Below are 72,089 nucleotides of genomic sequence, written 5' to 3' on the forward strand. Positions count from 1 at the left end.
ATATTCCATTGTTTTCCCTGTTGCCTTTCCAGTTCCTGTCTTAAAGCACTCAGTGTACGTCGGCCTGTGCAATCTTTAATAAACAAAAGTCTCCAGAAACAAGCAAAAGTTACCTGATTAAAAAGTTCAGAACTCCAGTGTTTGAACAGTTTCCAAAGAAATTACCTTCAAGCAAAAATATTATGCTTTCTCAGAAGATAGTTTTTGTAAGTAAATTTGGAGCTAGAAGGAAGGACTTTGCAGTGATTAATAAGGACAGCCAATCAGGAGGACCCAATAATTTAAAATAATTTCCAGCAAAGTTTGAAACCCTTGGAAAAACAAACTAATACTATTTGATTGATAATTGATTCTTGTTTCAACAAAAATATGTGGAACCTGTTGCTACATGGTGTGTTTGAAGCTGACACATTTAAGGGGAGGCTTATTGCATATATAGGGAGAAGGGAATCGAGGGATATAGGGGCAAGGTGGAAGGAGGCAGTTAGAGTGGGAGGAGACTCATCCCTGTATTAACATTGGTATGGTCTAGTTCCGTGCTGTAGATTCTACGTAAGAAGACAAAGGTGAATTTTAACCCTCAAAACCAGCTAGATTAGGGTCGGGTGAGATGCAAAAAATTTTTAAATCATAAACCCAACTCCAACCAACCTACCTCCAGGGTTGACGGAGGAAAGCAGCAATATTAGAATGAGGCTGGGAACTCCACACAGATACCCAAAGAAGGGGGTCGGGCTCATAATGTGATTTTAAAATAGTTTAGTAAGAAGCAACAATTTTAAATATAATGATGCATAAGCTAAATAGACAGAAAAGGCATACGACCCGTAACAGATTGAACAGATTACCGATCCCAGATTATACGGGTGGGTCAGAACGGTGTTGGCAGTCTCCCCGATGGATAAGGCAGGCGAGGTGTAGGTGGTTTCTTCAGTCCTCGGGGTCCTCAATCTTCTTGAGCTAACCAAAGTGTTAGGCCAAAGTCTAACACTTGGCAAAGCCGAACATCAGGAGCCTCCCCTTCTCTCCTTCAAAGACTGACCATTTCCCTCCCGTGCACCTGTTTATATACTTTACCTCTAGGGGCTGGTAGTTCACCCTATTTCAATCACTTGTTTGAACCCTTCTAAACAATGAATATGGGACAGGTACTTGAGGTGTCAGGGTCGTCACCTCCCCCTTGTCCATCACTTCAGCTCAAGGTCAAATGTTGGCTTTCATAAGATACTTGTGCAGATAAGAGGGTACACAAGGTGCTAGAAGACTCTTTTGTATCAGCTTAGGAATGTCTATGGTGTCTCGTAGCTTCTATATAATCCCTTGGGAATGTCATGCTCTTCACCCTCAATCTTTTTTACACCACTGATGACCCTGGCATTAGGCACGGCTTCTCTGTCCCTTTTGACAGAGAAAGGAAGACAGCTGTTCTGTCGGTCTGTTTCATATTATGCATACTGTTTCTATAAGAATTCTATACTACGCTGAGAAGTAATATTTCTTAAAGGGGTCCCATTTCTTACAAACATCATTTACAGATTTAACACCGGTCTTGGGAAACCCAGCAGGTCGGGGAGGCAAAAAAAATAGGTGCACTTACAGCATTGCTTTACAGCCAAAAGGAACAGGAGTACATCTCCATCGGCCCACCAAGCTACCTGCTTTCCTGTCATCGGAACCCCACCATCCTCCACTCCCATTGGGGTTTGGGGATTGGTTTCTTACCAGGATCAAACACCCCCTCCCGGAATCGGACACCCTCTCCCATGTTCGCAATAGCAGCTGCAGGCTCCTTCCCTATGGCTGTGACCTGTTTCAGGGTACTTGCTCCCTTGCCGACTGGAAGCCAAGTTTGCCAATAAGGCAAGGTTAATACACAGATCTTCGCTCAGAAAATGCACCCCGGCAATAAAGAACCCACATATGCTGTTATTCAACAGTGTTATCTGTCTATGCAGTAAAACGGAGCAGTTTCTGATAGAAAAGGAGCTATTCTTAATATTTTACATGTGCAACTTGCCTGAAATAAACTTGAGAATTCAATCTTCAGTTTATTTCAAAGTCTTTTCGAATAACCAAAGAAACTTAGAAATCCTGATAGGATGAGGACAAATTAACTTCTACTTCAACTCAGAGAAACCTACTGTCACATTTTTGAGTCTTTACAAACATTTTTACACTAGATTATTGTGGCTTGCATGTTTCAGACCAGTCGTGAGTGAATCCTAACATCCCAAGCTTTCTATTCTTTTAATCTTTGCTTAGAACTCAAAGAAAGATTCTGCCAATGCATCCAGTTAAAGAACAACATTCCCTGTTTGGTCATTGAATGCATGGGCTGGTCAATTTTATGCTACCATAAGATTTCTATCCAGTCTACAGGAATGAATAAAGACTCAAAATATACCATGCTTGACGTATTATACACAAGAAATATGTATTAAAGAAATGATGAACAAGCCAATAATCTAACAGTAATATAACAGCGATAATGTTGCAGTAGGACTATCTAACTCCTCAGAATGGTAACATAATAAAGTACAACAATGGGGTAGATTTCGAACAGATCTATCAATGCAAAACTGGGTATCCATGAGGCGCTGTGGGCCATCTGCAGCAGCAGAATTGTACTCAACCACAATCTGTAACCTCATGGCCCGGCATATCCCCCACTCTACCATTACCATCAAGCCAAGAGATCAACCCTGGTTCAATGAAGAGTGCAGGAGGGCATGCCAGGAGCAGCACCAGGCATATCGCAAAATGAGGTGCCAACCTGGTGAAGCTACAACCCAGGACTACTTGCGTGCCAAACTGCATAAGCAGCATGCAATAGCATGCAAAGCTAAGCGATCCCATAACCAACGGATCAGATCTAAGCTCTGCAGTCCTGCCACATCCAGTCGTGAATGGTGGTGGACAATTAAACAACTAACTGGAGGAGGTTCCTCAATGATGGGGGAGCCCAGCACATCAGTGCGAATGATAAGGCAGAAGCATTTGCAACAATCTTCAGCCAGAAGTGATGAATTGATGATCCATCTCGGCCCCCTCCAGATACTGCCCATGTCCAACAGGTACAAAGTAATCTACCTGTTAAGATAAGGAGAGAGACTGTGAAAAGAGCAGCCAGAATGCAAGCCAAGGCACAATGGAGAAGGAAACTGTCCAAGGGGAGAAGATGCAGAGTAGAAAGGTTGAAGTTATAGGGGATTCCATAATTGGGGGAATACATAGTATTCCTGAAGGGTGTGTTGTCTACCCAGTGTCAGGGTAAGGGACATCTTGAAACAGCTAGAAAAGAATCTGGAACGGGAGGAGGAAGATCCAGTTCTTGTGCTCCATGTTGGAACCAACAACATAGGAAAGATTAGGGAAGAAATCCTGCTGTGAATATCAGCAGTTAGGAGCTAAATTGAAATGCTGGACCTCATAGGTACTCGATCTACACACAAATTGGCAGAGGGACAAACAGATTAGGAAAAACAACATGTGGCTAAAGGAATGCTGTAGGCAGGAGGGTTTCCATTTCGTGGGATACTGGCATCAGTACTGGGACAGGAATGGCCTGTGCCGTTTGAGGATGCTGCACCCGAACCGGGCTGGAAGCAAGGAAAGGATAGCTAGAGCTATAAATAAGACTTTAAACTGAAAACATGTGGGGAGAGAACTACAAGACATTACAGAAACCTAACAATAAAAAAATCAGGAAAAAAGAGTACAGATTAAAAGAAGGAATAAGGATAACACAAATGGCTGTGAAGGGATGACGTCTTAGAGCAGATAGCTAAAACAACTACTAAAAACAAAGAGAGAAAAATAATAAAAAAATAAACTGTTGGTGCAACAAATGCCTGGTATTCAAAATGAACTGGAGGTAATCATTTGTAGAGAGAATCCACATATAGTAGAGATGATAGAAACATGGCTACATGAAGAACAGGATTGCCAGTTAAACATAGCCAGATATAACACATTTGGAAGAAGGGAAGGTGGACTAGCTGTTCTAGTTAAAGATAGCATAATGGCAGTGGAGAAAAACAATGCAACCGGCATTGAGATAGATACAGAATCCATATGGATTGAGTTAAAAGGGATCCATCACCCTAATAGAGGTATACCATAAACAACCAAATAGCGGAAGGGAATTGGAGGAAGAAATATGTATGAAAATCAACAAGGTGACGAGCAGCATAGCATAATAATCATGAGAGATTTCAACCACCCCCAAATAAGCTACCAGGGAGAAGTAGCAAAGGGAATCGATTTTTTGCAGTGTACACAGGACTCTGCTCTTACGCAGTATGTAAGAAGTCCAACAAGAAAAGAATCACTGCAGACTCTTATAATGGGTAACGCACCAGAACAGCTAGGTGAAGTTAAGAGTAAGATCTTGAAACATATGGGAGAATCCAAAACTAGGGGCCGTAAATACATGACAATAAATCCAATAGGGAAATAAGGAGAAAAATAGTAGTCATCACAATACAGTAAGGTTCAAGACTAAGATTAAGAGTGACGTATGTAGGACAAAGACTAAGTTAAAGATTGGAAAAGAGCAAATTATGAGGAAATGAGGGTGGAACTTAAGATGATATACTGGGAGAAAATCTTGATAGAGACATAAAAACAGCAGGAAATCTTTAAATGAGTAATTAATAGAGTGCAAAGGAAACGTTTTTCTCCAAAATTAAAACAAGTAAGCTAATTTTGGAGCACCATGGAGGAATAAAGAACAAAAGAAAAAATTAAATCTGAAGAAAGCAACATAAGAATGACATAGATACTGAAGGAGAGGACTAAAACGAATACGAAGAACTTAGGAAAGAAGTTTAAAAAAACAGCAGGAAGGCAAAAAAAATTACAAAATCAAATTATCAAGGAATATAAAAAGAGGTATTAAAGCTTTCTTTACATACATAAATAATAAAATGTAAATTAAGATAGGGATAGGACCACTAAAGGATGAACAAGATGAACTCACATGTAGAGAGAAATGGCAGAAGTATCAAGTGACTACCTCGCCTCAGTTTTTATTAAAGAAGGTAACAAAACATAAATTTCACTGGAGGATGAACTTATAAATGATATCAATGCAGTTGGGATAGAAAGGGAGAAAATAATTGACGAACTAGCAAAACTAAAAGATGAGGTATACATCCATGCATACTCAAGAAAACTAGAGAGGAGATGGCATAGGCTTTACTTATGTATAAAGAAGTTCCCATAGGAAAGGGGGTAGTGCCAGAGGACTGGGGGACAGCGAGTGTTCCTATTTACAAAAAGGGAAATAGAACAAAACTTAGGAACTGTAGATCAGTCAGGAAAGCATCAGTGACAGGAAAGATACTGGAATCTATATTTTTTTTAAAGTGATAGAGCATCTAGAGACAAAATATAATTTTTTTAAAAAATCAACATGGATTCTAACAGGCTAAGTCATGCTTTACTAACCTGATAGAATTATTTGAAGAGGTAATAGAAATAGTCAATAAATGTAATGCAGTAGATGTGATATACTTGGAATTTCAAAAGGTCTTCTTTAAGTTTTGACATGGTCGGCTCATGACAAAGGATAGGACTTGTGGATTCAGGAGACAAATAGCTGATTGGATAGCAAATTAGCTAAAAAATAGAAAGCAAAGAGCAGTTGTAAAGGGTAGTTATTCAGTTTGGAGGAAGGTAGAAAGTAATGTTCCACAAGGATCAGTGCTTGAACCATTGCTATTCATAATTTACGTTAATGATCTGGGCTTAGGAGTAAGTAACTCAACATCAACATTTGCAGATGATATCAAACTGGGAATACAGCTAACACTAAAGTATGTAACTTAATAGAAAAAGGCATTAGAAAACTTGCAGACTTGGCAGTTAGGTGGCGTAGTGGTATTATCACTGGACTAGTAACCCAGGGTATTGCACTGGAGACATGGGTTCGAATCCCACCACAGCAGAAGGTGGAATTTGAATTCCAATAATAAATCTGGAATTAAAAAGCTAGTCTAATGATGGCCATGAAACCATTGTCGATTGTTGTAAAAACCCACCTGGTTCACTAATGTCCTTTAGGGGAGGAAATCTGCTGTCCTTACCTGGTCTGGCCTACATGTGACTCCAGACCCACAGCAATGTGGTTGACTCTTACATACCCTCTGAAATGGCCTAGAAAGCCACTCAGTTGTATCTAACGGCTACAAAGTCAATAAAAAGAAATGAAACCTGACGGATCACCCGGCATCGACCGAAGCACCGGAAACGACAACAGCAAACCCAGCCCTGCAAAGTCCTCCTTACTAACATCTGGGGGCTTGTGCCAAAATTGGGAGAGCTGTCCCACAGACTAGTCAAGCAACAGCCTGACATAGTCATACTCACGGAATCATACCTGACAGACAATGACCCAGACACTGCCATCACCATCCCTGGGTATGTCCTGTCCCATCGGCAGGACAGACCCAGCAGAGGTGGTGGCACAGTGGTATACAGTAGGGAGGGAGATGCCCTGGGAGTCCTCAACATCAACTCTGGATCCCATGAAGTCTCATGGCATCAGGTCAAGCATGGGCAAGGAAACCTCCTGCTGATTACCATCTACCGCCCTCCCTCAGTTGCTGAGTCAGTACTCCGCCATGTTGAACAGCACTTGGAGGAAGCATTGAGGGTGGCAAGGGCACAGAATGTACTCTGGGTGGGGGACTTCAATGTCCATCACCAAGAGTGGCTCGGTAGCACCACTACTGACTGAGCTGGCCGAGTCCTAAAGGATATATCTGCTAGACTGGGTATGCGGCAGGTGGTGAGGGAACCAACAAGAGGGGAAAACGTACTTGGCCTCATCCTCACCAATCTGCCTGCCGCAGATGCATCTGTCCATGACAGTATCGGTAGGAGTGACCACTGCACAGTTGGTGTGGAGACGAAGTCCCGCCTTAACATTGAGGACACCCTCCTTCGTGTTGTGTGGCACTACCACTGTGCTAAATGGGATAGATTTTGAACAGATCTAGCAATGCAAAACTGGGCATCCATGAGGCGCTGTGGGCCATCAGCAGCAGCAGAATTGTACTCAACCACAATCTGTAGCCTCATGGCCCGGCTATTCCCCACTTTACCATTACCATCAAGTCGGGAGACAACCCTGGTTCAATAAAGAGTGCAGGAGGGCATGCCAGGAGCAGCACCAGGCATACCTCAAAATGAGGTATCAACCTGGTGAAGCTACAACACAGGACTATCTGTGTGCAAAACTGCATAAGCAGCATGCGATAGACAAAGCTAAGCGATCTCATAACCAACAGATCAGATCAGATCTACTTCCGAAGAAGGGTCACTGACCCGAAACGTTAACTCTGCTTCTCCTTCCACAGATGCTGCCAGACCTGCTGAGTGATTCCAGCATTTCTTGTTTTTATTTCAGATTTCCAGCATCCGCAGTATTTTGCTTTTAGATCAGATCTACTCTCTGCAGTCCAGCCACATCCAGCTGTGAAAGGTGGTGGACAATTAAACAACTAACTGGAGGAGCTGGCTCCACAGATATCCCAATCCTCAATGATGGGGGAGCCCAGCACATCAGTGCGAAAGATAAGGCTGAAGCATTTGCAACAATCTTCAGCCAGAAGTGCCGAGTTGGTGATCCATCTCGGCCTCCTCCTGAAGTCCCCAGCATCACAGGTGCCAGTCTTCAGCCAATTCGATTCACTCCGCATGATATCAAGAAACGACTGAAGGCACTGGATGCTGCAAATTCTCTGGGCCCTGACAATATTGCGGCAATAGTACTGAAGACCTGTGTTCCAGGACTTGCCGCACCCCTAGCCAAGCTGTTTCAGTACAGCTACAACACTGGCATCTACCCTGCAATGTGGAAAATTGCCCAGGTATGTCCTGTACACAAAAAGCAGGACAAGTCCAACCCGGCCAATTACCGCACCATCAGACTACTCTCAATCATCAGTAAAGTGATGGAAGGTGTCTTCGACAGTGCCATCAAGTGGCACTTGCTTAGCAATAACTTGCTCAGTGACATTCAGTTTGAGTTCCGCCAGGGCCACTCAGTTCCTGTGACCTCATTACAGCCTTGGTTCAAACATGGGCAAAAAAGCTGAACTCGAGGTGGGGTGAGAGTGACGCAACATTTGACCGAGTATGGCATCAAGGAGCCCTAGCAAAACTGAGGTCAATGGGAATCAGGGAGAAAACCCTCCACTGTCTGGAGTCATACCTAGAGCAAAGGAAGATGGTTGTGGTTGTTGGAGGTCAATTACCTGAGCTCCAGGACATCACTGCAGGAGTTCCTCAGGGTAGTGTCCTAGGCCCAACCATCTTCAGCTGCTTCATCAATGATCTTCCTTCAATCATAAGGTCAGAAGTGGGGATGTTCGCTGATGATTGCACAATGTTCAGCACCATTCGCGACGTCTCAAATACTGAAGCAGTCCGTGTAGAAATGCAGCAAGACCTGGACAATATCCAAGCTTGGGCTGATAAGTGGCAAGTAACATTTGCGCCACACAAGTGCCAGGCAATGACCATCTCCAACAAGAGAGAATCTAACCATCTCCCCTTGACATTCAATGGCATTACCATCGCTGAATCCCCCACTATCAAGATCCTGGGGGTTACCATTGACCAGAAACTGAACTGGACCAGCCATATAAATACCGTGGCTACAAGAGCAGGTCAGAGGCTAGGAATCCTGCGACGAGTAACTCATCTCCTGACTCCCCAATGCCTGTCCACCATCTACAAGGCACAAGTCAGAAGTGTGATGGAATACTCTCCACTTGCCTGGATGGGTGCAGCTCCAACAACACTCAAGAAGCTCGGTAACATCCAGGACAAAGCAGCCCACTTGATTGGCACACCATCCACAAACATTCACTCCCTCCAACACCGACGCACAGTGACAGCAGTGTGTACCATCTACAAGATGCACTGCAGCAACACACCAAGGCTCCTTCGACAGCACCTTCCAAACCCACGACCTCTACCAACTCGAAGGACAAGAGCAGCAGATGCATGGGAATATCACCATCTGCAAGTTCCCCTCCAAGTCACACACTATCCTGACTTGGAACTATATCGCTGTTCCTTCACTGTCGCTGGGTCAAAATCCTGGAACTCCCTTCCTAACAGCACTGTGGGTGTACCTACCTCACATGGACTGCAGTGGTTCAAGAAGGCAGCTCACCACCACCTTCTCAAGGGCAATTAGGGATGGGTAATAAATGCTGGCATAGCCAGCGATGCCTACATCCCATGAATGAATATTAAAAAAAACAAACATGATTGTCACACGTATGAGAAGTGCGATGATGAAAAATAAGAGACTAAAACTGAAGTTATAAAAATTGATTTTGTCTTTTAAAAAATGGACCTTTCTTTTAAGAAGTGAACAATGTGCTCCAAAATATCCACCGATGGTAAACAAAACCTGGCCTTTGTTTATTCAAACTGTCTGACAGGGACAAAGGAATACCTTCAAAGTTAAGCAGTGTCAATTACTGAATCCTGAAACATTCCCGAATTGAATGGGTTCTTCTGAAACAAAGAAAGTATGAAGTAGCCACATCCTAGGCCATTGTCGGTCGCTGCAGGGAAGAAAATATCTGTTTTCCAGCCGAGGCGAGATCTAACAAATTTTTACCTTAAAAGGCAGCCCTAGAGAGAGAGAGACAGAAAGAGACATCCAAAAAGAAGCATCCAAGAAGTTTGTTTCCAGCCAATGGGCAGAGAGAAATCCAGAAAGAAGTGCCCTGCTGTAGAATTCTGCATCTATACTTATGCAGCAGTGAATTAGAAGTGATCCACTGTCTTCAATTGAACGTTCAACCAAGAGAGAAACCTACAAACACCTCAGGCCTGCAACCAATGAGAATTTGACTTCTGAAAGAATTCAACGGGTTTACTGTGACCCCCACTTGAACCCACTTATCCCGTTTTGTCTGTGTGTGTGAGTGTGTGTGTATGCGCGAGCGAATGAGCACATGCAGGAGTGGATCTGGTCGCGACAATTTCAGGTTCAGGCATATTGATCAATAACTAATTAATTTTCTGTTTTAAACCTACAAAAAAACCTGTCACTGTCTGTTTATTTGACAAGTAAAGCACAAAGGGGTTAAACCCTAATAACAAAACACACTTGCTATGGTCAGGTGGGAGTTGAACAGTGGGACCTACCCAGACCCCTCACCATGTGGCTGTAATATGATAAACAGCAAAGAACCCCTTTAATCTCTTCATTGCTCATGCTTCACCTGGGATGCAGTCTTGTAACTTTGCTTTCTCCTGCAGTCCAACTTGAAAGCTTTGTCCAGGACCCGTTGCCTGTGGTGGTGACAGTTACTACTACCTTGAGCTTCTATGCAGCTAGCTCCTTGCGAGCTACCGAGCAGTCTGCATACATCAGATCTCTGATAACTCGTTTGCTAGGGCTGGTGTTTTTTTTTTATCACCTCTCTGGGAGAAAGCAACCAGCAGCTGGGATGGGCTCTGCTCTTTTTCTGGGCGGCTTGCTCTCAGGATACAAGGCCTGATAATGGAACCCATGTGGCTCCTTTCAACATTTAAGTACATGAAGGGATTCCAATTCAATTAAATATACAAGTTTTTTGTGGCCATCAGCACCTCATCATGCAGGTATCGGTTCTCTGGAAGCTTCTACAATGCATACATTCTATTGCAATCAACAGCACCACCTTGATTTAACGGAATTTCAAGAGTGGACAGATGCCAGGAATACCCTCATCTGTGGCTCATGATTTCAGTCTGAAATCCATAAAGTGCAGTGAAAAGAAAGTATAATGAGAGTTATGCCATACCATAGACATGAAGCAAAGATTCTGCTGCTTGGACAGATCTGAAATATCCTATTGCACAAACCTGCAAAAATCTCAAAAATGACAGTGGTGTGCTGTATACTGCATAATTATGCTCTCAGAACAGAAACCTCCGTACAACAAATGGGAGAGGTGGCCCTGAAGAGGCCTCTAATAATGAGGCCAATGCTGAAAAGTTGTCAGCTGAACTAAGGTTGCAGCAAGGAAGACCTGGAAGTCCTGGAATTCTGCAGCCAAAGGTAGCCTTGAGCTGGCTCTCTGGCCAGCTCCTTTTCTGCCACCTGCACATGTTCTGCTTCACTTGTGTACTGTGCATTTTATCTGCTGCACCCTGTTGTATGTCTAGATCGGTATATGTGCACAAATCATTAAAGATGGCAAGCCAGATTGAGAAAGTGGTTAATAAGGCATGCAGGATCCTGGGCTTTATAGATAGAGGCATAGAGTACAAAAGCAAGCAAGTTATGGGGAACCTTTATAAAACACTGGTTCGGCCACAACTGAAGTATTGTGTCCAATTCTGGGCATCATACTGTAGGAAGGATGTGAAGGCATTTGAAAGCATGCAGAAAAGATTTACAAGGATGGTTCCAGGGATGAGGGACTTCAGTTACGTGGATAGATTGGAGAAGCTGGGGCTGTTCTTAGAGAATAGAAAGTTGAGAGGAAATTTGACAGAGCTGTTCAAAGTCATGAGGAATCTGGACAGAGTAGTTGGGAGAAGCTGTTTCCATTGGCGGATGGGTCAAGAACCAGACGACACCAATTTGAGGTAAATGGCAAAAGAACCAGAGGCGACATGAGGAAAATCATTATTACACAGCTAGTGCTTAGAATCTGGAATGCACTGCCTAAGAGTGTGGTGGAGGCAGATTCAATCATGTCTTTCAAAAGGAAATTGGATAATTATCTGAAGAGAAAGAATTTGCCAGGCTACGGGGAAAAGGAGAGTTGGGGGAAAGTGGGACTAGCTGAGTTGTTCTTTGTAGAGCTGGCAAGGGTATGATGGGCTGAATGGCCTGCTTCTGTGCTGTAACCATTCTATGATTATTGTTGAAACAGTCTACCTCAAATTACCCTGGAAAGGGTAAGGTATCTCAAAAATTTGAGCAACAGGTGAAGTACTATGCAGTAGCAACATATGTGGTATTTTCCACTAATAGGATGCTGCCATCAAGCCAAAAAGATATTCTGCCTACCACACAAATCAGTAATGGGGTATATGAATTCCAGTACAGGTGTGATGCCAGGTTCATAGGCAACATGTCCCAATGACTGGTGGACCATATCAAACAGCATGTCCGTTCGGATGTTTGCAATAGGCAGAGTACTGACCATACTCAACCAGCCCGCACTTGCAAAACTCAGAGCATAATGTCTAACATTAGATGTAATTCTGTGATTGGACAGCACTTACTGAACAATCCCGAATGTGCTAATAATGACACTAACAACCAATTTAAGATTATCAGTCAGGCTCACATTGTGGCTACATATATTCACGTGCAAGGAACAAAAGCATGGGGGACAACAACTCCCTGACGAAATTCTCCAAGGTAACGCCTTGACCAGAGTCCACTTGCCAATGAATCAGCACCCTTTTCTCATGCAGTATGAATTGTTGCTCCTTTTGAAATTTGGCATTCTTGCATCTGTCCTGATGAGTGCAAGACAAAAAGCTTCAATAGCATGTCTCTTTTTTCGGCAATACTCAAATTCTGTGCGACCAAGCGATGATTCTATGAATCCCCTGGAGTGAATATTCCTGTGCTGCTGCTTGCTCCAAGTGGAGTGAATGTTGCTGTGTGCTGTGGGGTGTAGGCTCAGCATACTCTAGGTCTACAGCTTCCAGTTCCTTGAAAGCACCCAAGGAAACAAAAGGAAACCTTGCAATACCAGCAACATATTTTTGGTAACAAATGTGACTTGCCAGGAGATACGATTCTACAATGTTGTGGTACATGATGAGTGTATGCGATTGAGAGGCGGCTTTGGGTGTGTTAACGATTGCAGGGTTAAAAAGTAATGATGATGGATGCAAGCCTGGTGATGCAAAATACCTTCTTGCATGCCCAATCCATGAGCATCATTAATTACGGCCCAATAATTTTCAGTGTCATTTCCTCAAAGTGTGTTAAGGGCTTCAGACTGGGGGATTCTCGTTGGTTGCCTGCCTTTGCTTTTTGTTATGGGTTTCTTTTTCCTGCACGCATAAACACATTTGTGAAGTGCTGCAAGACTGAAGGGGCTATGATATTACAATACAAATTGTCACTGTGCCACCCAGACTCTGACACTGAGTACATAGCGCACAAATAGCTCTTGGTGCAAACATTGGGCTGAATTTTTACTTAGCTTACTCTGAGATTGAAGGCTCAGAGTAAAGGGCAGTGAGGTAGTGTCTGATCACGGAAACTCCTCAGGCAGGCAGCTGGATCCAGAAGATTGGTGTAAAGGCATTCACCTCTTGAATTCGCCAAGTCCTCGCCACAATGAAGTTGCTAGGTTTCCTGACATTCAGCAAATCTGGCCAACCAGAGTTCAAGTTGAAAAACTGCAATACAGTAAGGCTCACAGCTTTATTGTTGCATTTTAAGTTCCAGCCCGCCTCCTTGGAGCGGGTTTGTCGTCTGCCAGCTTTCCGGCCTCAGTTTATGCCAGAAATGGGTGGCTTGGAGACAGGTTTGGGTCAGGAAACAAATGTTTCAAATTTTAACTCCACCCACCTGACACAAACTGGTTCCTTTATTGCAATTCTGTAAAAGGCCAAAAGCTTCCCAAATTATGAGTCCAAAATCTGCTGCTGCCATACCATAACATTACATTATCCTAACTTCAACATGGGTGAAACTTTTTTCTCATTATGTGAAATGGCTGTTTGGTTTTAACTGTTTGGTCACCTCCCATCAGCCAGCCAGGACAGCATATTTCTGAAGAGAGTGCCGCTTGAACCAAAAAATGATAACCACCCTATGCTCCCTCAGCATCAGCTCCAGGACTCTCTACAAAGGATGCAGTCCTACAGCTTTGACAGTGACTTTCAACACACTACTTTACTGTATGGGCAAATCACAACTGAGCCCAATGCTGCCATCACCTGATATCCATACACGCAAATGCTCTCTCCCATGGTGAGTTTGAAGGTGGGGAGGGCACTTAATCGGGTGGGATGGTGGCGGGTGGGTACCCCACCTCCACCCCAATTAAGTCCATGGTGGGAAGGCCCGTAGATAGCCTTCCTGCCCCACCACCAACTGAGTCCCTTAAGGGGTAATTACTGCCCAATTAAGGGCCTCTTCCCGCGTGACACTGTTATTAACACTGCGGGGGGTGGGCCTGTCGCCACATGGGGGGCATGACATGCAAACTGTGTGGGGTTGCTTGTGGTCCCCTGGGTTGAGACCCAGCATCAGGAAGGGGGAGGCCCACTGGGATCCACCCCCTGCCCTTGTTGCTGACCCTCCTTCCCCAATCCCCCACCCCTTGAAACCCTTCCCGCCATCACTTACCTCTGGCCTGGGTCACTCTGGGATCCTGGGCCTCTGGTGGGTGTCATTCTAGCAGCAGCCACCTGTAAGAGGTTCCGTTCCCGTTCCCGTTCCCCCTTACGATGGTTCTTGGACTTCAGGGATTACAAGAACAAAATGCACATGACAGAGTTTGGCTCAATCATAAATTTGTTATTTTATTGAACCCACTAATATCCCTAGTACAGATACCTCTATGGTTAGTTGAAAAGAAATAAACAAACTGTCCCAGTACAAAATCTTCTCTGGTTACCTAAAATTGACTCCTCCAATTCCCAGCTGAACCCTTCTGCAATTCGACTGCTGTTCCCAGTTATCCAAACAAAGTCGCTACGACTTGGTTTAAACTCCTCACAAAATACAAGCAAAAACACTACACTTTTGTCCCAAAACCCTCAGACCAATATCACTACGATTTGGCTGAAAACACAATCCCCAACAAGGCTGGTCTGTCTGTTGTTGATTGTAGGTCCTGAGTAAAGGTGACCAATCCTGACCCTTCTTCCGACTGCAGCCCACTCACTCTGTCATAGAGTCACACAGCATAGAAACAGGCCCCTCGGCCCATCGTGTCCGTGCCGGCCATCAAGCATCTAACTATTCTAATCCCATTTTCCAGCACTTGGCCTGTAGCCTTGTATGCTATGGCATTTCATGTGCTCGTCTAAATCCTTCTTAAATGTTGTGAGGGTTCCTGCCTCTAACACTTCTTCAGGCAGTGTGTTCCAGATTCCAACCACCCTCTGGGTGAAAATTTTTTTCCTCAAATCCCCTCTAAACTTCCTGCCCCTTACCTTAAATCTATGCCCCCTGGTCACTGACCCCTCCACTAAGGGAAAAAGTTTCTTCCTATATAACCAAGCAATGCCCCTCATAATTTTGTATACCTCAATCATGTCCCCCCTCAGCCTTCTCTGCTCTAAGGAAAACAACCCTAGCCTTTTCAGTCTCTCTTCATAGCTGAAATGCTCCAGCCCAGGCAACATCCTGGTGAATCTCCTCTGCACCCTCTCCAGGGCAATTACATCCTTCTTATAGTGTGGTGCCCAGAACTGTACACAGTACTCCAGCTGTGGCCGAACTAGCGTTTTATACAGCTCCATCATAACCTCCCTGCTCTTATATTCTATGCTTCGGCTGATAAAGGCTAGTATCCCATATGCCTTCCTAACCACCTTATCTACCTGTGCTGCTGCCTTCAGTGATCTATGGACAAGTACACCAAGATCCCTCTGACCTTCTGTACTTCTTAGGGTCCTACCATCCATTGTATATTCCCTTGCCTTGTTAGTCCTCCCAAAATGCATCACCTCACACTTCTCAGGATTAAATTCCATTTGCACTGCTCCACCCATCTTACCAGCCCATCTGTTTCGTCCTGTAATCTCAGGCTTTCCTCCTCACTATTTACGACAACACCAATTTTCATGCCATCTGCAAACTTACTGATCATACCTCCTATAGTCATGTCTAAATCATTAATGTACACTACAAACAGCAAGGGTCCCAGCACCGATCCCTGTGGTACACCCCTGGTCACAGGCTTCCACTCGCAAAAACAACCCTCGACCATCACCCTCTGCCTCCTGCCACTAAGCCAATTTTGGATCCAATTTGCCAAATTGCCCTGGATCCCATGGGCTCTTATCTTCTTAACCAATCTCCCATGCGGGACCTTATCAAAAGCCTTACTGAAGTCCATGTCGACTACAATCAACTGCTTTACTCTCATCTACGCATCTAGTCACTGCCTCGAAAAATTCAATCAAGTTAGTTAGATCTCCCCGTGACAAAGCCATGCTGACTATCCCTGATTAATCCCTGCCTCTCCAAGTGGAGATTAATCCTGTCTCTCAGAATTTTTTCCAATATTTTCCCAACCACTGATGTTAGACTCACCGGCCTGTAATTACTTGATTTATTCCTGCTACCCTTCTTGAATCATGGCACCACATTCAATGTCCTCCAGTCCTCTGGTACCTCTTCTGTGGCCAGAGAGGAATTGAAAATTAGTGTCAGAGCCCCTGCTATCTCCTCCCTTGCCTCACATAGCAGCCTGGGATACATCTCAAATGGGCCTGGGGATTTATCCACTTTTAAGCCCGCTAAAACAGCTAATACTTCCTCCCTTTCAATGCTAATAAGTTCAAATATATCATAATCCCCCGTCCCTGATCTCGACACCTGCATCATCCTTCTCCATAGTGAACACAGATACAAAGTAATCGTTTAAAACCTATGTCCTCCAGCTCCACACACAGATTGCCACTTTGGTCCCTAATGGGCCCCACTCTTTCCCTGGTTATCCTCTTGCCCTTAATATACTTATAAAACGCCTTAGGATTTTCCTTTATCTTGCCTGCCAGTGTTTTTTCATGTCCTCTCTTCGCTCTCCTAATTACTTTTTTTTAGTACCCCCCTACACTTTCTGTACTCTAGTGCCTCCGCTGTTTTCAGCGGTCCGAATTTGCCATAAGCCTCCTTTTGTTTCCTAATCCAATCCTCTATATCCCTTGACATCCAGGGTTTCCAGGACTTTTGGCCCTACCCTTCACCTTAACGGGTACATGTTGGCTCTAAACCCTCACTATTTCCTCTTTGAATGACTCCCACTGGTCTGATGTAGACTTTCCAACAAGTAGCTGCTCCCAATCCACTCTGGCCAGATCCTGTTTTATCATATTGAAATTGGCCTTCCCCCAATTCAGTACCTTTATTTTCGGCCCGTCGTTGTCCTTTTCCATAACTACCTTAAACCTTACAGAGTTATTGTCACTATCCCCGAAATGCTCTCCCACGGACACTACTACCACTTGTCCAGCTTCATTCCCTCGTATTAGGTCCCGTACTGCCCCTTCTTCTACGTACTGGCTCAAAAAGCTCTCCTGTCTGCATTTTAAGAATTCTGCCCCCTTTAAGCCTTTTACACTAAGACTATCCAGTTGATATTAGGTAAGTTGAAATCTCCTACTATTATTACCCTATTATTTTTACACCTCTCTGAGATTTGCCTACATATCTGCTCCTCTATCGCTCCTAACTGTTTGGAGGCCTATGGTACACTCCCAGCCAAGTGATTGCCCCCTTTTTGTTTTTAAGTTCTACCCATATGGCCTCATTTGAAGAACCTTCTAAGATATCATCCCTCCTTACTGCAGTAATTGACTCCTTGATCAACAGTGCAATGCCACCTCCTCTTTTATCCCCTCCCTTGTCACGCCTGAAGATTCCAAACCCTGGAATATTGAGCTGCCAGTCCTGCCCCTCCCTCAACCACGTCTCTGTGATAGCAACAATATCATAATCCCATTTGTTAACCAACGCCCTCAATTCACCTGTTTTACGAGTAAGACTCCTTGCGTTAAAATAGATTGAAAATTAGTGTCAGAGCCCCTGCTATCTCCTCCCTTGCCTCACATAGCAGCCTGGGATACATCTCAAATGGGCCTGAGGATTTATCCACTTTTAAGCCCGCAATCCAGCCTTGCATTTTTCCCTTGTGCCTTAACAGGTCTATATTTGCTCTGCCTTCCAGACTGACTCAGTTTCTCTTCTATATTTGACTGAGCATCACCCCCTACTGTACCTCCACTCTGTATTCCATTCCCCTGCCAAATTAGTTTAAACCCCCCCCCACCACCCCCACAACAGCACTAGCAAACCTCCCAGCAAGGATGTTGGTCCCGTTCCGGTTCAGGTGCAACCCGTCTAACTTGTACAGGTCCCACCTTTGCCAGAAACAGACCCAGTGATCCAGGAAGCTAAAGCCCTGCCTCCTGCACCATCTCTTCAGCCATGCGTTCATCTGCTCTATCCTCTTATTCCTATATTCACTAGCACGTGGCACCGGGAGTAATCCAGAGATTACAACCTTTGAGGTCCTGCTTTTTAATCTGCTACCTAGCTCCCTAAATTTTTGTTGCAGGACCTCATCCCTCTTTTTACCTATGTCGTTGGTACCAATGTGTATCACGACCTCTGACTGTTCACCCTCCCCCTTCAGAATGTCCTGCAGCCGCTCCGTGACATCCTTGACCCTAGCACAAGGGAGGCAACATACCATCCTGGAGTCACGTTTGCGGCCACAGAAACACCTATCTGTACCCCTTACGATAGAATCCCCCATCACGATAGCTCTTCCACTCCTTTTCTTTCCCTGCTGTGCAGCAGAGCCATCCATGGTGCCACGTACTTGGCTGTTGCTGCTTTCCCCTGGGAGGCTATCCCCCCCACCCAATAGTATCCAAAGCAGTATATCTGTTTGAGAGGGGGATGGCCACAGGGGAATCCTGCACTACCTTCCTGCGCTTACTACTCCGTCTGGTGGTCACTCATCCCTTTTCTGCCTGTGCAGCCATTACCTGCGGTGTGACCACCTCGCTAAACGTGTTATCCATGACGTACTCAGCATCGCGGATGCTCCACAGTGAATCCACCCGCGGCTCCAGCTCAGTAATGTGAGTAGCCAGTAGCTGCAGCTGGATACGCTTCCTGCACACATGGTCGTCAGGGACACTGGAAATGTCCCTGATTTCCCACATAGCGCAGGAGGAGCATATCACGGGTGTGAACTCTCTTGCCATGACTTACCTTTAGATTAATTAGTTACTCCCTTTAAAAAAATACTAATTACACTCGGGCCTTGTTCTACACCAAAAACTACATACTACAATCTAAATTACACTAATTTAAAAAACCACTAATACTACTCACTTTATCACTTGAGGTCTTTTTTCAAAGCTATTTTTTTAAGCTACTTAAATTGACTAACAGCGGTTACTTACCCAACCAATCACCTTGCAGATTTCCCATGATGTCACTGAAAGTCTTTTTTTCCCACTTTCAAGTCTCAGAGCATGCCGAGACAGGGCACCTGCCGCCTCTCTGGATCAGCTTCCTCACAGGTCCGCTCTACTCCCAGGTAAGTAAGGGCCTCGAGCCCCGCTCTATATGTATAGCCTGCTGCTAATATGGATTCAGCTTCCTCGCAGGTCCGCCAGTCACCACTCTGCTCCCAGGTAAGTCCTGATGTGCCTTCCTTTTATAACGATACAACTCAAACATATCAAACATATTTCCTGTTGTTCATACTGTTCAAAATGTCTGGTAGTTTATTCCACGCATACCCCAGACAAATATGAGCAGCTTATACTGGTTGAAACAATACAATCATTCCATGGAAAAAATAGCCCAGACGACTATGATCAGCTCACACAATGTTTAAAAATCCTCCTGCTGTTTTGGGGCAATACAGTAAAAGCAACTGGCTCCAAGGTTGATGAAGGTGTGAATGTCCCATTACTCTCCTGGAGAGGAAGCAATCATAGTTGCAATGGCCAGATTCTAGTACCATTGTCTATGATGCTGGCCTTAGTTGTATTACAATTCCTTAATTGTACTACAATTCCTTAACTGCATTGTCTCAATGGCATATTCCTTGTACCATGGTGTAGGGTTATGTCTCTTAATTGCATTCACCAATGGTAGGTAATGGCTTTTCCCTGGTACCATTGTTCCATGGTAGCAATCAATGTCCGAATCCTTTTGATGAGCCACTGTGTTTCACTAAATATCCAAACTAACCCCTTGCTGCTGGCTGCAGCTTTGCTTTTGTATTTTATCGTTCAACATGAGGTCAAAACACATCCGTGGGCCTGGATTTTTATATTCCATAAATTTCCCAGTTGGAGGGGATTCTGATCCTACACACCGCCTCCCTGGTGGTGCTGTCGAGCAAAACAGCTGCCAGCCTCTGACCGGCTGGCACCCCTCAGCAGGCAGGACTTCCCACCTCCGGGATCCTGATCCCGGGAAAGGCCCGCCTGTGGCCTCTCAAGTGCCTGATTGGCTCATCATACAGTAGGCCTTACCCAAAGAAGGCAATGCAGGTTTCTTGCCAGCTCTCAAGCCGGTGGCGAGACCCCCTCCATAATATTCCCCCCATACTTCCAACAGAAGTCACTGGATAGTCTTGAACCATGCAGTCTGGCTGATCTCACCTTCCTTAATGCAGGGGCATTCAAGGTAATTTCTGCCTTTGTTTTGGTGCATATTAGCTCAACAGAAGCAGACATTGAACCTCAGAACTTCCTGGTCTGTATGGTTCAACTGCTTACTGGATAAACACACAGCCATTGGGTACACTACTTCCTAAGTCATGACAATACCCTCTAAAATAGATTAAATGCTGTACAGAAAGTGTTACCTAGTACACATATATATGTTGAGTATATTTAATGAGTAAAAAAAAGATTGGATTTTTTCCTCTTTCTCCCATTATACAGCATGTCCTCAGCATTGGTGACACAAATGCTTATTCGTTTTCTTAAGAGTTAAAATATATTTTGATCGAAAATGACTGGTGTTAAAGAAATAATCCAGGACAATTTTAGTTAGCTTTATTTTAGTACAGAATGCCTTTAGGATTATAAGTTTCAGGTATTTTATTCTGACTGCAATTGCAATTTACTTTAATCAACACCAGTGACCTTTTAAAGCAGCCTAGTGGTGGGAATTCAACTTCCAGAGATGGTGTAATGCTACATTACTGTGCTAAATTAGATCTAATTTGGCATGACCCCATGAAGATGTCTGCCTCCAAAGATCAATAATTAGGTACAGAGATCACTGAAACAAACTTCTTAAAATGCTTGTTGATACATTCACTGAAAACTGAGCTTTGCCCTCCCTTACATTTCATACAGAAGTGGGAAATAAAGTTTAGTTCTGAAATTGAAACCATACACTTGATATGCAGTGGTGAAAAAAGTGAAATAAGCAAGGAATTGACCATCCATAGTATTTATTGTACAATTAATCTTTACATACTTCAAACATGTCAATTTTTGGAATGGGAGGATTTGCCAAAGAATAGAATGCTTTTACACTTTTAGCACCAGTCTTAGTATTGAGCATTCCTGGATCAGGTACAACATTGGGTCGGTGCAGGGTTCAGCTCCTTGTACTCTGACCGGTAATGTGCTTTATCCTGCAAATTCAGAAAACCAATTCCTACAAAATTCATGTGAATCTTCCATTTCCCACACAAGTTGCATTTATATAGCACCTTTAACGTAGTAAAACATTCCAAGGTGCTTCACAAGAGCATTATCAAAAGAAAATTTGATACTGAGCCACACAAGAAGATATTAGGTCAGATGACCAAAAGCTTGGTCTAAGAGGTAGGTTTTAAAGAGCATCTTAAAAGGAGGTGAAAAAGAGGTAGTGAGGCAGAGAGGTTTATGTGAGGAATTCCAGAGCTTAAGGCCTAGGCAGCTGAAGGCATGGCTGCCAATGGTGGAGCGATTAAAATTGGAGATGCACAATGGGCCAGAATTGGAAGAGCACAGAGACCTCAGAGAGTTGTATGGCTGGACGCAGTTACAGAGATAGGGATATCCATGATGAAACAGGGATGCGTATCAGCAATGTTTATCATTTTGGTCAATGTTTCCATATTATGGGAAGTATCACGTTGTGGACTCAACACTCATTGGCAAACTAGATCGAATCTGTGCTAAACTAATTTCATTTAGAACCCTGTGAGCTAATAGACAAAGGCTTTCACCGTATCAGTTTGGGCTGAATTTGAACTTGGGGCCCTAGATCTGACAGGAAAGTGCTCTAACTCACTACTAGGTAGTACGGATAACTACTTACGGGTTTCATTGTGAGGGTGTTGTTAAACACAAACAAAACTACCATTTTCTGAATAAGTGTTCTGGTCACTATTTTCTCAACATGTTTTTATTCAGCAACTTAACATAAGATTATGTACAAAGTTGAACAACCCTCATTCATATCTTAAGAACTATGTAAGAAAGTTTTGGGATTCCATGAGCAAAAGGAAACACAAATAAAAATGGGGTAGCTTAACAGTTTAGACAAAATGACTAAAAGGATTTTTCAACAACTATTTTTTAATTAAAACTGTTCTTACAACATCGTCGTATCCGTTGGTACTTGGGGTAAACACACACTTCAAGCTTGTTTATGCAAATAGTTACAATTCTTGTGATGGCATGGTCGGAATGGCAAAAACTGCATCGGTATAATCTGCATACTGCTAATTAGTAAGCAGTTTCTTCCCCCTTTCTGTACCATATCCGTTAAATCTAGCCTGATTGAATCACACCCATGTAGGAGTAGTCAAAAATGTTTCCCATATTTTATCAAGTAGAGATTTCTAAAATCCATTTACAGCTATTCATATCTGTTCTCTCAAAAATTCTCAACACTGTTTCTTTCCAACAGATAAGCAGTGTGGAATTTGTGGCCTTTAGCTCCTAATGCATATGAAGTACATACAAATAATTCAATTTCTTTTTTTTTTAAAGTTGCAACTGCTATGAAAGTTATACTACAGCAAATGAAAAAGCAATGAATGATCATGAGTAAATTTTGAGGTATTCACTTAAAAGAAACCCTCTCCTGAAATTAAGCTAGATCGATTGATATCTACAATGAACAAGACCAAACAAATCTGAATTGTTTTCCACTGTCTTCTATGAGTAATCTTTACGTAACTGCTTCATTGGCTGATTTCACTGAAAAGCTTAGTGTGGCAGTACAGTTCATCTGCCGTCTTGAAGTATCTGTTGAACTGCACAGCTTTTTTGTGTCTGTTACACAAACACTTTCAAAGAGGAGATACCCGTGAAAAGTTAAATTGTGAGTTTTCAATATACTGGAAGCATTTTGCTCCAATACACAGGGTCAAGTGGTTGAAAGGGTTAAATCAACAGGGAACAGCATGACGCGCAATGATCCTTGCAGTTTCACTGTTTTTCACAAGGGTGTTTTCCTGAAACACAAAGACAGCACTGTGGTATGGTTACTGCTTCTGTGCTACATTTTTAAAAACAGCCGGTGAGTTCATGCATGTATGGTGCAGTGTTTGTACTTCTTTAAAAATCCTTAGAAGTTTCTGAACGGTAAATGTGAAAACTGTGTCTGGCCAAATAATAAAGAAGACAAAGCAGGGTAATTTGTTGCTTTTAACTTACAATTCCAGTAGGACATTTGGGAATGTATGCTTTATAATATAACTTTATATGCAAGAAACCTTTACATAGCATTCTTAAATCCATTTTTCCTACAATGAGAAAAAAACCTTCCAAAATGGTCTTTATCTAATGAAAAATATGACTTTATAAAGCCAAGGTACTCAAGACACCAACTTCTATTTAAAAAACTCACTTGGCATTTTGTTGCCATTTATGCTAAATATACGGAATTGGTTGTATTATAGTATATACTGAAAATACGAACTTCCAGCTGGGCATCAATGTGTGGTACAAACTGTATGAAAGAAAGTTGTTTGATTTTTTTTCTTTTTTTATATATAAAATCAGTGATTACAGCCAACAAGAAACAATAAAGAAATTATACAGATGATCGGGATTCTGATACAGTGACCATCAATTAGGCTCTCAACCATCCTCCTGTCTGTTCCTGATAAACTTCAACCACATCTTCATCCTCCATGCCAAGCTGTGGAAGCAAAACAAAAAAATTCCTTTCTGTATGGTTTAGAAACAAAGAATTTTCTGTTAGAGACATTACTAAAACTCCTACTTTTTCAAATTTCTATTCCAACTGAAATGTAAAAATTGTTATAAATAAAACTTTCTGCTGCTTGTAACTGTAAAATTCTGAAGGCCCCTGGGTAAAATATAACTGATATTTCTCTGTGATCCTTGAAAATATACATTACATACTTCTTGTGTCTCTCCCCCCATACCTGCTGGTATTTTATCCACATTTTTCTGAACAACTTCAGGTAATAATATTAGTAAGAAAGTAAACTTGAATAAGATACATGCAGTAATTGTATCAATTATATACCTGATTAAAAGCAAGATTAACTGATTAAGAAATGTCCAGCGAAAATTTAATTGTGATTTAAAAAAAATCATCTGATAGTCTTAGGTTCAATATTTTTAAACTTTTACCATATTTTCCCCAGTTGCATTCTCCTATAATCTACAAAGATAACTGAAAGCTCACAATTTAAGTCCTGTCTACAAATCCAGATATTTGGATTCTTTTTCCAGAGGTTCAGAATTATGCTCTATAAAAATGACACATCATGATGCTATTGCATCTGAAAAAAGACTGAGGAGTCTGTTACTTGCTACTGGAAGAGGCATTTACCCTGTATCCCTCATTATGACAATCTACTTGGAGGAAACAAGACAAATATTCAAAGGCTGAAAGTTTGAAGAAGTCTCTGGAACCAAGACCATCAAGCTCCAGTTCATGTTGGAATTAAAGAGGTCAAAGGGCTAGATTTGCGAGCCCACTAGAGGCTTTCAATGGAAAGGTGGTGGGGGAGAGGTGCTTCACATCCTCAGACTTGGTGTGTTACAAACAAATAATAGTAATATACTCTGCCAGTTCCTGAACCAAGACATTCACTCTCGTCTACAAAGATTAGCAATGATTTAGAAGATGCTGAGAAAACATAAGTTACAGCATCCATACTCATTTTGACCCTCGGGTTTTTGTAGTCACATTAGTGTGGACCACCATATGCAACAAACTTAAATAAATTGATGGCTGAAGACTCAGCAGTTGGGGAAAGGTTGAGCAATTAATACATTATTGAGGGAAACATTGCAGTTCCTCATGCTGGCCAAGTTGCCCTCAGATGCCTGCACTTGTGTGGCTGTCTACAACATTCAGTGTCATAGCTACAATCAAACGCCAGTTTGAAGTTGGGGGCTTGAAATCTCCAGACCCTGCATTAGAAGGCTTAGTGACATCTGGTATCAGTTATCTCTATGACAGCAGTGCTGAAGGTTTACCTGATGCAGAACGTTCAGTGGATACCAAGCACTGTGTTCAAATACATTTTTTAAAAATTAAATATATGTACTTGAAAGCTGCTCAAGAAGAAAATTGCCAGATGGTGCAAATAGGCAACTTCATGTGCCATTCCCATGTCACACTCAGTCACTCACCACACCTCCTGGCACCAAGGAGAGAACGATTATCAAGCTGTGATGATGTGATTTTGGAGCACTGAATTGCTATGGTTGGTTGGTGCAAGAAGTCCAATCTTGAACAAGTGGTTTCCTCTTCACCTGACTTTGTGGACAAAGAGGGGAGACACTTTATACAAGTTGGCTTCGCCTCAAACAACAGCAATGAAAAGCTGCTGTCTACCACTAAACAAAGCCCAGGTACGCTTAGAAGGGTATTTGTATCCAATAGAAATGATGAAGAAAGACATCCTTACACAATACAAAAAGAGAAAATGTGTATTTATGTAGCACCTTTCACATTCTTTGACTGTCCTAAAACAGTTTATAACCAGCTGTGACTTATGAATTGTCATCACTGCTGTTATGTAGGCAAACACAGCAGCCAGTTTATGCACAGCAAGCAAGATGGCATATTAAAGTTCAATTAAACTATTTAGTAATGTGGCCAGGACAATAAGAGAATTTCCTGCTTTTCTGAGAAGTGCTTGGGCTTTTTACCTGAGCAAGTAGACAGGGCCTCGGTTTAACAACTCATCCAAAAGTTGGTACCTCTGACAATGCAGCACTCCGTCCCAAAGTGTTACTGTATTGAGACTTGAACCCATGACCTTGTAACACAGTGAAAAGAGTGCTGCCAAACTGATAACTTAAAAAATTCAAGGAATACACTGACTGTATCCACAAAAAAAAACCCTCATCTTTAACAAAACATCACACATAAAAAACAGAGAGACTCACATGCAATATTCCCTCTAAGCTGCAAGGGTGTGTGACCGTGCAGCAATTCGGAACATAATGCACAGTACCACACAAACAGGCCATGCACAACCAATGTTTCCTTTAAGATGCATGCACAGCAATCTTAAAGGGACAGCGCATTGTAACAAACAGACCCCACACAACAAAGAAAAATTAGAGGGAACATTGCCCCAACGGGCCATTTTGATGGCATAATCAACAGCAAAAATATCTTAATGGGACTGGAATTATGTCCATGTTAACTAGATCTTTTAATAACCTGGGGTAACTATTGCACTGTTAACAGAATGCTGCATGAGTTATGGAAAACAAAAATAAGGTAATATAACTGAACTAAGAATGAGAAAGTGGAGAAAGTGTAATACAGGAAAAAATAAATAAGGAAAAGGAATGGAAAAAAAAACTAACACCTATCAGGCCAGTTTGCAAGATCTTCTTGTAAACCAGTAGAAATAACTTCTAAAATGTTCTTTGACTCGCTAAAAGCACAGGCCAGCAAGCTGGTCACCAGATTTAATGAGCAGATACTCTCGTATTTCCATCCTTAGTTTACACCACAAATGTGTAACTAATGCCATTATATGTTAAAGGAAATTTAAACTTAAATATTTATCAAGTCGATGAGTTACATGTTGTGCTATTGGTATTCCTTGTGCTGATAAGTGACACTTAGAGATTAATGAGGCCTATATGTTTAAAAATTACAGACAGACAGTGAAGCAGTTCTAGTTGAAACCTCTTATCTAACTGTAAAGATTTCTTAAATAACAAGAACGTTGGTTGCTGTATGTTAAATTGGTTTCGCAATGATTATCATTCTGTGTTGGATTAAATAGATTTACTAAGGTTAAAAAAAAAAATTCACATTCACAATCTTCACCTCCATGCTTCTAATTTCTCCAGTCTGATTCTAGGTGGTTTCATACATTGTCAGATATTGACTATTAAAAGCATGTCTCTAAATATAAATACACTCAAACTGATGTTTAGGAAATGTCGATAAATGTTCCATTCTACATCATTATAATAGCCACTACTGAGAACTAAAGATAGCATTAGCTGTTTTCTGCAACACAAATTTGGGTCTATTGTGCCTACCTGCTCAAGTTCAATGATAGCAATCATTCCCTGCTTCCAATTTCCTGAACTTCTCTGAAAGTCAGGACTATGATCCTCCACTAGACTACCCTAAGGGCAGAATTTTGTGGATTTAGTCCCTACTGGAATGAGGCCCTTTCCCAGAGACACGTCATTATCACCCACCTCCGCGTTGCCCTATCAGGGAGGGTGGGTGAGATAATGGGTCCATTCTGGCAAAGGAAGGATTTCTAATTAAAAAGAGACCACAGCAAAGGTTAGAATGACTCACCAGCACTTGGATTTTTGAGGCTGCAGCAACCACAAGAACGCAGAGGAGGCTTGGCAAGGCTACTTGTAAGTCTCGCTCTTACCTGGAGGTCTTGCTGCAGAATCTGAAGGGCTGTAGTGAGGTGAGTTTTCCTAAGGGTGGAAGGAAGAGAACAACTTCTCCAAACAAGCAGGTGTGGATGGAAGTGGCCAAGGAAGTCAACAGCAGAAGTGTGGTCCCTCTTGCCTAGAGGATCAAGGACCTCAGGCGGGCAGGAATGGTGAGTGCCATAGCGATATCAGGTGTCAAGCCCCACACTAACTTTCCCAGCATTCCCTGCACAACACTCTTCAGGACATCTTGCAGCTCCACTCATTTCTCTCTCTCCAGCACCTGACATACCCATCTGAGCAGTCAGCACTCAAACCCATCCTCATCTTATTGCCTTCTTGTACCCATGTCTCACAGTCACTCTCCAAAAATGCTGTCCTTCCCTCCTCTCCACACAATACATTATGAACACTCACACCTCTCTGCTTTCTCCTTGCAGGGAAGAAAGCCCACAACTTGGCAACAGCCAGAGATCCTGGGGGGAAGGGGGTGGGGTGGATGGGTGTGGGTGTCTGGTCAAATCGTCTCTCTAGAGCCACTACCTAACTCTAGTTTTTAATTCCTGAACTGTTACCCGAGTAGTAGGTTAGCTACTGCTAAAGAACATTAACTCAGATTTGTAGCACTAATTTCTAAATTTTCCAATAACACTAACTTAAACACTGGTCATAATTGGTTTAAAATAAATGGGCTACTGCCACCATTAAAGTAATGCCAATCAGAAAATCCAGATTTAACTGTATGAAACAGCACTAAAAACTATTTATATGTTATTTATATGGTGCATGTCACTAATAGCTAATGTGTTAAATGCGAGTAAAGTTTTTCTTACTATAATCCATAAAGCAGTGGCTCCCTTGTTGCAGGCGCCAGCACTTTGAGCTGTTCCAATGCTACCAAAGTAATTTTACTACTTACTAAGTCTAAGTATAGAAACTGAAACAAAAAATTCTACACTAACAGCTTTAAATGGCACATTAAATTTCCTTTTAAAAAATAATGTAGTTATGTATCAAAGAAAAAAAATCAGGTTTAATTATAACTGCTGGGTTGTTGAGCTATCCACTTACATTATGTGCAAAGTTGTGGAATAAGGAACCTACCAGACACTTGTATATCAACTACTATGGTAATATATACAACAGCAAGAATGGCATTATGAGCTGCATACTTTGAAGGGCTTGCAGTTATGAATGCAGCAGAACTCCCATAAAAATGTATGGCTGCTTGGCCAAGATTTTTACATTTTGCAGCAACACATTCTTAAATAGATCACAAAACAGGAACTAATAAGTCATTTAAACCATTGATGAATCTAGCTTCACTAAACTGACAGACTTTACATTCAGAAAGTAAAATTGCATACTAGTATCCTTCTCCTCTTTCAATATTGCAAGAAACACTGAGCTATGGGAGTGGGAGGAATATAATGTTCACCATGGGGTAACACCATGGTAGAGCAACTCTGACGAACCTTCCTAAATGTTAAACATTGATTATATTTGGTGTTCTTTAATAACTAAGATTGGAGATATTCTACTGCCCATATGAATGCCCATGAATCTATTCTCAGATACTCCACCTACCTGTATGTTAGTGGATATTCTGATTCTGAAACTTGTTTACTGGAGGATTCTTTCCATAGTGGATGGGCATTTCCTAGAAAATATGGCTGGGGAAGAGGAAAATCTACCACTGTTAAGTGACAGGATAGTAGTCGGAAGCTTGCCCATGGTACAGCCTTTCTTCATTATTATTTTCCATTAGTTTTTTCACTGACTTTCCTTGTTTATTGGGAGCTGGTATTGATGATACTTAGTGTAAGAAGTCACTGCATTTTCATAAAGGAATGCATTTGGAAGGGATATCAGGAATTTTTTTCAAATATCACTTCCCAGAAAGATGCTTGGGCCCTAAAACTGTTACCATCTGTTATGATAAATATATCTGAATGGGTCCCAAACTCAAGAATTATGTATGTTCCACCCTAAGGCTGAATAGTACCTGCTAACTGTCCATTATATCGGGGTAGCAAGCTTTACTATCACTTCATAGTTATGCAATGCAAATCCTGAGCTAAGCCTATCCAATAGTTCCAATTACCAAGCACATGGCACATGTCAAAAGCAGCCTGTTGCACATTTGTCATTAACTGCCGCCTGAACACAATTTTTCATATTTACTCGAGCTTCCAATTGTTGCAGATTAGGCACACTTTACAATTCCCAGCACTCCTGCATTCAGCAGGAACCTAGATGGTACAACCCTCCACCAACTCTTTCCATGGACAGTACTTGCATGTTTCAGCTTGCTCAATGCACTTCTAAAAGGTGGGACCCAAGTGTCCAGCATTACCCACTGACTGACACAATAAGAGGCAGGAAGTAGAGTCTGATAGTGGTGCAGCAATCTATATTCCATGCTCAATGGCTGGCAAAGTACAGGTGCTGCTCTATGAAGTGGGTTGAGGAGAGCCACGCTGATGGCCATTCTAGGGCACTCTACCAATGACTGGCAGAACTTGGCAGCCAGCGTCAATGGAATATTGCTTCTGAGATAAGCCTATCTGATAGTTCAATTTACCAAGCACATGGCACATGTCAAGTAGCCTGTTGCACATTATTTGTTGGTCAATGCCAAGCTCTCACAACCAAGTAGTGAACCATGCAGTTCTTCTATTGCTGGCCGTATACATTCATAGGGCACATTACAGCCTTAAATTACAACTGAAAGCTTGGGTGCATCTTTAAAGGGTTTCACACATTAAACAACCTAGCTGCTTGTTGCATAATCATTTAACAACAGTCATGATGGGCTGCCAACATCGGTGCAAGTCTGTCACTGCACATGTGCTTCAATTAAGTTACAACACATCAAGATTTCTTCTTGCAAGACAAGATGGCACCTAAAATAAAGGAACAGACCTGAAAAGGTTGTTAAAAATAAATCAGCCCTCAACTCGCATGAAGAAAACCCACTGAACAACCTGCCTACAAGAGCAAGAGAAGGTAAAGCTGTGGATTAGTAGCATTGTCATATAATTTTTCTTTAACTTTATACAAAAAGAAATATACTATGTGATTCAAGGTAGAGTACCCATATAGAAAGATCCAATTCAGAGACAATAACAGCAATGAAGTCATCAACAACAATATGACTAGGGCTCATAAAATAAGGAATGCAGTCTCTAATGCAGGTGCTTATGTTGATCGACTCAAAGGGCTGGATTTTAAAAACCCACCACCGATCTCGGTAGTGAGCTCAAAACAGGCTGCACCCCCAAAGGGCTGCAGCAAACTCAAGTGCGGTGGCTCATTTACATAGCCAGGGTGGCTCGCCCACGGCCCCAAATCTCATGGAGGGGGCGGGCTGTCCGCCCCAGGCAATGCGCCAGCTGCGTGTGCACAGGCGCTGGTGCCATTTTTATAGGGCAGCCAGCCCTGCCACCCAATTTATATTTTTAAAGTCCTACCCCCAAACTTAAATAAATAAATTTCTAATGCCCCTTTCCCACCCCCCCTATCAATTACAATAATTATTTGCCCTTCCCCCCCTCCAAACACTTACTTTTTACATTTGACCTTACCACCCGCCCCAAACTGCACCAAGTTCAAGGTTCAACCCTTCGCACCCACCGACCCCCAGCTCCCGCACTGACAAACTTACCTCCTCCCCCCTCCCCACCAGTGTGGCACTGTTTCTCCCCGGACGGGAATCTGAAGGCGTGGGAGTGCCAGCCACCCTGCCGAAGATCACAGTGGGCCCTCAGGATCACAGGCAAGTCTATGTAAATTTTATTCATTTAAATTGTGGTCCTCTCACCCAGCAGCAGGGGGCGGGCCACCATGGAACCTCGCTGCGCCGGGAGGATCAGGCTGAGCCCTCCTGGCCTTGTGGTCCAAAGTGGGCCGCAACCGGAGCCATCTTCAGGACCCCACCCGCCCCCCCACCATGGAACCAGACACTTGGGGGATAACAAAATCCAGCCCAAAGAATGAAAGGACAACCGGTGTTGGATAATAAAATGGTGTTCTATACAAGAACTATTGTGCAGAAAGCAAAATATGCTGAAATGATTGGAATCACAGCAGTGCTGCAACCTATAAGTTAAGGGTTGACGTGCCGATAGAGATAATGTCAATCCAAGGAAGTTTCTGAAAGGCATATCACCATCAGTCAAAAAAGTAATATTGTAATTCAGAACTTATTTTTTTCGGTTCTTTGTAACCAGAGATTGAAAGAACAACTTTTTTTTTTAAGAAAAGGCGTAAAACCTTGTACACAGTATCTCAGTTTCTGCCAACACACTCCATTTTCAGTGCTCTTGCTAAAACAGTTTGTTAATAGAATGTCTCAAATTGACATACAACATTGACATTTACTGAAGTAAAGAGATATATAAATGGTCACGCTATATTATTACAAGCAAGCTCTTCTGATATTCGTGGAAACAGCTCTGGTGAAAGCCACTCTCAGCTGAATGCGATCCTTGAGGCATCAGAGATGGAAGAGAGAAACATTGAAATTCTACCTACAGTCATTGTTAACTTTACTGATGTTTGACTGAAACTGATGTAGTATTCTTGGAGATTGGGAGGAGTGGAAAATATCTATGGTTCTTTCAGAAAAGAGAAGAGGAGCTGCATGCCAAGGGAACTTTGAGTAACCAGCAAGGCAGTGAAGTGCAGATCTTGAAAGGAACAGGTTGTATTTTTCCAATGGTTATATTTAGGAGATGATTTTTAGAAGTGTTTTTGGAGGGAGGCAAGAATCATGATCGTGTTTACGTTTATAAACAACTATTTTATGACATGCAAGATTATAATATATTACAGTGTAATTGAAGAACACCTTTGCTGCATTTTGCAATTGTTACAATGATAAAAGTTAAAATATATGAGAGTATGGGTAAAAATTCAAAAAACATCAGAAGGAATCAATGTGGTTTACAGGGTGGCAGAAGCAGATTTAACAGTAACTTTCACAAGGGAACTGGATACATACTTGAAAAGAAAAAAATTGCAGGGCCATGAGGAAAGGTGGGGGGGGGGGGGGATTGTGACTAACTGGATAGCTCTTTTAAAAGGTGCGATGGCTGAATGGCCTCCTTCTGTGTTGCAAGATTCTATTCTATACAAATCGAGCTACAGAAAGCAAAGAATCACAGATCACTTTTAATCTCTACAAGAATTTCTTAATTCATGGTATTTCTGGAATTAGCTTAACTCATTGCCTCAGCAGGTTTAACCATTGACTGGCTGAGACATACAACCGTGAAGACTTGAGCTACAATTGCCAGTTTGTGTGGAGTTTGGTAACTACAGATAGGACAACAGTAAAGAGTCCCCTGGTCAAAGGAAGAAAAATTGGCTTGCTCCTGATCACTGTCCAGTGACTCTGCTGGAAATATATATATATGCATGTCAGGTGAAGATTGGGCCAGGCTTGCAAAGGTGACTAGAATATTAAACAGCTTGCTGACATGCACCAGCAGGCACGAGTAATGACTGATATCCACAGACCCATAAGACAGAGGAGAGGAATAGGGAAAATTCTGTAAGTAAAAATCTTCAGGGGTTGTGCTTCATAGTGGGTGAGAATACTGTTCTTGCACTTGTGCATTCAAATCTGGCTCAGAATAACAGGATGAAAAGTTCATCTGATTGCTGCGTGTCCAGGATGAACATAATTTTATGCAGGCTCAACATAGCTCCTGGAACTACAGTACAAAACTATACACAATACTGCACCAAATATCACTGTTCAGAGAAGCTTTAACGATAATGGTGTGGTAAGTGAACATTTCACACTGATCTGTCATCTATCTACATTTGGGGTTAAGAAACATTTTTGGCATAGAGTTGAGAAAGCGTTTGCTTCTGATTGCTATAACTGACCAGGAATGTTTGATGCTGATACTTGGTGCCTGACAAGGAAGAGGGTTCCAACCTCCAGCATCAAAATCTCTCACCAATACAAAATCACCACTTCTTAAAAAAATATTGCCGAAAAAGTGCTGCCACAAAGGGTTAAGTACATCTTCGGCAGCTCTGATACTCTTTTAGCAGCTACCCAATATTCTTGAGGTTCCTCAGTAAAATGTCAGAAAATAATGCTCCCATACCTCTTTAGGTGTTTGGTGATCTGTGATCCGTTGACCCTCAAATAAAAATCGAAGTGAATTTGGTGGAACACCCTGCATTGAGAGAGACAAAATATATAAAATTAAACAAAGTGCTTCATTTAGAAAATTATAATTTAATACAAGAAGTTTTTCTTGTACAACCGCAAGGATCTGTTTTGGGGCCACTTCTGTTTGTCATTTTTATAAATGACCTGGAAGAGGGTGTAGAAGGGTGGGTTAGTAAATTTGCGGATGACACTAAGGTCGGTGGAGTTGTGGATAGTGCCGAAGGATGTTGTAGGGTACAGAGATACATAGATAGGCTGCAGAGCTGGGCTGAGAGATGGCAAATGGAGTTTAATGCGGAAAAGTGCGAGGTGATTCACTTTGGAAAGAGTAACAGGAATGCAGAGTACTGGGCTAATGGGAAGATTCTTGGTAGTGTAGATGAACAGAGAGATCTTGGTGTCCAGGTGCATAAATCCCTGAAAGTTGCTACCCAGGTTAATAGGGCTGTTAAGAAGGCATATGGTGTGTTAGCTTTTATTAGTAGGGGGATTGCGTTTCGGAGCCACGAGGTCATGCTGCAGCTGTACAAAACTCTGGTGAGACCGCACCTGGAGTATTGCGTGCAGTTCTGGTCACCGCATTATAGGAAGGATGTGGAAGCTTTGGAAAGGGTGCAGAGGAGATTTACTAGGATGTTGCCTGGTATGGAGGGAAGGTCTTACGAGGAAAGGCTGAGGGACTTGAGGTTGTTTTCGTTGGAGAGAAGGAGGAGGAGAGGTGACTTAATAGAGACATATAAGATAATCAGTGGGTTAGATAGGGTGGATAGTGAGAGTCTTTTTCCTCGGATAGTGATGGCAAACACGAGGGGACATAGCTTTAAGTTGAGGGGTGATAGATATAGGACAGATGTTAGAGGTAGTTTCTTTACTCAGAGAGTAGTAGGGGCGTGGAACGCCCTGCCTGCAACAGTAGTAGACTCGCCAACTTTAAGGGCATTTAAGTGGTCATTGGATAGACATATGGATGAAAATGGAATAGTGTAGGTCAGATGGTTTCATAGGTCGGCGCAACATCGAGGACCGAAGGGCCTGTACTGCGCTGTAATGTTCTAATTCTAATTTGTCACTTGTTAAAAATGGTCTTTGCCATGATTCACCTAAAGCCAAATCTCCCTCACCAGGAAAATGAGAAAATTAGAGGTCAGTCATTCTATTTCTTCTCCCCTTGTAAATGGTCAGCTCAAAAGCTGCACTGGCAGAAATGTTTACTTTTTTGGGGGTTGTGAAAAAAAAAAATGGAGCTTTGTGGTGAATTTTCAAAAAAACACTGCTTTGTCTTGATAAATACAGCTGACCACTGTTTGGCACAAGAGTGTCCATTAAGCCTTTACTGCTTTAGGCCTGCTTAGGTGTACACAAAGGAGTGTCATGTACCATTTAATTCAATGTTCCCAATAAGTTGCCTACATCTCAACTTGCAGATGCCAACAACAGCAGAAGCAGTAAAAACAGCAACATGTTTATACAGTGCCTTTAATGTATTAAAGCACTCCAAGGCACTTCACAGGAGCATTATCAAATAAAACTTAACACTGAGCTACACAAAGAGATATTTGGACAGATGGTCAAAGAGGTAGGTTTTAAGGACAGTTTTCAAGGAGGAAAGAAAGTAGAGAGGCTGAGAGGTTTAGGGCCTCGGAAGCGAAGGCATGGCTGCCAAAGGTGGAGTGATTAAAATCGGGGATGCTCCAGAAGCCAGAATTGGAGGAGTGCAGCTATCTCAGAGGGTTGTAGGGCTGGAGAATGTTACAGAAATAGGGATGGCCAAAGTCATGGAGGGATTTGAAAACAGGGATGAGAATTTTTTTTTATAAAATCGAGGCATTGGTTAACTGGGAGCCCATGTAGGTCCACAAGCACAGGGATGATGGGTGAACGGGACTTTGTGCAAGTTAGGATGCGGGAAGCACAGTTTTGGATGAGTGTTTTCTCAGTCAAGTCTAGAGGTAACAAAGGCATGGATGAAGGTTTCAGCAGCAGATGAGCTGAGGCAGAGGAGGAGTCGGGCGATGATACAGGAGGAGGAAATAGGCAGTCTTGGCAATGACACGGTCATGAAAATCCCACATGCCAAACGGAAAATATTAATTTCACTGTGTGGAACTTGGCCTGAGACTTTTACTGGAAATTGTTACAAATAACTTTTTCAAAAGAACAGCTAGCAGCCAAGGTGGCCACGAACGTTTGCATGTGATAAAAAACAAAGGATTCGACTCAAGACAGATATGATTGACTCAGCCTAGCCAGAACAATGGATACTCTCTGATTCAATTACCAGAGAAAGCCTGGTCAATATGTGGTCGTCAAAAGCCATCAACACTCATCGACTTTGAAACAGCCAACCCCTCCCCCACTAAGTATGTCTGGGCAGCCCGAGGAGAGAACCTTGAATTTCAGAGGAAATTCCAGATGAAGCACATTAAAACACAAAGAGGTGGTCATGTCACATGACCGCCTGTGCAACTCTGGGAGATTGTGAATTGTGACTCAGAAGGCAGAAAGTAGCAAAATCATCAAGAGAACAGCTCTCCCTCGCTCTCCAGCAGCGATCCAGAGAAGCCTCAAGCTGCAGTTGGTAAAGCCTCAAACCTACAGCCCAGCACAGTCAGCAACTAGGGGACAAGGATCAAAGCCCCCTCTTTTGCTTTCTGGAACCGGAGAGGCTAGCCTGAACCATGCACGTGGCCCAGCGAGGACCTCAGGACTACAATTTCAACTAAAGACTCAGACTACTGAACTGTATTTCAGTTCCATTTATTAGAGACATCCCAACTCAGTTTTCTTCCCTCTGTAATCTATTAGTGTGTGTATGTGTGGGGCTCTTGTGCGAATGTGAGCGAGGATACGTGGTATATTTTAGTAATTTTAACTGGTTTAGAGTGATAAGGTTAATAAACTTGTATCTTTTTTGTTTAAACTCAAGAAAATCTGTCTGATTGGTTCATTTGCAATTATATTAGAGGAACAGGTGCAAGCACTCACTGAGGTGGTAAGTTCAATCACCGTTATAAAAGGATAAACCTTGTTGCGGTCAAACCAGAGAAGGGGCGAAATGGGAGCCTGAGACCCCTTCCTCACCTTGTCATAACAGAAATTTAGGGGCTCTAGTTTAGCATTGTACTCTCAGATAAACAAGAAATTGGAAGGGGAAACCACATTGATCCCAATCAAAAAAGAAAATTTCAATACAGGTTTTCTTGTGGGTTGTGTTGCTAAAATACTAACATATCCTCATCCGAGGCTAGTACCTTCTCAAGCCAGGGTGAAGTAACTTGGGATAAGTTCAAAGCACAATCTATGGAAGAGTTGAGAAATGTAGCCGGGCAGTGTGGGATCACTTTCCATGCAAAACCTAGGAACTCTGAAATCCTAAGACTTGTGGCCAGCCGGTTGAGTCAAAACATGGGTTCGAGTCAGACTCAGACAGGGTATTATTAGCGGAAATACAGTTGAAACAGAGGACACCTGTATTGGGGGAGGGAGGAGGAGACGGTGGCGGAGGAGGGAGGAAAGGGAGTTAAGGCGACTTGAATTAGCTAGGGGGTGACAGGGTAACCCCAGTGAAAGCATGGCCAGTATGGAAGGTAGACTTAACTCAGGACAGTGTGCTGAGCTCTTAAAGTTCTCCCAATTGATCCCAAAATTCAATGAGGGAGATGTGGAAGCATTTTTTGTCATATTTGAAAAGCTTGCAAGACAGTTGAAATGGCCGGCAGAGAGCTGGACACTACTGCTACAAAGCAAGCTAACAGGAAAAGCCCATGAGGTTTATTCACTGTTGCCCGATGAAAGTTCATTAAATTATGAATTGACTAAAAATGATATCCTTGGGGAATATGAGCTAGTACCGGAAGCATACTGCCAGAAATTCTGAACTCTCCAGGAATAGGCTGATCAAACTTACCTCGAGTTTGAAAGCAAGCAAGCAGCTGGCTTTTGACCAGTGGTTAAGGACCCTTAAAGTACAGCCCACATAGGAAAACCTCACAGATGTGATTCAAGGAATTTAAAAACTCTCTCCCCCTTTCTTTAAAAACCCATGTGGAGGAACAGAAAGTGCAAAGGCAAGGCAAGCCACAGTTCTGGCTGATGAGTTCGCTCTCATATACAAGTCCGTATCCCAAGGAAAAACCTTTCCTAGTCCCCCACCACAACCCCAAAAAGGAAAACAGATGAGAGGGTCATAGGAGTCCAAACAGTCCTCGGAGGGAGAGGAAAGCTGGGCACATAGGGGGCCCTCCTCAAGCCAAAAAAGATAGTGCTGAGAGCAGGAGTGAGACCCGGAGACCTGTGTGTTTCCACTGTAACAAGGCAGGTCACCTCAGAGCTGACTGCTAGAAACTACGGGCAAAGCCTGTACGGTTAATCAGGGCACACCCAACCAGTACAGGACATGGGACCCTGATGGAAAGCACAGCAGAGCGGGCTATGGCTTTAACTGCAACAGCAGTAAGACTCAAGAAAAATACTGCTGTGGGTGCAGAAAAATTTAAGATCATCCCTGAAGGTCATCAGGATTTTGTATCCAAAGGGAGAGTAACCCCATATCCTTTGAGTGGGGCAAGCAAGCCCATCGTCATACTCAGGGATACAGGGGCCACTAGAACCCTTTTGCTAGGAAAAGGCATGACCTTTCCCCCAGAGTGTGCAGGGAAATCAGAGGTTGGTAGTGAATGGTATCGAAGGGCAGTGTACGCCTGTGCCTTTATATCAGGTGCACTTGGAGCGCAACCTAGTTTCAGGACTGATGACCGTAGGGATTGTCCCTAGTTTGCCTGTGGACGGGTTGACCTGCTCCTAGGTAATGATCTGGTGGGCGTGAAGGTGGTAGCTTCCCCGGTAGTGGTGGAGACACCGAAGGAGGTCACAGAGATGGGGCAGTTGCAGGAGACGGTACCCTGCATTTCCCGATTGTGTAGTGACTCAGCCCCAGACCAAACCAGCTCCCTCAGAGGAGACCGAGTTGGCATTGCAGACAGATGACCCTGTTGTCTGATTGTCTGATACTTTCTTTGACAAATTTGAGGACCCAAGGAATGGGTTAATCCAATCTTCCCTAGTCGAGGCTCAGCAAGCCGACCCAGTATTAAAGAAGTTAGCAGAAGCTGCCCAAACTGAAATTGAAGCAGAGGGAGTCCCTGATTGCGGTTATGTAAAGAATGAGGTGCTGATGAGGAAATGGAATTCTGCTCACAGACCCGAGCACAAAGGGTGGACAGTGATTCACTGGTTAGTGGTGCCGCCATGGTACCATAAAGAAATATTAAGAATGGCCCACGAGCTTACAATGGCTGTTCATGTCAGTGTATGAAAAATCAAAGACTGCATAAGACAGCAGTTTGACTGGCCACAAAAATGTAGTGGAGTACTGTAAAACTTGCCACATGTACCAGGTTGAGGGGAAGCCCCAACCTGCCGTAAAATCTGCACCCCTAATTCCTGTACTGACTTTTGAGGAACCCTCCAGCAGAGGGCTGGTGAATGGTGAGGGACCCCTGCCTAGAACAAAATGGGACAGACAAGCACAGGTCTGGCAAAGAGTTAGGGAGGAAGGGGACAGAATGGACAGTGAGGACAGGTTAAAGGAGGATTCCCAAATGGAACCCTCGACTGCCCAGTCAGCCAACCCCGAAATGTTGGGAAAATTAGACCCACACCCTCCTACATAAATGCAGGCCAAGGAAGTACCCTAACAGGGCTGCTAGTAGCAGTTACAGAAATCTGCAGGGACAAAGTAAGTCCCCAAAAGGGCAGACCAACAGTGAGGGCGATGCCTCACCTAGTCGAAGTGAGAAGTTCTGTGGAATCTGGACAGATACCCGTGAGTAGGAGTGCCCCAGAGGACAAGGAAGATCAGTAAAGAGACCCTCCCCACAGTCAAGAGAAAAAGGGAAACAAAAATGCCCTGAAGTGAGCAGCACTTGTGCGACACTAAAGGGGAGGTCCAGGTGGATCTACCCACTGCAGAATCCAATGATTCTCAAGCTCAGAGCTAATCAGATCCCACAATATCACATCAGACTCCAAGAACAAAGGTGCAGAAAAAATCTCAAACACCTCACAGGGGCTTAAAACCAATTTATCACCATAGGGAGAGAACAGCTAGCAGCCAAGATGGCCACGAACATCTGCATGTGAAAAAAACAAAAGGATTAAACTCAGGACAGATATGATTGAGTCAGCCTAGCCAGAACAATGGATGCTCTCTGATTCAATCATCTGAGATAGCCTTGTCAATATATGGTCGTCAAAAGCCATCAACACCTATTGACTTTGAAAGAGCCAACCTCTCCCCCACCAAGTATGTCTGGGCAGCCTGAGGAGAGAACCTTGAATTTGAGGAAATTCCAGATGAACTGCATTAAAACACAAAGAGGTGGTCATGTCATGTGATCACTTGTGTAACTCTGGGAAATTGTGAATTGTGATTCAGAAGGCAGACAGTAACTGAAAGTCATCAATAGAACAGCTCTCCCTTTCTCTCTCCAGTAGAGATCCAGAGAAGCCTCAGGCTGCAGTTGGTAAAGCCTCAAACCTACAACCCAGCAGTCAGCAACTAGGAGAGAAGGATCAAAGCCCCCCCTTTTGCCTTCCGGAACCTGAGAAGCAAGCCTGAACCGTGCAAGTGGCCTAGCAAGGACCTCAGGAGTACAATTCCAAATAAAGACTCAGACTACTGAACTGTATTTCAATTCCATTTATTACAGACTCTACTCCAACCTCCCAACTTGTTTTTTTTCCCTTCTGTAATCTATTTTTGTGTGCGTGTGGCTCTTGTGTGAATGTGGGCGTGGATGCGTGGTGTATTTTAGTAATTTTAACCGGTTTACAGTAATAAGTTTAATAAAACTACATCTTTCTTATTTAAACTCAAGTAAACCTGTCTGATTGCAAATGAACCAATTATATTAGAGGAACAGGAGCAAGCACTCACTGAAGTAGTAAATTCAATCACTGTTAAAAAAGGATAAACCCTGTTGTGGTCAAACCAGAGAAAGGGCAAAAGGGGAGCCTGAGACCCCTTCCTTACCTGGTCGCAACAACACGGATATATAAATTGAAGCTCGCCTCTGCATTAAATATGACACCAAAAGTGAGCAAACATCTGGTTCAGCCTCAGTTTTCAGAGAAAGGAATGGAGTCAGTGGCGGGAACTGAAGACAGTGGCTTTGGTCTTGCCAATATTTAGTTGGAGGAAATTTCTAACTGTCATACAATTTAGAGAGTGGAGGGGTTGAAAGAGGTAGTGGTAAGTTAGAGCTGAGTGGCATCAGTGTACATGCAGAAACTGATGCTGTGTTTTTGTATAATGTTGCCATGTAGATGAGAAACAGACCACGGTTTTTTAATTTAGGATCTATCCATCAACGAGGCAAGACCTAGAGGAGCTCTTCCCAAACTGTACACCCACAGAAGTTCTAAATGGAAACTAGCAAATAAGAAATGTAAAAAGAACCAAGTTGCTGGAGCTTTGCTGCTGAACCCATGGGCTGCGTGTGGCACAGGCTTTAGTTTTGACAACGCTGATTCAGCATATTAAACAAATTCAACGTGGGAAGTCTTTTTTTTTAAAAAATCAATTGTAAGGATTGTGGCAAACCTTCAGTCCTTTGTTTCGATTTTTTTTCAAACCTTCTTTGTATACTCTCAAATTACTAATAATATCAATAGAAATGGCCGAGAGCGCTACTTGGTCAAACAACATAATGGCATCAAATTAACATACACAACCAATGCAATGAAACTAAAGCATCATGAATTAAATCGCCCGGTTCAAGACCAGCACCCAGTCAGCTTTCCTGATTATATTTTTAAATACATGTTTAAATACAAATATACAAAAATCAACAGAAACAGACACAAAAAACACAAGCAAGTTAAAGGTTTATCATAATCTATGCAACATTTTGATCTTTCAAAGGAATATATACTGATACTCACTCTTTTTTCCTCCCAATTTATGTATTTAACTGACAAAGTACCATGTGTTTATAAGCGTTTTTGATCTTACCCTTAAAATCCGGAGAGAAGAAAATCAGTGATTCCTGCTTCTTGAAAATATATGTTAATATTCATGCTTAAGATAGCAAATAAAGAAGAACTTTTCATACTATGATCCCATGTGATGCAGTCTGAAGCAAGGTATTAAGACACAGGTGAACCTTGGTTCAGTGATCGACCGCTCACCTTGGCTCAGTGATCGACCGCTCACCTCTGCGGGTTCAAGCTCTACTCCAGACATTTGACCACTTAATTCAGGCTGATACTTTAGTGCAGTACTGAGGGAGCGTTACACTGTTGGAGCTGCTGACCTTCAGATGAGATGTTAAACCTAGGCCCCAACTGTCCTCTCAGGTGGGCATAAATTTTCCGATGGCAGTCTTCATAGAACAGCAGAGAAGTTCTCCCAGTTTTCTAACCAATATTTTTCCTTCAACCAATATGACTAAAACATGTATCTCATTGCTGCTTGCAGGACCTTGCTGTGAGAAAATTCATTGTCACATTTCCCTACATTATGACAGTTCTTTGTTGGTTGAAAAGCACTTTGGGAAGTCTGGTTGTCATGAAAGGCGCTATAAAAACACAAGTCCTTTCCTTTATATCCTCTACATCCATATGTTAAAGAATTTTAGAATACTACTATGTATGATATTACTATACAATCATTTATTTCATAAAATCTTATTAAACTCCAGGTTCAGACAACAGCCAATGGAGAAAGATTCATATTTTTCGATGTGAAAGATAAGGCTAGGCTAAAATACTGAAAAAACATAGACTAAGTACATAAGTCAATGGAGACTCTCTAACGCAGGGCTCGCCAACATTGATCTTGAACTTGACCCTGGAGTAGCTCACATAATTCTCCTGATCACTCATGTCATCCTGTCAGCATTAATTCAGGCATGCACATCCTGACGTCATCACGTACTGACATCACAATGGGAAGAACGAGCGGTGGGGGATCTGGGGGTCTGTGCAGCCAGTGGCGAATGCCGAGGGAGCGAGCGGTGATGGTGGAGGGGTGGGGAGATGAGCGGTGAGGGAGCGGCGAGCAGGGTGGGGGCGCAGTAATGAATGCCAGGGGATCAAGCGAGCAGGGGCGGCTCAAGCGGCAAGGGTGTGGCTAGTGGCGGGGCCCAGCAGTGGACACCAAGGGTGCACTGAGCGGGGGTCGAAGCGGAGTGGCAAGCTGAGGGGCAAACAGCGAGCGAGCATTCGAGCGGCCAGCACCAAGTGGCTGGGGAGGGGGGGGGGGCGCGGGGGGACTGAGCGGCAAGCAAGGTGTGGTGAACAGGCTGGAATGGGGGGGGGGGAAAAAAGAGAAAAGTGATTATAGGGGGAAGAGCCTTTTGTGCCAAATTGAGCAGTGTCATCTTTATTATTGGCAGCTGGCTAAGACGTCACAGATGTTTCAGTCATTTGATTTGCACATGCGTGAGTAATGCGTCACTTAGCAGTGGCGTTTTCAGAAGTAACTCTCACTCAGGAAAAGGTTGGCGACCCTTGCTCTAACCCATGGGTTCACAGACTAATGCTTGGTGGAACTAGAAATAGGACATAAATTTAGGAGATTCCCAGGTGACTCAACTGGTAAATTATTTACCAATATGAAATTAAGCCATACAGGCTTGGAATAGGCCAGATTTGAACCCTGATTGATGATCTAAATTAAGGGCATCATAATTGGCCTCAGTGCCTCTCAGCTAGGGAAGGGGAAAATCAGCAAAGTTCCTACTCCTGAGACCGTACTAGAAGTTACGCTTGTATGGACACCAAGTGAGAGCAGAATCAATCAGACTTGCTGAGACAAGCCATTCTGTACCAGTTGTGAATTAATTGTCGGCATGCATTCACGGTGTACTTGCACATGGCTTTAAATAGCAGAAAGTATCTTTAGGGTTGTAGTTGCAACCTAAATTCAGAAACCATTTGAATCAAAGTGCCACATTCCCCAGTGTTTTAAATCTAATTTACTTGGTATTTAACACACTTTGCAGCAACTTCAGTAAAGTTTTACAGTAGGTGTGTGAAATTTCTGTATTGCATCCACTTCAATTCTGAAAAACACCTTGCATTACAATTATAGACACCGTCTTTCTGAACTAGAGTTATACCCGCAGAGAGCGCTTTGAGCTATAGAGGACTAAAAGGCTTGCACTAATGGCAATACTAGCAGCAGTTTGAGATAATTCTTTCTTTTTTCTTTTGGGCCTCCTTATCTCGAGAGACAATGGATACGCGCCTGGAGGTGGTCAGTGGAGGTGGTCCTGGAGGTGGTCAGTTTGAGATAATAAATTAAGAATATTATAGCAAGAGTATTGGCATAAGCATGGTTTCTCTATATTGGTACTGAACAAGAAAATAAAAATAAAGTGGTGAAAACATTGTTGAATATCCTTTTACAATTGCAATGTTGTTTTTCTCCTTGAAAGGAGGACAATAATAGGACTTCTTTCTCCCTGTGCTCTTACCTGTCGCTGACAGTAGGACTCCTTCAGCTTTCTTAGCTGTGTGGTCATTTTCACTTTAAAATGGATCTCGCTGTTATCCTTTAAAGAAAATGTATTTATTTTGTAGCCTTTAGTTTTGTTTAGTTCTAGTACAGTAAATTCAACAGCCTTAAGGAAAACTAAATAACACAAAGTTATTCGATCAATGATATGGTACTTACCTGGCCTATAACTTTTAACTTAATGTACTCCCCATCCTTCTTCTCTCCCGATTGGCTGGAAGGCTTTGCCTCCTGACCAAAACACAAGAGAGAAATTAGGTCAGAAAAATAAATTTGATTAAATCACTTCCGATAGAATGCTGTTGTCTAGATCAGGTGGATGCTCCCTGCAGTCTTGAAATATGATTTACGTTATAATAGAATGCCATCTTGTTGCTGTTTTCTTGATCAGAGCAATGCTAAGCTATTCTTATGCCAAACATAGCAGAAACATTAAAGGAATCACATCACAGAATGATTTCATACTTTATTTTGCAACCAATACTGTTTAGGAAATACAAGTCACAATATAGCACAATGGTATGTAACAGGAAATAGAGTCAAATATTTAGATGCAGCAGGCACTTGCTTCAAGTCCTTGTTTCAATCACAAAATGCTGTTTCGTAGCTCCAGCATATGTAAAATGTGATTTAATGTTATGCTTTGCCACTAATGTAGGCAAGTGTATATTTTTCAACTTGAATGGCATATCAACAATCCAAGCTCACACTGAACCAGTTGATTTGCTGCCCTAGAGGATCTTGCAAAGCTCACCTCCAGCCTGACATTGCTGCTTCAATCCAAGAAAAGTCAGGCTCCCACACAACGAGGACAAGAACTCCTGACCTTGTAATAGTTTCTCCCACCTGTAAAGCTTGGCATAAAGACCACTGTCAGATAAAACAACAAGGCCAGGTAGAAGGTGGAGCCAGGACCAGCAGTGAATAACACACAAAGGAAGTGCACCTTCTCTGTGAAGTTGAGAGGTGGAAGAGGGGCAATTTACGTGAAGCTGCCGTGGGAGAGAGAAAGGAGATAGGAGCACCTCTTAAAGTAACTGCTTAGTTACAATAACCCAAACGTAATTTATTTTTCGTATAATTTAAAAAAAAATCGGGCAATGATGAATTAGCAAAATGCTGTAAGATAAAAATACAGCATGATGCAGCAAAATTCAAAGTTTTACAGGGAACATATTCCTGGATCACTCCAGAAATGTGTACAGAGTGCAGCATTTGGAAGGAGTTTGTACTGTTCTAGATTTGCTAATGACAACCCTGAAAGACACAAAACAAAATTTCCATCTTACTACATAAGATGGAAATGGATATTCTAGTTAAACACATTCTGAGTAAGTGGTTCCTCACCAACCTAGCATGAATCATTTACTTAGCAATCATCTGAATGCTTCACCGCATCACTCAAAATGATTTCACTGATCATTAAATATCAATTTTTCAAGTCTCTATTTTAAAAATTGGAATTTCATTATTTATAATGTGGCAAAAGAATGTAGTCAGTTTGCTGTGTTATGCTTGACAAAGGATGAACTGTTAGATGGAAAACAGTACAGGCCCACTATTTCACAGCAAATGAATGACTGAACTATTGAGTGGTGCAAAAGTCCAAAAGCTCAAGCGCGGCACACAACAGGAAGCTGTGCTAGTCATGTCACGAATGGTTTATCTACCATAATATTCTGTTTGTATCACAGTTCCACCTTTAAATAGTTAAGGGTAATGCACAATCTGATGCTCACAATTAAAAGTAATGTTTTAGGTATCCATTCTTTGCAGACTTTGCATTCTTTGGAATGGGTCACAGTTTAAAATGGTGGTGATGTCCGTCACAATTCTTTCAAGCATTACTCGCTTACTGTGTCTTTGTGAAAGCCACTTTTTATTTTAAATTGTGGGGCAGGGAAAACACACACGCAAGGAAAAAAATAGGGATAATAACAGAGACCCAGCATATGCGCATGCTTGTAGCTGTATGCACAAGTACTGAATGAAGAATGAGATAACTGAAAGATTAGGAAGGAGAAACAGTAATTGTGGGGGAAGATGGCAAACCCAAGTGACAATCTGGCAGATTAAGAAAGAAAAAAAAACGGTTGAGATATAGATAAATACCACCGCTGGGCTCTGCACACTTATAAATGATGTTTAATCTGTTGCTTTTACTAGAAAACTAGTTTTACTTGAACTTCCACTACGTTCTACAACAGTTTCCAAAACTACATTGTCCAGAAGGGGCTGCTTGAAGAACATATTTTTTACAATTAACAAGCTATGAAATTATAACTAAAATAAAAATGTAATGTATATTTCAGTAAGAATAAAGGATGGTTCTGACTGAGAAACACATTAATACCCAGACAACTTCCCATGGTACCAACAGGAGCATTGTGGAACACACATAAAGGACTGCATTTTCTAAAGGGCTAACAAGTTGATTGGCTGTTTGTACCGCATGCTTTCAAAACCAATAGTGGAGGAATAAGTCTCTTCAAAGGCCTCACCCTTTTATGTACTTGCAGAATGTTGTTTTCCTATTTATTTCAAAAAGGTCAATGTTTTGGATATGACCCTATATCAGAACTTGCCCTGCTGTTTTTATTACACCCTGGTATTTGTTGATTCAACTTAGGCACCAGCATGATGAAAAGCAAGGCAAATGCAATTTTTCATTCAGCTTCAGCACCTTTAACTGTTCTATTTCAGAGCTGTTGCTGTAATTTTGAGAGTCACTGAACACATCAGAAGATAAACATAAACTCAATTGTATGGTGAAGAGATACATAGCTACAATCTAAAAGACTGCTATGGCTCAAATGTATTGAGGTGCATTAGGGTCTATTTTTCCCACTTGGTATTTGTTCCTTTGACAAAAGTAGAATTTGTTTTATATCCCTGGATTACAAACATACTACATTCATTAGTTCCTGAAAAATACATTATCTGAATGACATTTTAAAATTAATCAATATTAATATACACCAGATGATAAGTAGATGCTGAAGATGCATAATTAATAATCAAAACTAAGATTGGATCAAAATAGAAATTTGTTTCAGGTAGTTATGCTATATAATATACATATAGTTAGAACCAATGCATCTCTTTTCTGTTTCTCAATCTACACCACCATTCCATTTAAATGCATATTAGTCAATACCAATTGTTTTGCATTCATCTACAATGAACCGGTTTCCTTATATTCTGTAAGTGTATACTGATAGCTTAGAGAGAGACTATGGGGTTATACTTATCAATAGACATTTAACAGAAATACTACAAATTTCATGCCACTTTTCTTCTTCTTTCTTTTGGGCCTCCTTATCTCGAGAGACAATGGATACGCGCCTGGAGGTGGTCAGTGGAGTGACCTCTCCATGGCGCATGCCTGGGCAAATTTATGGAGGTTGAGAGTTGCCCAGTCGTCAAAACCCCCCTCTCGGCCTTTCTGGTGGGGTCCAAAGGAGTGCAGGACACGACGTTTGGCACCAGTATGGCTGCAGGAACTGCCGGAAACATGCCAAAGGTGACACATGACCGCCTACGGGGTTCCGCTCCGGATTTTCTGTTAGGGTTTACTCCCTTAGCCTTGGTCTCTCCCGAGACTCTTCCTCTGCTGCTCATATTTCAGAAACCAATTGCCACTAAAAGTAGGCCTATGATCCTGCTATTGGCAAAGGGAGCCAGATTCATTCATGGAGAGCTCTGGTTTAATGTGTCTGTTCTGTGTTGGTCTCAATACAAAAGTGGAGTCCACTTATCTACAAGAAACTCCTTCCTAGCCTGAACATAAAAGTGGGAGAGCAGTGAACAGACATTGCTCGCCTGAAGCTGCATGCAGTTTAAACACTATAATGAAAGTATCTTCAATCTGAAAAACTGTCATTCAAGATCAAGGAGTTAAGCGGTGAAGTGGCTCTGTTGGGTGTCTCTTTTGGACAAAGGAATAAACAAAGAATAAGATCCTTTTGGGAGAGCTTTGTTATTTTTTGATAAGGCCTTTGGAGTTGAGGGGGTAAAACTGGATCTTAGTTGTTATAATAGGAGTTCTGAAGAAGGGTCATTGACCTGAAACATTAACTCTGCTTCTCTCTCCACAAATGCTGACAGACCTGCTGAGAATTTCCAGCATTTCTTGTTTTTATTTCAGATTTCCAGCATCTGCAGTATTTTGCTTTTAATTTGGTTACGTATTATGAAAATTTGATAAAAGGAAACAAAATTAAATACATTTTAAAATATTGGCATACCACAAGTTTCTGAAACATTAACGCACTCCACCATCCACTATTCCCTTCCCAAGTGTCAGAGATTCAACTTGCTCTCAAATCTCTTCCATTGACACCTTTGTGCTAGTGACTAGAAATAGGCAACAGCAGCTCAGAGTGACTTCCCTTAGATGACTTTTTCCTGCATACATAACAATCTCAGTTGCATGAGAGTTCAAAAGTTAAGGGATGAACATCATTGACTGTTTATGTCCTGTCCAGGATTTAAAAACTTACCTAAATAAAGCTTCAATCATCATGTGATCATATGGGTTTTCCTAATACAGTAAACTTGTAACAAACACCACTTACAAAACGACAATGAAATGGAGATGAATAAATCTATATACAAATTGAGCAAAAAAAGGTATTTGCCATGATACAGCTGGATATAGTGGAAAACAATTGCTTATTTTAATAGCGTGTAATGACACTCGATACTCAAAAAGCTTTATTACAGAAAAGCATTTGTTCTCCGCTATGCTACGGAATGATGGGAAGCTTGTTCAGCCTGCATCCTTGGATGGCAAGCTGTCAATCTGAGCTGCGCCATTAAAAGGAGATGCCAAGCACAGCCATCTTCAAAGGGAGGGAAAAATGGAATTACATTTGGCCAATCTTGTGCACTTCTCAGCTACTTGAAAACTCCTTTCAGCTGTGGTATGTTGTGCAGCATGGAGTAAACTTGAAAGATGAAGGAAAATATATTAAATGGAGGAAATTATTCTGTTATTAAACAAAGCAACTTTGTTAAGGCCATAAGTATTCATTCTTAATTCTTATTATCTGCATAGCAGATTTTTGATTTTATTTTCTTTGTAGCAATATCTCTATGCTGATCAGAGAGGCAGAATGCCTTTGTTAAAGGTAAGTTATGTTTGATTAATTAAGTTGAATTTTTTTGAGGAAGCCACTAATAAGGGTGTGTCTATGGATGTCATCTATAGGGACTTCCAGAAGGCATTCAATAAAGTTCCACACAAAAGATTAATGGCAAAAATGCGAACACACAGAATTGAACGTAGCCTTTTGTCTGAAGTCAGAAATTGGTTGGGAGATAGGATACAGAGAGTGGGGACAAAGAGTATGCGCTCAGATTGGCAGGATGTGACAAATGGTGTTACCCAGAGATCTGTTCTGAGGTATCAACTTTTCACTATATTTATTAACGACCTGGATGAAAGAATAGGGTTATGTGTCCATGCTTGCAGATGACCGGGGGACAGTAACTAGTGGGGGTAGGAGCAGGAAGTTGCAAAGGGACATAATCAGAGTCAGTGAGTAGGCAAGGCTATGGCAGATACAAAGTTTAATATGGCAAGTATGAAGTCACTTTGGACACATGAAAGATCAATTGGAGTATTTTCTAAATGATGAGAAACTGGAAATTTGGACGAGTGAAAAGATTTGGGAGTGCAAGTTCGTGAATCATTTAAAAAGTGAGAAGACAGGTGATAAAAACAATCAAAAACACTAATGTAATGTTGACCTATCTCAAGGGGCTGGATTCTAAATGGGAGGAAGTGATGCTTCAGTTGTACAGAACCTTGGTCAGATCCCATCTTGAGTACTGTGTTCAGTTTTGGGCGATACATCTCAGGAAGGATATATTAGCCCAGATTCCCCAGAATAATACCAGGGCTTAGAGTGTTAAATTAAGAGGGCTGGTTGCATTCTCTTGGTTTTATTCTCTTGACTATAGTCAAATGAAGAATAACCCTAACCCTAATCTGACTGAGGTGTTTAAAATATTAAACAGATTCGATAGGGTGGACACAAACTCTTTCCTTTGGTGGCAGAATCAACAACAATGGGATATAAACTTAAAATTAGAGCTCGGCCGTTTAGGAGAGAAATCAGGAAGCACTTTTTCCACACAAAGGGTAGTAGAAATCTGAATGCTCTCCTCCAAAAGGCTGTGGATACTGGGTAACTTTCAAAATGGAGATTAATAAATTTGTGTTAGGTAAGAGTGTCGAGGGATATGGAACTAAGACAAGTAAAAGTTGAGGTTCAGTCATCTAAGATCTAACTGAATGGTGGAGCAGGCTCGAGCAGCTGAACGGCGTACTCCTATTCCTATCTCACAAAGGGCTTGTACAATTGTTCTGAGACTAAATTCCAAGAAAAAAAAAGTTTGCAAGCATCCAGCCTTATTCTTTTGGTTAAACTACCTTTTTATTGAAGTTTTCCAATAAAGGTTCAAGCTAAAGTAACACAAATGTTACACTTCGAAGAATTCGCCTGCTAATTTTATATAACAGTTCCTATGTATTATAGCCCTGATGCTTACCAGATAATAGGACAAATTCAGCAAGGCTGTGCAGCTAGTGCAGTGACATTCAGGACAGTGGCACAGGTCAGAAAATAAGTCCTGTAGTATTTAGCTCTAACTCCGACTCAGGCTCACATCACAGCAAGTGAACTCATCAAAATTTGCTTAATATCACGATCCAAAAGGAAATTTGTCTGTTATTAGTGTTGATTCATCAATCCAATCTCCAAGGTCCTGTGACCCAGGGCCCTCTGATCCTACAGCTAATATCAATGACAATATATTTTCTCTCTTCCACCCCAACAAAAATAAAACATTTCCTGGATTAGATAGAAGGAAAGAAACCACCAAGGCTCTGCTCCTAATCACAACCAGTAACCACTGCTAAGGGTATGTGTGAAAACATGTACATACATACACACATTAGGAGATCTCCCGTGGTGTGTCAAACAGTATGGTGGAACTACAGGGTCACCTAATTTGCAGCTATGGTGTCACCTAGGCCTCTTTATAGAGAAATCACATTTCAGATATAGGCATTACATCTATAAAGGTGTTTAAAATCTTACATTTGTGCATATGGCATGTCAGATTTTACCTTTATAAATTCCTACATTCGCATTTCTGCCAGAAACTGCCTACATAAAATTGTCATGCTGTAACTGCTCAAAGGTGGCTCTATAGCACTCACATTTTGCCTTTCCCAGCTCTCCAGCCTATGCTCCAATCAATTTTACTTCTGCTTCCCAAACTGCTATAATTTTGCAACTTAACTAGAATATAAAATCAAAATACCAAATAAAAATAAAAGCAGAATTTATGATATACATATACATTTAATGTCAAGACTGGTCTTATTGGATTGCCAGACTCACTGTGGAGCTACAGAATGGCTCTTTCGAACCTAACCCAAATCAGCAATCTTTCTTTTCCTGAATGCTGTCTGAAAGGCCACACCCTGCTGAAACTGACATTTCCCCAATTTTATCTCTTCCATTTAGCCCTCAAGACCAAAAAAAACCAAACTACACAATCTTGAAACAACTCACTGATGTAGATGATTTCAGATGTATCTATCTTTAAGTCTGGAGACCAAAATAGTATGCGTCACCACTGGATGAGAAATTGCTTTAAATTCAAAGAATTAAATGGGTCAACTCTTGTTAAATAAATTGTGTGGCAAGAGAGTAAGGTACTCCATATTGAAAGTATTCTATCATTCCTACCTTTATCTTCTATAAGGCTTTGTAGACCCACAATTTTAGTGAAAAGTTGCGAGAATGTTTGTTTTTCCATAATTAACCATCCAAGAATGAAAAATTATCAGCAATTAGTCATTTTACACTTGTGTACTCAATTTTAATATTTAGTTCTAGAGAAAAACAAGCATTCTTCATTTTTTAAATTGAAGAGGAATTTCTGATCCTAAATAGCTTAGCTGATCAACATGGCTTGTTTCAACAAAAACAGTTATGGGCATTTTCAAATACCAGAAATCTTAAAACATTTGGAACCTCAGAAACAACACTTTGGGAGAGTTCCACATTATCTTAATCAATCTTTTGAGATGAGTAATGAGCCTGTTGTGAAGTCAACTAGTACAACGTGGATCTGGTAGAGTATATGCACTTAGTTTGTTCACACTATTGTTGTGATTAAACAAACAAAAGAATGGACTTATAATTCTGTATTTGATTTGTTAGGCAGAACATTGTGCACATTGAGTTAAAGCTCAGTGCACTCATTTCTAATGCTGTACTGCTCAGTTCAACCCTTGTACATTAATAGTGCACTGTAAATTATATAGAGTAGGATAAACTTTGTTGGTGACAGAGACTCAGCATTTTGTCTAGCATCCCAAACAGGTAAAAAAAAAGACTGCAAACATGGTCTGTGCAGTCACAGATAATACAGAATTATGCTTGAGGTATTTGTTGAAAAACAAAAATTCAGATTGAAGCAGCAATTCATTTAACAGTAAGCAGACATAGTACTCAGTGTAGGCACCTCATACTTTTATCATTTCTCTGTCTCCTAGTCTAGCTAGGAACCTATTCAATTTTGCTCTCTAGTTTTAGGAAATAATTTTCATTAATTGATGGCTGGCACAGACACAATGGGCCGAAAGGCCTGTTTCTGTGCTGTATAATTCTATAATTAATCTCAAAGTCCTTGAGCATGAGTTGACAGATCTGACTGTGAGAAATACAACATAAATGAACATAATGCATCTCATTAAAAATGAGAGCAAAATTCTGCAGATGCTGCAAATGTGAAATATAAACAGAAAGTACTGGAAATACAGCAGGCCTGGCAGCATCTGTGGAGAGATCAACAGAGTTAATGTTTCAGGTCGGTGACTCAGATCAGAACTGATCAAAAATGAGTCTTTGGTAATTGCTCCCTTTCCTAAATCGGATACAATAATTGACTCTGCAATTCATAACTAGCCCATTTTGTAGTGAAAAACTCCACCAAAAGATTCAATACGAAATATAATATATACACACACATATAAATCATACACCCAAGGTTAGGCAAACAATGCCAATCAAAACTGAGCTGCAATCCAGCTTTGCTCCTCTATTTCACTGCTCAGTCCTTAAACAGCATTCAAAACCCCCTTAAAGTTGCACTTTCACTATAAAAAATACATTATACAACCAATTTCGACCAAAACGGAGCTGCAGGGCGCGTCCCCGATCTATTAGGCGCGCACCCAAATCTCACTCAGCTTCCTTCCCTTCCGCCTCCATTTGAACCCCGTGTTTAGATGCAATGGTCCCATCGTTGCTCTCAGCGACCGATACACAACACAACCGATCGACCCGACATTTGTTTAAAAAATTGAAAGCACCCACCTGATCGGACATCTTAACGCCGGACAGATGTAATTAAAGAATCCAATCACCAATAAATATCAACACTCTCACCAGCCACTTCTGCGCACCAACCAAGCACAACACGTCCTGTGCGTTATGGCGCATCCCAGCGTCTATGCATGATGCTGCTATTCAGCGCATTCTGGGAGATGTCGTTTTTCCATGCTCCATTTCCCACGCAGTTTTCACCACAGCGCCGCCTGTTCCAGGATGGCTGACTAGTTCTGGGTGCGCTTTAATCCACTATCAATAGATGCAACAAAAAAGAAACAACACTTCACAAGGAACTCTGGGAGTAAGCTTTATTATTTTAAATGCTGCCCTGAAAGGCCCAGACTGGTTCCGGTCTAATCACACGTTTTTCTAAATGTATTTTTTTCGTGTGGTCTTGGTACACAAGTATTAATTTGTAAGACCTTCAGTTTACATTTGTGGTATGCAGGAGAGCTAGACGGTTTGATAGAATTGTGACGTGTAAAAAGTTAGAACTGGGAGTGATAGCCAGTTTTATACTCGAAAATGCTGGAGGCACTCGGTAGGTCAGGCAATAACTGAAGAGAGAAACGGAATTAACGTTTCAGGTGGATGATGTTAGAAATGAACAACTTTTAAACAAGTATAGAGCCAAAGAGATGTGGGGAAAGAACAAAAGGGAGAGATCTAATCGGGTGTTGAGTAGGAGGAGATGTGGTAATCTCATACAGCAGGAGACAAACTCTTAAAAAATCAACAAGTTTGTTATAAAAATCATGAGTTGCTATTTTTCCAGACAAAAACCAAATTAGATTGGCAGTTGGTCTATAAACCTCATTATTGGCGTATTTAATCTCGTACGGGTCAGAGCTCTTTATACTGTATTACAGCATCTGAAAATGTTTTACAAGCTTTAAAAAAAAATCCTGCCAGTTCATAGTTGTGCATTTTGTCTCAACAAACAAAGGATTATGCTGACCAGCCTTGTAGAGTTGGTGAATGAGGCAGGTTTCGAGGGGTTATTTTGATTAACAGGTGTGTACGAAAAAACTTCCGAAAACTGGGCAGTGTGTTTACGTCAAGGCCTATCGGTCCTTCTGCGCACGCGCACTCAATCAGCCATGAATCACTAGTTTTAGAGATACAGCACTGAAACAGGCCCTTCGGCCCACCGAGTCTGTGCCGACCATCAACCACCCATTTATACTAATCCTACACTAATCCCATATTCCTACCACATCCCCACCTGTCCCTATATTTCCCTACCACCTACCTATACTAGGGGCAATTTATAATGGCCAATTTACCTACCGACCTGCAAGTCTTTTGGCATGTGGGAGGAAACCGGAGCACCCGGAGAAAACCCACGCAGACACAGGGAGAACTTGCAAACTCCACACAGGCAGTACCCAGAATTGAACCCAGGTCGCTGGAGCTGTGAGGCTGCGGTGCTAACCACTGCGCCGCCCTAGTGTGCTTAAAGAAGCAATCAATCCACAATTGGCTCATGTGTAGCACTACAGCTTGTAACAAGCTTACCAACTCTTCTAGTAGTCATCATGAATTACTATTGAGGTTCACATGCAACTACTATAAGCTCACAAAATACTACTGTGATTAATGCAGCAATTTAAGCACAAAAAGACTGATTTCCAGCAGCAATTATACAAATTACTATTAAGGTTAATGATTAAAGCAGCAATCAACAATATTTCAAATTACTATTGAAGTTAACTACTAAGCACAGGCAAAGGTACCAGGTTCCAAGCAGCAGCTTCAGGTTCCAGGCTTAGCAAAGTTGCATGCTTCAGCAGGCCCCACTTCTGGTTCCCTCCATAGGCAGCTCTTGGAGTCTGGGTGCATGCATGGGCTCTAGTGACTTCTTCATCAATAAGATTGAGACCACCCAATCAGCTGCCTCTGCCATTTTTCTACCTTCCTCTTGCCCATTGGGCCAAACATCCTCTAAGATTCCCCCTTGGCCTATCCTTGAACTTGCATCTTTCTCTTCTATCTCTTCTCAAGCCCTCTCTGAGCTCATCTTGTCCACGAGACCTACCTCCTGTTCCCTCGACCCTATTACCACTAAACTGTTGACCACCCAACTTCCCTTCTTGGCACCCAGGTTAGATATTAACAGTTCACTCTCCTCAGGTACTGTCCCCTTTTCATTCAAATCTACAGTCATCACCCCTTTCAAAAGACCAACCCTTGACACCTCCATCCTCGCAAACTAGCACCCCATCTCCAATCTCTCTTTCCTCTCCAAAGTCCTTAAATTTGTTGGTGCCTCCCAAATATGTGCTCATCGTTCCTGGAACTCCATGTATGAATCCACCATTCAGGTTTCCACCCTGCCATAGTGCTACTTATCAGTCACAAATTACATCCTACGTAACTGTGACAAAGGTGAATTATTGCTCCTCATCCTTCACAGCTTATCTGCAGCCTTTAGCAAGTTGGCCACGCCATCCTCCTCCAACCCCCCTCCATCATCGTCCACTTGGGTGAGACTGCGGTCATCTGGTTCCATCCTTATCTGTCTAATCATAGCTAGAATATCAACTGCAATGGTTTCCGGCTCCTGCACATTAGTTCTTGCATTCCCTCAAGTATCTATCCTTGGCCCCCTTCTATTTCCCATCTACCTGCGGCTCCTTGGTGGCATCATCCAAAAATACCACATCAGTTTCCACATGTACACTGACGCCATCCAACTCCACATCACCACTACTTCTCTTGATTCCCTCCGCTGCCTCTAAATTGTCAGAGTTTGTCTGACATTCACTACTGGATAAGCAGAAATTTCTGCCAACTAAATATTGGGAAGCTCAGGGCCATTATCTTTGGTATCCACAAAAAACTCCTTTCTCTGACCAATGTTTCCATCCCTCTCCCTGGCAACTGTATGAGGCTGAACCAGTGTGTTTGCAAACTGACCCTGAGATGAGCTGCTGACCACATATCCATGTCATCACTAAGACCATCCATTTCAGCCTCTGTAACATCACACAACTCCACCCCTGCCTCAGTTCATCTGCTGCTGAAACCCTCATCCATGCCTTTGTTACCTCTGGACTTGACTATTCCAATGCATTTCTGGCTGGCCTCCCATGTTCTACTCTCCATAAACATAAACTCATCCAAAACCTTGCTGTTCATGGCCTAATTCACACCAAGTCCCTTTCACCCATCACCCGTGCTCGCTGGCCTACACTGGCTCCCGTTAAGCAAAGCCTTGGTTTTAAAATTCTCATCCTTGCTTTTAAATCCCTCCATGGTCTCATCCCTCCCGACTTCTGTAATCTCCTGCAGCCCCCAACCCTCTGATATATCTGCACTCTTCTAATTCCGACTTCTTCAGGGTCTCGATTTTATATGGTCCACCACCAATGACTGTGAATTCAGCTGCCAAGGCTCTAAGCTCTAGAATTCCCTCCCGAAACCTTTCTGTGTCTCTACCTCTTCCTTTAAGATGCTCCTTGAAACCTGCCTCTTTCACCAAGCTTTTGGTCATCATGATGCAATGAAATGCAGGTCAATCAGTTGAGGCATTTTGAAGTGGCAAATTAAAACTTGGGGCCTTTCAGTCCTTATGCCAAAATCCATTTTAAATCACCTGTCATTTGCCTGTGATTATAATATTCAGGAGCATATCATGCACTGACATCACCTGTGGCGGTGTGTGGGCAGACTGCATCTACCCCACTTTTACACCCCACTGGTTTCTTACTGTAACCTCAGGAATTCTGATCTCTTTGTATAATGTATAAGACAAGACCAAGCAGAAATAAAAAGCCTTAATCCGAGCTAGTTCCAGTACACTGTTGCAAGGTGCCCCAGCAACATTCCTGCTGGGGTGGGTGCCTGCCAAAAATACATGGATCTCAGGATTTTGGATTCAGTTAGCATTAGGCCCACTCAGTTAGAGAGGTCGCGCCGTGCTCTACTTCCAGCAGCACAGGGAATAGTTTTGGGGCTTTTATTTCTAACGCAACTGAGTGTAAAAGGATAATGGTAGCCAAAAACAGTGTAAAGAAATTGTCTGTGCAATTTTGTGATGCCAGTTAATTCATGAATAGTAGTTTTGAAAGAGGATTAAGGCTTTTTGTTTCTGCTTGGTCTTGTCTTATACATTATGCATACAAAGAGATCAGAATTCCTGAGGTTACACTGAGAAACCAGTGAGATGGAAAAGTGGGGTAGATGCAGTCTGCCCACACACTGTCACAGGTGATGGCACTGCACGATATGCCCTGAATATTATAATCACAGGCAAAGGACAAGTGATTTACAATGGATTTCCAATCATTTCCACCTTAGCAATACTGGGCACCTGTCTCAGGCATCCAATATTATTTGGGCCACTGCTGGATGGCAAGGGAATTTAAATTTTAAAATCCAATTTCGAAGTGATCAATTGCATTATGGAAACCAGATGTTCCCCGATTCCCCACGTTCACTGTAATGACCTCAGTGAGATTGTTAACATGAAAAATACGATATGAACCCCCAGTTCAATTTAAAGAATTACACATTTCACATTTTAAGACTTCTATTATAACAGCTAAACTTAAACAAATTCCCATTAACTAAATAGTATTTTGCAAGTAGCTGATACCCCAGATTACAAAGAAAGGTATTTTCTTTACTTATTAAAGAAATTGAAAATCTTCCAACACACTTATATGTTACACAGTCCTTTCTGATGATGAAATTCTTTGCAGTTATAAGTCTTCAACTCCTCCCAGCAGCTATAGGTTGAATCTCCCAGAACTTTAAAAAAAATTCAGTGTCCTCTTCGCTCACTTCTCCGAGCAATTCCGACCTGAACCTCCCTGAATAAGGTGATCCTGCTGGTCTTCTACTTCTCCACAAGCTTCAACTTTCAAACCAGGTTCAAGTCTTCACAGCCCTTTACTGTATCAGGCTTCTGAGAGCAGGTGTCCTCTCTCTCTCTCGAGGCTGCAACTGCTGGTTGTCTTTCTTACAGCCAGCTCTTTTTTTTATTCTTTCATGGGATCTGGGCATCGCTGGTAAGGGCAACATTGATGCCCATCTCTGAGGCTGCAACTGCTGGGTTCCCTTCTTACAACCTGCCTTGAGGCCACAACCACTGGTTTCGTCCCTTACAGCCTGTCTGCCTTTAGAAAATCTGTTAAATTTATCTGAACTCAACAGTCAATACCTTATTGTCCTGTTCCAATATGCAAAGACCAGAAGTCTGGTTTCACAGAGAGAATCCAATCATCTCCCCTTAATGTTCAATGGCATTACCATCACTGAATCCCTCACTACCAACATCCTGGGGGTTACCATTGACCAGAAACTGAATTGGACCAACCACATAAATACTGTGATTACAACAGCAGGTCAGAGGCTGGGAAATCTGCAGCATGTAAGTCCCCTCCTGACTCCCCAAAGCCTGTCCATCTACAAGGCACAAGTCAGGAGTGTGATGGAATGCCCTCCACTAGCTGGATGGATGCAGCTCCAACAACACTCAAGATGCTCGACAGCATCCAGGACAAAGCAGCCCGCTTGACTGGCACCTCATCCACCACCTTCAAGATTCACTCCCTTCACCACTGATGCACAGTGGCAGCAGTGTGACCATCTACAAGATGCACTGCAGCAACTCACCAGGCTCCTTTGACAGCGTATTCCAAACCAGCGACCTCTACCACCTAGAAGGACAAGGGCAGCAGATGCATGGGAACACCACCACCTGCAAGTTGCCCTCCAAGCCGCACACCATCCTGACTTGGAACTATAACGCCATTCTTTCACTGTCGCTGGGTCAAAATCCTGGAGCTCCCTCCCTCACAGCACTGTGGGTATACCGACACCCCAAGGACTGCAGGAGTTCAAGAAGGCAGCTCACCACCACCACCTTGAGGGCAATTAGGGATGGGCAATAAATGTTGGCCTAGCCAGCAACGTTCACATCCCATGAACGAATAAAAAAAATCTGAGCCACCTGGGCCTTCCATTGTTCCCAGATGTTAACAGCTGCTTGGTACATTTGCATCTTCAGAATCACTGACCCCCTTGCTAACGACCTGAAAGTCTGGGAGGGTGAAACTCATTGTTCATTGGCAGTGAGGGGACGCAGTGAGAGGAGACATCTGGCTGAATGAGACATTGCCAGAGTGAAGTTGGAAATTTGGTGCACATGGGAATTCATTGCAGAGGGGGAAGAGAGGCTCCTTTTCCTATCTTTTTTAGTCTCCAGTAGCTGGTGAGTCTTCTTTCTTTAACTCCAAGGTAGGTGAGTGAAACTTTCCATTACTTCAGCTTTTAATTATTAACTAATTGACTAATTTTTAAAAAAAGGTTGTACAGAGATGGCAGGGCAGGTGGTGTGCTGCAACTGCAGCATGTAGAACTCTGTGGAATGCACTGCAATCCCGGACAACCATGTCTGCAGTAAGTGACTGCAGCTTGCACGACTTCAGCCCCTGACCTTGTCCAACAGGAACGAGGTCCTTGCTACCTGTGTGGATGAAGAGAAGGACTGAAAGGTGGATGAGCGAACTGACCATGGCATCACGGTGAAAGATGCCATTCCAGTGGGGAGAGTAAAGAGGAATGTGGTAGTGATAGGAGACAGTATAGTCAGGGGGATAGATACTGTTCTCTGCAACCACGACTGGGAGCTCCGACGGCTGTGTTGCCTACCTGGTGCCAGGGTTTAGGACATCTCCTGGCAGCTGGAGAGGAACCTGGAGGGGGAGGATCCAGTTGTCGTGGTCCATGTGGGAACCAATGACATAGGTAGAACTAGAAATGATGTTCTGCTTAGAGAATTTGAGGAGTTAGGGTCCAAACTAAAATGCAGAACATCAAAGGTATTCATCTTCGGTTTGTTACTTGAGCCACGTGCAAATTGGCACAGGATAAAGCAGATTAGAGAACGAAACGCGTGGCTCAAAGAGCAGTGTGGGAAAAAGGGGTTTCGATTCTTGAGGTACTGGCATCAGTACTCAGGGAAGAGGCAGCTTTGCTGTTGCGATGGGCTTCACTTGAACCGGGCTGGGACCAGTGTCCTGGCCAATTGCGTAACTAGGGCTGTGGACTGGGCTTTAAACGAACAGAGGGGGGAGGGTTTGGGTTAAAGGAAATTTAGAAATCCAAAAAGAGAGGTCAGGGCACCGGAGCACGGTAGTGATGTGGGTAAATGCTAACAGAATGGGATAGAAAGGGACAGAGAGTTTAACAAAAATTGTACATCAGCAAATAAGGTCATTGTAGGGAATGGAGATAAAAAAATGAAACTGAAGTTCCTTTATCTGAATGCACGAAGCATCTGTAGTAAGTTAGATGAACTAGTGGCACAAATAGAGGTAAATGATCTTGATCTAATTGCTATTTCCAAGACATGGTTACAAGGAGATCAAGGTTGGGAAATGAATATTCCAGGGTACACAATATTTCGGAGAGACAGACAGAATGGCAAAGGAGCAGGGATAGCCCTGACAGTAAAGGATGATATAAGGACATTAATAAGAAGGGATCTGACCTCAAAAAATCATTAAGTAGAATCAGTTTGGATGGAAATTAGGAATAGCAGGAGTCAGGAAACACTGGTGGAAGTAGTTTACAGGCCCCCTAACAGCAGTTATATTATTGGACAGAACATTAAATGGAAAATTATTGGAGTGTGTAAAAAAGGTAATGTATTAATTGTGGGGGAATTTAATCTGCATATAGACTGGAACTATCAAATTGGCAACAGTGGTCTAGAAGATGAGTTTGTAGATTGTTTTTGTGGCATTTTCTTGGAGCAATATGTTGCAGAACCAACTAGGGATAAAGCTATCTTAGATCTCGTATTGTGTAATGAAACAGGGTTCATAAGCAATGTCATAGTAAAAGATCCACTGGGAAATAGTGATCATCTTCTTTGGCCTCCTTATCTCGAGAGACAATGGGTAAGCGCCTGGAGGTGGTCAGTGGTGTGTGGAGCAGCGCCTGGAGTGGCTATAAAGGCCAATTCTAGAGTGACAGGCTCTTCCACAGGTGCTGCAGAAAAATTTGTTTGTCGGGGCTGTTACACAGTTGGCTCTCCCCTTGCGCTTCTGTCTTTTTTCCTGCCAACTGCTAAGTCTCTTCGACTCGCCACACTTTAGCCCCGCCTTTATGGCTGCCCGCCAGTTCTGGCGATTGCTGGCAACTGACTCCCACGACTTGTGATCAATGTCACAGGACTTCATGTCGCGTTTGCAGACGTCTCTAAAGCGGAGACATGGACGGCCGGTGGGTCTGATACCAGTGGCGAGCTCGCTGTACAATGTGTCTTTGGGGATCCTGCCATCTTCCATGCGGCTCACATGGCCATAATACCATTGAATTTCATGTTAAGTTTGAAAGTGACACATTTTAATCACAAACAAGAATCTTAAACTTAAACAAAGCCAATAATGAAGGTATGAGGGGAGAATTGACTAAGGTTAATTGGGTAAATAGACTGGAAGGTACGGTGGTAAATGAGCAAACAGTGGGAAATATTTAAAGAAACAATTCAAAAGATTCAACAAAAGTACATTCCACTCAAAAACAAAAACTCATCAAGAAAGACCCTTTCGTGGCTCACTCGGGAAGTTAAGGAGAGTATTGGACTAAAAGAGGCTCACAATGTTGCAAAAAATAGCAGCAAGTCTGAGGATTGGGAGTGTTTTAGAAACCAGCAAACGGCCACCAAAAAGTTGATAAAAAGGGAAGAAATAGAATGAGAGTAAACTAGCCAGCAATATCAGTACAGATTGTAAGAGCTTTTATAAGTGCATAAAAATGAAGAGAGTAACTAAAGTAGACGTTGGTTCCTTAGGGCCAGTGACAGGAGAAATCATCATGGGGAATGAGGAAATGGCAGAGGTATTGAACAAATGTTTTGTGTCTGTCTTCACAATAGAAGATACCAATTCCATACCGAAAACAGGCAGTAACCTAGAGGCTAAAAGGAGTGAGGAAATTAAAGAAATTGATATTTCTTTAAAAAGTATTGGTGAAACTTGAGGGACTAAAATCTGACAAATCCCCGGGACCAAATGGCCAACACCCTAGGGTTCTAAAAAGATAGCTACAGAGATACTGGATGCGGTTGGCTATGATTTTCCACAATTTCTTACATTCAGGAATGGTCCTCTCAGATTGGAAGTTGGCAAATGTTACATCGCTTTTCAAGAAAGGAGGTAGAGAGAAAACAGGGAACTACAGGCCAGTTAGCCCAACATCAGTTGTTGGGAAGATGCTGGAAACTATTATTAAATAAGTCTTAATATTGCATTTGGAAAAGCATAGTATGATTAGAACAAGTCAGCATGGTTTTACAAATTTATTAGAGTTTTCGAGGATGTAACTAGTAGGGTAGATAAAGGCGAACCAGTAGATGTAGTATCCCTGGATTTCCAAAAGGCATTTTATATTTAAGCCACGTAAAAGATTAGTAGGCAAGATAAGGGCTCATGGTGTTGGGGGTGATATATTAGTGTGCATAGATTGGTTAACAGACAGGAAGCAGAGAGGGGGCAGAGAGGGGGCATTTTCAAGTTGACAGGCAGTGAATAGTGGGGTGCCGCAAGGATCAGTGCTGGGGTCTCAGCTATTTACACTCTATATTAATGACTTGGATGAAGAGACAGAGAGTAATGTATCTAAATTTGCTGATGATACAAAGCTCGGTGGAAAGGTAAGGTGCGGGGAAGACACAGAGAGGCTGCAAAGAGATATAGACAGGTTAAGTGAGTGGGCAACAAGGTGGCAAATGGAGTATAATACCGGAAAGTGTGAAGTTGTTCACTTTGGTCGTAAAAATAGAAAAGCAGAATATTTTTTAAAAGGTGAAATTGGTAAGTGTTGATGTTCAGAGAGACTTGGGGGTACTTGTACAAGGAATGTACAAAGTTACCATGCAGGTGCAGCAGGCTATTTGGAAGACAAATGGCATGTTGGCCTTTATTGCAAGGGGATTAGAATACAGGAATAAAGAATCTTACTAAAATTGTACAGGGTTTTGGTGAGGCCTCACCTGGAATACTACGTGCAATTTTGGTCTCCACATTTAAGAAAGGATATACTTGCACTGGAGATGGTGCAGCGAAGATTTACTAAATTGGTCCCTGGGATGAGGAAGTTGTCCTATGATGAGAGGCTGAGTAAATAAGGCCTATATTCTCTGGAATTTAGAAGAATGAGAGGCAATCTAATTGAGACATACAAGATTTTGAAAGGGCTTGATAGAGTAGAAGCTGAGAGATTGTTTCTGCTGACTCAGGAATCTAGAACACGGGAGCACAGTCTCAGGGTAAGAAGTCAATCGTTCAGGACTGAGATAAGGAGAAATTACTTATCTCAAAGGGTTGTGAACTTTTGGAATTCTCTATCCCAGAGGGTTGTGGGTGCTCCATCATTGAATACATTTAAGGCTGGGATAGAAAGATTTTTGGTCTTGCCGGGTATCCAGGGATATGGGGAGCAGGCAGGATCAGCCATGATCGTATTGAATGGCAGAGCAGCCTCGATGGGCCATATGGTCTACTTCTGCTCCTATTTCTTGTGTTCTTGTGTGTTCTTCAGGTGTTAGCTCCTAAGTCTCTGTTTTTCAAACAAGTCTTTCATCTGCCTTATCCTTTTGCAGAGTGGATGTGAGGTCACGTGACCTTCCAGACTCCATCTTTAAAAAATCACAACTTTTGAAACATGTTACAAAGTCCAGTGTTCATAACAACATGGACCCACTAATGTTGCACCGGGGCATTACAGTGAATTCTGTTCCCTTTCCAACCCCACCCCTCCTCCCTGCCACCTGAAGTGGGTATCATAAATGATGCTGACACGAATCTAAAATATTCAAATGTCCCTGACCCTGCAATATGGTTTGGAGCCATGGATGCAGACAAGGGGATGCTCCAACCTATCCAAGATCCATTACAAAGTGGCCTGCCCTGTAAATTCCAGCCTAAGACCTTTATTTATATAGATCCTTTCTTTAGCATCCAAAAATTGTGACAAGGTGTGAGTGCTGGATGCTAACAGTGTCCTGCATCTCTTCACCTTCCTATTGTCCTCTCTTCACAAGTATGAATATTCTTCTTCAACTGTGCTCTCAATGCCATCCACAACTCTATTTCTGCTTTCCCTCCAGCTTGCCATCCATATTTTTCATCTGTTCTTTGAGGCATCTGTTACAGTTCAACTTTTTTTTGCATTACTGTTTTCATTAAGCAGACCTGAAACCTGTGCCTATGCGTCAGTATAACGCGGATCTATTAACCTCAATCATTTAGTGGAGAGTACTTAAAATACCAAAAAAGTTCTCTGTCAAGTCAAAAAGTCCAAAAAAACTGCATGTAATCTAACATTAACATTGTGATTTAGATATAGATCAGGGTTGTCCAACATACAGCCTGCGGGCCAGAATCTAGCCCACTGAAGGTTTCCATCCGGCCTGCCAATCTACCCGTGGCTTGGCTCTGACTGACAGCTCCCCTGTACGTCAGACGAAGGGGTGAGGCGGGACCTGTGTCTGACAGACAGGGTCCCCTGTCTGTGATTGGTCACTCTTGATGACTGACAGGGGCTGCCCGGGCAGGGTTAGTGCTAATTGGTGGAATGTGATGCAGGTGCCCTGGGATCGGCTGCCTCTGCTGCTTTCACGCAGTTTAGTAAATGTCCTGTATCCTGCACGCTGGACAGCTTCCCGCCTCCACTCACCCCAACTTAAATAAAACAAGCATGGTAAGTATCCAGTTGTGGGAATGGCTGTTGCGGAGAGCGCGGAGCAGGGAACATGGAGCACACAACGCAGAGCACCTAGTGGGGAACACGGAGCAGGGAGCGAGGGAGACACAGAGACAGAGACGGGGGGGAAGGGGGGGGAGAGAGAGAGAGAGACGGGGAGGGGGAGACACAGAGAGGGGGGAAGAGAGAAAGACAGAGAGGGGGAGAGAGAGACGGGGAGGGAGAGAGGGAGGAAGGGGAGGGGGGAGGCAGAGGGGCAGGAGAGGCTGGGAGGGGGGAATGGAGACAGGGGGTGGGCGGGGGGGGGGAGAGAGACAGAGAGATGCACACACAGAGCATAGCGAGTGGGGGGGGCGGGGGGTGGAGAGATCAAGATCTCTCCAGACAGATGGACATCTATCGAGAATACTCTATCCACAGTACATCAAGTGTGCGGGCTGAGATTGGCTATGCAAGCTAAAACAATGGCAGGTATATTACTAAATCAGTATTCAATATAGTGACGAGAAAGTAAGTCAATAAATTAGTCTTTTCATTTAAAGCTTCTTCACAAAAATGAACATTTGTTGTTGTTTTGATAGTAAGATAAATTTTTAATGCCTTTATCTTTCTGAAATTTGTTCACTGGCCCCATATGGAGGACAAAAATTATAATATGGCCCCCCACGTGAAAAGGTTGGACACCCCTGTTCTAGATAAATGTCTTTACAGGACCAGAAAGACAGAAAAACCTGAAGTGTAACAGGTGTAACAAAGTGCTTTTTAAAGCATATGGAAAAAACATTTAAAAATTTTATACAAACTGGACTAACCTTAAAAGAGGGAGGCCTGATTTTAACCCATTTAAAACCCATCCACTTGCACAGAGTTAAAATTGGGCCCGTAGTCTGTTATGCTTGCTGTTGCTCTCAGCATGGTCTTGAAAACAAACTCAAACGGCAAATTCCTTAAGATTATTTCTTCTGGGGTCCATATTGCCACCTGTAAGTATTTCAGGTATGGCAAACATAAAACCGAAGACCTCAAGAGGGTCCTGAAATTACAAGGATGTCTCCTCCTTTGACGTAAATGCAGTTTCTTTGAAGACTGGCATTAATAAAAAGCATTTGAGCAGACATATATTACAGCGAACGATGAATTACTGGCCTAGGAAATTAATAATTTGGTGCTGTTTAGAATTTCTGAGCTTGATAATAAACAAAATGTAATTTTGAGACAATTATCACTATCATGCAGGCCCCTATCTGCCACGAATGAGGCACATTAATTTCGCCACATGGACATTAAATTTCAAACTGTTGCTAGGAAGAAGAGAAGGCCTGTGACAAGGGGTTGCCAGGCCCCTGGCTGGAAAGACCTTTTTGCATATTACCAGACTGTGTTTGGAACAAAGGAGCTATCCCTTGCTCCAATACAATCCACAAACAGACGTGGTCAAACCAGTAGGTCACGTGACTAACCTACTTGGCAGTCTGGGTTTTTTTCTGAATTGTACAGTTTGAACTGAGAGCCTGCAGAAAGCAGAATGCTCCTGGATTGAAGCAGACCTCCTCTCCTGTCTGTCTGCTCCCACCTCTTTCTCACGGAACTCCAAAACTCACTGAAGACACATGAACCCCACGGGAGAAAAGTCTCCTACAGTGTACAAGGTTTAAGAAGAATACTGGGCCCCAATGAAAAGCAAGATCTACAATCAAGGACTCTACAGTGAGCTTGAAGGACTGTAACAATAACTCTTCAGATTTTGCCTCAAATCTTTTCACTTTATTTTTCTTCTCTTTTCTGTCTCTATTTGCATGTGTGTATCGCGTATGCAAGCGAGCATGGGCACATTGTATATCCATAGGCGTCAACCGAATTAGAGTTTAAGTTTAATAAATTTCAATGTTTCTTCTTTAAACCTAAGAAGACCTGTTTGTGCTGGTTTCTTTGCCTTATAATTGGAAAGTGGTGAACAAGGATTCACCAAGGGGGAGCTAAAACACAGTGTGTTAAAAATTAAACCCTGTTACAGTAAGACCAGGTGAAGGCTGAAAGGGAAGCCTAGACGTCTTTCTCACCTGGTCGTAACAATCACTAAGATACATTCATGTAAAGTGACCCTGCAGGAGACCTCATGGACACAAACGATGTATTATGTTTGTGTGGCCTGACATCAATTGAAACAACAAAGACATCCCATTTGTGACAGTTTTCTCACTGAATAATTCAACAAGCATGAATGTAATGCAGCCAGCCAAGTGTACTGCCCATCTACATATGTTGCTAGACAATAAAGATAATTTCTACTAAACACTTTGGAGACCCAACTAACATCTTTAATTCAGATTTACCTTGTTTAAAATCAAAGCAGAAAATAGACAGAAATTCCTGTTTTCATCACATCTTTCTATACATGAGGAATACTATAGAAATGTAAATTTGTGTCATTAACATTGCTATGTATATATTGGTTAAAACATTATTTATGTGTCTTACAAGACAGTGGCACATTAAGGGGTTCATCAAAAGGGAGAATGTTTGAATGATTTATCAACCCCATATATGATGCTCAGGGTGGTTCAGTTTCTTGAAACATGTGATTTGTATAACTAAGTTACTGTTTTATGAAAACCTGTAGCAAAGTTGAGTGATAATTTCCAGATGGCAGACACCTGTAATTGTATCACATGACTTAAACTGCAGTAGTATTACACATGACTCATATTGCAGTGGAAAAAAAAACTTAAAACAGTCGATAAAGCATTTTCTGTAATTCAGCATGCAGAATATCAAGGGAATACTGCTCTAATCATATTCTGTACAGTTCTGTCATGCAGTACACAAAAATAAGGAATACAAAATTGCAGAAATAACCATGCTATTTTATATTAAAACTCAATATCCATTGGACATATTGAAGATAATAATGGATGTTTATCAGCAAATTTTATACTTAGAAAAAAAATCAGTGATTTTCTTGTTCTTTGATGTCGTAGTGCTTGTGCTGGACAATGGAACATTTCCCATTTCTGTGGCGTAGTGGTTAGCACTGCAGCCTCACAGCTCCAGTGACCCGGGTTCAGTTCTGGGTACTGCCTGTACGGAGTTTGCAAGTTCTCCCTGTGATCGTGTGGGTTTCTGCCGGGTGCTCCAGTTTCCTCCCCCAGCCTAAGACTTGCAGGTTGATAGGTAAATTGGCCATTGTAAATTGCCTCTAGTGTAGGTAGATGGTAGGAGAATGGTGGGGATGTGGTAAGGGATATGGGGTTAATGTAGGATTAGTATAAAATGGGTGGTTGTTGGTCGGCACAGACTCGGTGGGCCAAAGGGCCTGTTTCAGTGCTGTATCTCTGAAAGAAAAGTGGAATCTGACAAAATATCAGTAGAAACAGAGAGAGTAGAGGCAATGGATAGGGTAAAAATTGAGAGGGGTAAGGTAATAAAAAGGCTGACTATGCTTAGGTCAACTGGTCCAAGTGGCTTGCATCCCAGGTTGTTCAAGGAAGTGGGGACAGAGATAGTGGAAAGGCTTGCCATAATCTTCCAATCTTCCCTGGATATAGGAGAGGTGTCAGAGGATTGGAGAGTGGCAAATGTGGCACCCCTATTCAAGAAAGGTTGCAAGGAAAGTCCTAGCAACTACAGGCCAATTAGTTTAACATCAGTGCTGGGTGGGTAAGGTTTTAGAAATAATAATCAGGGGAAAAAATCAACAGACACTTGGAGGCGTTCAAGTTAATTAAGGATAGCCAGCACAGATTTGTGAAAGGCAGATCATGCTTGACATAATCTAATGGAATTTTGTTATGAAGTAACAGAGAAGGTTGATGAATGGAATACGGTGGATATTGTTTATATAGATTTTAAAAAAGCGTTTGTTAAGGTACCACATAAAAGGCTGGTTAACAAAATTGAGGCTCATAGAATAGCTGGATCAGTGTCCAATTGGATACAAAATTGGCTTAAGGACATTAAAAGCGAGTTGCAGTAAATGGTTGTTTTACAGACTGGAGGATGGTAGATAGTGGTGAAACCTAAGGGTCAGAATTGGGACCACTGCTTTCTTTGCTATATCTAAATGATTTGGATCTTGGAATACAGAGCAGAATCTCAAAATTTGCCAGTGACACCAAACTTGGAAGTGTGACAAACAGTAAAGATGATATGAATTGTCTGCAACAGGACATAGATAGGCTAGCAGAATGGGCAGAGAGGTGGCAGATGGAACTTAATACTGACAAATATGAGGCGATGCATTTTGGCAGAAGGAATAGGGAGAGGCAATATTTACTTTAATGGTACAGTTCTAAAGGGTGTGCAGGAATAGAGGGCCCGGGGATGCATGTGCATCGATCTTTGAAGATGGAAGGACATATTGAGAGTGTGGTTAGCCACGCATTATAGATCTTGGGCTTCATAAATAGAGACATTGAATACAAAAGCAGGGAAATTATACTGAACCTTTATAAAGCTCTGGTTAGGTCCCAACTGGAGTATTGTGTTCAATTCTGGTCACCACAGTTTAGGAAGGATGTGAGGGTCCTTGAGAGGGTACAGAGGAGATTTACCAAAATGGTACCAGGGATGGGGGATTTTAGTCACAAAGTTAGGGGTGGGAAAAGATGGGATTGTTCTCCTTAGAACAAAGGAGATTGAGGGGAGATTTAATAGAAGTGTACAAGATGATGACAGGCTTAGGTAAGTTAGACAAGGAAAAACTTTTCCCATTAACTAATGGTACAAGGACTAGGGGACACAGATTGAAGGTTTTGGGCAAAAGATGCTGGGGGAATATGAGGAAGCACTTTTTACGCAACAAGTGGTAATGACCTGGACCTCACTGCCCACAAGGGTGGTGGAAGCAGAGACTTCAAAAGGAAATTGGATGACCACTTGAAGGAAATAAAGTTGCAGAGCTACAGGGATCAAGCAGGGGAGTGTGACTCACATGATAGCTCTGTGGAGAGCTGGCATAGACTTGATGGGCCAAATGACTCCCTTCTGTGCCATAAATGACTCTATGACTCTGCCCAAAATTTAGAATAGTAGTCCCTATTGCACCAGTGTATTATTTTTCCATTTACCAAACAGACATTCTGTGGCATCAATAAGACTGACAATTTAGAAATAATTTTGTTCCATGAAACTGTGTCCACTAGAAACTGAGCTATACTGCATAAACTGGCCTATAATAGTAAAACCATCATCAGGGAACAAGGTGTTGCATCTCCACCCCTGATCACACGAAATAACACCCCACTGGAAGTATTCAGCAAATTCTGCTACCTTGGGTCCATGGTGACAGACTAACTGTCCTTTGAGGCAGAACTTGATACACACGTAGGGAAAGCGGTTATCACCTTTGGCCAACTCATGAAACGTGAATGGGATAATACCAAACTGACCTTTAGGACCAAGCTGATGGTTTTTATAAGGGCTGTGTTCTCAGCACCTTGCTGTTTGGCTTACATCTACCAGGAAAAGAAGCTCAACAATTTCCATCTTTGCTGTCTGTGGTGCATTATGAGTATATCCTGGCAGGACAAAATCACAAATGTAGCAGCCCTCTCAAAGGCAGAACTCCCAAATCTGTTGGCACTAATCAAACAGAGGTGGCTTTGGTGGGTCAGACACATCTGCAGGATGGACGACAGTTGCATACCCAAGGACCTTCTGTATGGTGAGGTAGCTGGGGCCAGACGATCAGTGGGGCGCCCAAAGCTCTGCTTCAAGGATGCTAGCAAGCATGACATGAGGGCCCTAAATGTCAACTATCGCACCTGGGAGTTAATAGCTGGCGAAAGAGGGCAATGGCGACACGTCCTGTGGACTGGTGTGCACTACCACAATGACTAGTCACTATAGCAACTTGACAACTGATGCCAACGTCAAAAACAACAATTCACAGCGTCACTTGGCAGCTTCACGTGCAGCACTTACGGCAGAACCTGCCTCTCAAGGATTGACCTTCACAGCAATCAGCAAAGGTGCATCAAGAGAAGACACCCTACCTAAATGGATTGTTTGTTGCATGTCCATCATCTTTCGTAGATGGCAGGATGCCAACTAAATCTCACATCGGACCCTTGAAATCAAAAAACAAAGAAGACTGAATTTAAGCTCAGGTTCAAGAAGTGAAAAGCCAATCAGTGTCTATTTCATGTGTGCAATTTGATGTTGTTGAACTTAATGTGTGATTACCTCAGATACATGAAGAAGCTGTTGCATTACTCAACAATAGATTTAGTAGTATTTTAATGGCATACAGAAAGATTTGGAAACTGCATATAAACATACTTTCAATACTGAAGGGACCTTGCAAAGTTCAAGGCTGGGCCTGTCTATAATAATAGAATACATCAAATATTTTGACCAATAAAAACAGACTATATTTTCCTTATGTTCTGCCACGCATTTAATTGTATGTATCTTATTTATGCAGCATCTCTTGGTCTTTTACTGAACCACAGAGCAATAATGATTCTTTAATATCATTTATTCTGTGTGCTTGCTGCTATTTTTGTATCTGTGATCAGTGAAGAAAATATTTCCAAAAACTTATATAATAGTTTCTGAAGAAAAACCTCTGGACCAGTATACAGTGCTCAAGTTGTCACATGCGGAGAGGTCTATCTGTTTCCAAGATCTTGTTCCCATTAACATGCTGTAAAATATTGAAACTTTC

The 72,089-nt window shown here is 42.3% G+C and overlaps 1 protein-coding gene across 2 annotated transcripts; it reads right to left on the bottom strand.

Moving 5' to 3' along the window:
• Positions 1 to 21,150: 21,150 nt before the first annotated feature.
• On the bottom strand, positions 21,151 to 53,815 carry sumo1 (small ubiquitin like modifier 1). 2 transcript variants are annotated; one of them, XM_068013247.1, is made up of 5 exons: positions 53,687 to 53,815; positions 44,445 to 44,516; positions 44,245 to 44,322; positions 33,696 to 33,767; positions 21,151 to 23,857 (listed from the first exon to the last, which is right to left on the bottom strand). In XM_068013247.1, the coding sequence occupies exons 1-5, from the start codon at positions 53,696 to 53,698 to the stop codon at positions 23,789 to 23,791; spliced, it is 303 nt and encodes a 100-aa protein (XP_067869348.1). In that variant the 5' UTR covers positions 53,699 to 53,815; the 3' UTR covers positions 21,151 to 23,788. The 2 variants fall into 2 exon arrangements, with proteins under 2 accessions (XP_067869348.1, XP_067869347.1); XM_068013246.1 differs by having other exon boundaries at positions 21,151 to 23,886.
• Positions 53,816 to 72,089: the final 18,274 nt, after the last annotated feature.

Source organism: Heterodontus francisci, chromosome 33 (assembly GCF_036365525.1).
Source record: "Heterodontus francisci isolate sHetFra1 chromosome 33, sHetFra1.hap1, whole genome shotgun sequence".
Classification (NCBI taxonomy): domain Eukaryota; kingdom Metazoa; phylum Chordata; class Chondrichthyes; order Heterodontiformes; family Heterodontidae; genus Heterodontus; species Heterodontus francisci.

Excerpts from the sequence above, each read along its gene's own strand:
- sumo1 (XM_068013246.1), bottom strand. Across the intron at positions 44,323-44,444 it reads AGTTAAAAGTTATAGGCCAG|GATAACAGCGAGATCCATTT; the intron begins GTAAGTACCATA and ends TTTTCTTTAAAG. Across the intron at positions 23,887-33,695 it reads ATCACCAAACACCTAAAGAG|AAAGGAATTTTTTTGTTTTG; the intron begins GTATGGGAGCAT and ends TAAACCATACAG.